Consider the following 56,555-nt stretch of genomic DNA (forward strand, 5'->3'; position numbering starts at 1 on the left):
TTGACTCTTGCAGCATGACACCTCTCCTTCACATAGAGTTGATCGGGCTTGATTATGGAAGGTTTTCCCAACTTCTCTTCAATGGCTCTGCGAAGTTGCTGGATATTGGCGGGAAACGGAACACTGTCGTACACGTCGGTCGAGAGCATCCCAAACATGCTCAATGGGGGACTTTTCTGGTGAGTATGCAGGCCATGGAAGAACTGGGACAATTTCAGCTTCCAGGAATTGTGTACAGATCCTTGGGACATGGGGCCGTGTATTACCATGCTAAAACATGAGATGATGGCGGAGGAATGGCACGACGATGGGACTCGGGATCTCGTCAAGGTATCTCCGCATTCAAATTGCCATAGATAAAATGCAATTGTGGTTGTAGACCGTAGCTTATGCCTGCCCATACCATAACCCCAGTGCCACCATGGGGCACTCTGTTCACAACAATGACATCAGCAAATTGCTCCCCCACACAACGCCATACGTACGTGTGCACGGGTGCATTGCAAATGGCCGTAAGGCAAATGCCATCACACTGTAGCTGTGGATCCTAACTCCGGTCCTCGAGTACCACCAACAGTAGACATTTTTATTGTAGCTCGAGACAAGCACACCTGAATCAACTAATCAGGCCCTCAATGAGTTGAATCAGGTATGTTTGTCCGGGGTTGCAACACAAATGTGTGCTGTTGGGGAGGTACTCAAGAACTGGGGAAAAAAGTGACAATCAAAACGAATTGGAGAGCTTACAACTGAACAAAAAGCTCGTGTTTATTTGAGAATACAACACAAACGCAGACAAATTAGAGACCAATTCCCTTCCCCTCTTTATTGCACTTGTTCATCTTGAATAATAGTTAACAATTAACCCTCTATTCTAAGCCCTGTTGGGGGGGGATTATTTAGCAATTTGATTTTGAATGATTGGATTAAACACTGAATTTGGAATTACTGCTATTAGCCAACACATTGAATCACATCTTAGTAACAAGTAGGCTATTAGTAAAGCATCATTTCAGGTGAACAAAAAAGTCCATACCAGAGGTGGCCAACCTTGCTCCACTGATCCCTGCTCTACTGGGTGAGCTGACTTCTATTCCAGCCCCGCAATGGCACACTTAATTATCAACTAATTTGGTTTGATAAATTGAATCAGGTGTGTTAGTGCTGGGCTGGAACAGAATCCAGCACACCCAGCAGGGTTGACCTGATCCAGTTTAATATGTTTACACATTGTGTGTGTGACTTTTTTAAACTGTATTGTTGTTAACTAAAATGTCCTAACATAGGTGCACGCGTATGACCCATGGTATACAAGGATATACCCTTATTCTCTCAGGGCATTCATTGGGACATCTTCCTCTGCAGACAGGGTTTCACAGCTCTCTGTATCTGAGGACAGAAAACATCACAAAGAAACAGGGTGCATTATACTCTAATTAGACAGCACTGAAAATGATGTTGCTATATCTCTCTGTTCTCAGTTTTTCCTCGCTAACTCTAGGCACTGGAACTGGAGAATAGTTTCATAATCTCCTCCGACAAAGGTACCTGTGCTATTCAGAGCAGCCTACTCTCTGTTCTGACAGCCGGAACTGCTAGCTAATCCTTTCACCTTCTTCCACGGCTGTTAGCTAGCTACCTAGCTACACATGCATTTAGAGTTACAATGATACATCAAGATAACTGGCTAATATTATGTTAGCTAGCTGTTGTTATTTAGCTCACTTAGCTAGCATTACATACTGTATAGCTAGCTATCTAGCCCCCGTGATATGCAACTTTTCAGGGAAGTTAGGAACAAATATACACAGGCAGTTAGAAAAGCTAAGGCTAGCTTTTTCAAATAGAAATTTGCATCCTGTAGTACTAACTCAAAAAAGTTCTGGGACACTGTAAAGTCCATGGAGAATAAGAGCACCTCCTCCCAGCTGCCACTGCTCTGAGGCTAGGAAACACTGTCACCACCGATAAATCCACTATAATTGAGAATTTCAATAAGCATTTCACTACGGCTGGCTATGCTTTCCACCTGGCTACCCCTACCCCGGTCAACTGCCCGGCACCCTCCACAGCAACCCGCCAAAGCCCCCACCATTTCTCCTTCACCCAAATCCAGATAGCTGATGTTCTGAAAGAGCTGCAAAACCTGAACCCCTACAAATCAGCCGGGCTAGACAATCTGGACCCTCTCTTTCTAAAATTATCTGCCAAAATTGTTGCAACCCCTATTACTAGCCTGTTCAACCTCTCTTTCATATCGTCTGAGATTCCCAAAGATTGGAAAGCTGCCGCGGTCATCCCCCTCTTCAAAGGGGGTGACACTAGACCCAAACTGCTACAGACCTATATCTATCCTACCCTGTCTTTCTAAGGTCTTCGAAAGCCAAGTTAACAAACAGATTACCGACCATTTCGAATCCCACCATACCTTCTCCGCTATGCAATCTGGTTTCAGAGCTGGTCATGGGTGCACCACAGCCACGCTCAAGGTCCTAAACGATATCATAACCGCCATCGATAAGAGACATTACTGCGCAGCCGTATTCATCAACCTGGCCATGGCTTTCGACTCTGTCAATCACCACATTCTTATTGGCAGACTCGACAGCTTTGGTTTCTCAAATGATTGCCTTGCCTGGTTTACCAACTACTTCTCTGATAGAGTTCAGTGTCTCAAATTGGAGAGCCTGTTGTCCGGACCTCTGGCAGTCTCTATGGGGGTGCCACAGGGTTCAATGCTCGGGCCGACTCTCTTCTCTGTTTACATCAATGATGTTGCTCTTGCTGCTGGTGATTCTCTGATACACCTCTACGCAGACGACACCATTCTGTATACTTCTGGCCCCTCTTTGGACACTGTGTTAACTAACCTCCAGATGAGCTTCAATGCCATACAACTCTCCTTCCGTGGCCTCCAACTGCTCTTAAACGCAAATAAAACTAAATGCATGCTATTCAACCGATCACTGCCCGCACCTGCTCGCCCGTCCAGCATCACTACTCTTGGACGGCTCTGACTTAGAATACGTGGACAACTACAAATACCTAGGTGTCTGGTTAGACGGTAAACTCTCCTTCCAGACTCACATTAAGCATCTCCAATCCAAAATTAAATCTAGAATCGGCTTCCTATATCGCAACAAAACATCCTTCACTCATGCTGCCAAACATACCATCGTAAAACTGACCATCCTACCGATCCTCGACTTCGGTGATGTCATCTATAAAATAGCCTCCAACACTCTAGATGCAGTCTATCACAGTGCCATCTGTTTTGTCACCAAAGCCCCATACACTACCCACCATTGCGACCTGTACGCTCTCATTGGTTGGCCCTCGCTTCATACTCGACGCCAAACCCACTGGCTACAGGTTATCTACAAGTCTCTGCTAGGTAAAGCCCCGCCTTATCTCAGCTCACTGGTCACCATAGCAGCACCCACCAGCAGGTATATCTCACTGGTCACCCCCAAAGCCAATTCCTCCTTTGGTCGTCTCTCCTTCCAGTTCTCTGCTGCCAATGACTGGAACGAACTGCAAAAATCTCTGAAGCTGGAAACACTTATCTCCCTCACTAGCTTTAAGCACCAGCTGTCAGAGCAGCTCACAGATTACTGCACCTGTACATAGCCCATCTATAATTTAGCCCAAACAACTCCCTCTTCCCCTACTGTATTTATTTATTTATTTTGCTCCTTTGCACCCCATTATTTCTATTTCTACTTTGCACATTCTTCCACTGCAAATCTACCATTCCAGTGTTTTACTTGCTATATTGTATTTACCTCGCCACCATGGCCTTTTTTTTTTTTTGCCTTTACCTCCCTTATCTCACCTCATTTGCTCACATTGTATATAGACTTATTTTTCTTCTGTATTATTGACTGTATGTTTTGTTTATTCCATGTGTAACTCTGTGTTGTTGTATGTGTCGAATTGCTATGCTTTATCTTGGCCAGGTCACAGTTGCAAATAAGAACTTGTTCTCAACTAGCCTACCTGGTTAAATAAAGGTGAAATAAAATAAAAAATTAAAATCTAGCGAACATTACATTAGCAGCTCATTTGACTTAGCCTGAACACTAAGTTATTGTAGCTAGCTAGCTAATAATACATAGTTTCTTATTTTCTAAATATATTTACTTACTTGAATAGGTTCTCCCACTGCCTACACTTGCTAAATAATGGGGTAATCTTCAACGTTTCTGGTGGTAGCAAGCCATGTGGACGATTTCTACCAGACTGACTCTGGTCTTCCAACATGGCGCCTGGTGTGGTTGCTAGGTGATTTGTGATACAACCTCAAGCCCTCTATAACGTTATAGTTACAGTAGTAAGATAGCTAACGTTAACCGTCTCAATGCTTTTTTCCCCAAGAGTTGTGACCGGTGATTGAATTTGCAAGTTCACTGTTAGACATGTAGCTACAGTAGGTGTTGCAATCTATTGGGAAAGTCCCAACTGATAGTGTTTTTAGATAATACTGCAACAAGTCTACACAATATTCTGCATAATGATAGCAAACCTACACAGTACACCATAATGTGACAGATACAATTAACCTTCCAGTGGGCATTGCTAGAGAATTCCTAACAATGTAATCTATGTTTCCAATGATATGACTAATGCCTAGAAGTGCCCATAATGTTGTCATTCAACAAGGCTTCCAAGTTGAATTTGTATAATAGATCAGAAGTGTAAAGCTAACTATTTGTACATTTGCATCGTGTTTCTGTGTCAGACAGACTGGCGGTGTTGTGCGAGTACGTCCTCCAGTTTGGAAAATAAAAGGGCAAGTCTTTCCGGTGGCTTCTGGAGAATGATTTGGGATAGACCTTGTACCTCCATCAAGAAGGTTGAACAGGAGGGGAAGACTAGGCAGTTCAACCCAGTGGGTGACAAAAAGGACATCCTAATGTCCTTCCTCCAGTACTTGAGGAGCTTTCAAGAGATTGAGGACCTTCTGAAGTACAAGTCACTAAGACCAGCTACACCTGTTGTGACCTCAGAGGATGAGAACTTTGTTGGTTTTGGGAAACAGTCCAAAAACACCTGGAGGGAAATTTGGAACACCAGGGCTGATGGGTATGCTAGCTTTATCCTTAGTCAGAAGTGTGTGTCAGGCACACATGCGCTAACTACAGCAGTCCCTGTTGAAGAAGCAAAGCCAGGTAACAACTGTCCCGTTCCACCTCCAACATCATCTGACATGGAAGCCCCAACCCCAACAGCCACCTCGACCCTTGCCTATGATCTTCCAGGTCAGTTAGTAACAAAAATATACAAAACTGTTGGTTTACTTTAATATGACATGCTATTTGTAATGACGTCTTTGTTTCATTTCACAGTAATGAAGGAGGATGAGGATTTGGAAAAGGAGATGCTGGGTTTGTCCCCATCTGAATTCCAGACCTAGCTGAATGAGTGTACTAATACTTTAAACTCATGCCAATCATGTCCAGATTAGTAATTTATTTAACTGTACCTACTGCAATGATAAATGCACATGTTAACTGTGATTTCAGGTACACCAGCAGCAGCCGTTGGAGCCCCAGCTTACCCTAGATCTTACATTACAGAATGTGAGGCCCCCTGCCCCTACCAGAGCAGAGCAGGGTACAGTGCTGCCTCAAGGTATGACATGCTCTGCCATGTAATTCATCTACACACCAATCTTTTTTGGTTTAACAATATGTTTCATGTTTATATTGTATCTTGTAGCTCTGAAACACCCTGCTTCTCCAGCACACCCTGCAGCCACTCTCCCACCGCCACCACCCACACAGCCTGCAGCCTCTCTCCCTCCGCCACCACCACCCGCACAGTCGCTCTCCCTTTGATCCCCAGCTATGGCCAAGATGTCAGATGCTGCAACTGCTCTCACCATCAGAGGATTTGGATGAAGACTGAGCCGTAGGCCATGGGGCTGTGGCCAGGGTCCCAACCAGTGCGGCCCCTCATGGACATGGTCTCATTGTGGCATTATCCACCTCAGCCCGAACTCATAGGGACCTCCTCTGAGCTACCGTAACAAATACTTCCAGCTCAATTCCTCCTTCATTTGTAAACCAGAGCATGCCATTATGGAGAGATTGAGGAACAATTATGTCCTGCCTTGTCTCCACAGTTGTCCAAAGCCCCAGGTGGTCTCTTCTGGTGTAGGAAGGCATAGGGTGATTATTGGCACCAGTGGTCAGTACTATGTTGTAGCCTTCCATCTTAGCTGCAAGGTAGGAAAAAAGTACTGGTTTGCTGACAAACCCCAGTGGCTGGACAAGCTTGCTCGGCCTTCTTATGGTTATCTGCAAGATGGTGATGGATGACCTGAGACGTTCTGGCAAGTCATCCAATGACATGGCCAACCAGGTGACAGACGCTGCACCTGAAATATGAGGGTGCCCACCTGGCCTACCTGCTCAGTGTGCAGAACATCAGGGATGCTGAGGCGGGGCTGTATGGACAGAGGACCATCACAGGGCTCCTGAGACGGGAGGACTCACCTGCTCCGTTTGGAGGCTATGAAGATGCAGACAGATGGCTGGTGTGGAGTGTCTGTGTCGTCACACTACCTGACTGACTGCCTCCTACAAGAGTGCCAACAGCAAGAGCCAGCCCTCATCCAGCTCTACATGGCACCTCCGGACAGGTATTCAGGTCTGACCACACCCACAAAGTGGCCAGGAAGGTGACATTGTCATCTGGCACCATGTCATCCTATGTGGTGATGAATGAGAACTGGATGATCCTCTCCTGGGTTATGCTGCAGTCGGAGAGTGAGCAGTCCCTGGAGGCTACGTAAGAGGGCCAATCGCTACAGCGCTGCTGGCATTGAGAAGGCCAAGTACCAGTGGGTGGACACAGGGCAGAATTAGGCGGCCGCCTATTAGGCACTGACATGTTTAACAAACATCATATCCTAAAAATAGGAATGGTCAAAGTAAAATGGACAATCAGGCTACTAACAACTGCTGTCCAGGAGTTTCATCCCGTGGGCTAAATTGTCATGATCAGTGGTTTCAAGTTTGTATACGTCAATTTTTCATGAGCTGATCATAGCAAAGAAGAAAATACTTCTGCTTTTCTCACTGTGGAAACACATTGCAAATATGTTCAGGATAAATCCTGTTAAGTTTGGTAGATGATATTCAGAGCTTAAATAGCCAAATTGATTAGTCACAGGAATCAGGTCTAATAAAGGCAATGAAATGGCCCGTTTTACAAACGGTGAGCCTACCACATGGATGGGCATTCAAAAAATTGTTGGTGTTTTACAAACGGTAGAGCTACCACATAGGCATTCTTATAATAAAATTTCAGGCAACACTGTAGGCCAGGGAAGGGCAACTCCAGTTCTCTGGGGCTGGATTGGTGTCACACTTTTGTCACAGCCCTAGCTAACACATCTGACACCAATAATCAACAAGTCATGATCCTTAGTTTAGAATGCAATTAGATTCATCAGCTGTGTTGACTGCGATAGGGGGGGAAAATGTGACACCACTCCGGCCCCTAAGGACTGGAGTTGCCCATCCCTGCTGTAGGCAGTACCTCAGCAAGCACGGACTGACGCTTACGCCTTTTGGATGTCTTTTTTGGTGCAGTCCGGACCAGCCTTGATTTCCACGGCCGTTGTTTTTTTGGTCCGCTGCGGACCAAATCTGAACCAATTGTAGACGTCTATGTTTGGTTAAGATTTTGTCCCGCCTGGCCTTGATTTGGCCCAAACATTGACGTCTATTAATTACATCTTTTCAACTTTCATTCAGAACCTAAAACAAACCTGATTTCAACGACTGTGAAATACGTATTTTCAACATCTGGAAAATACCCATTTTCAACTTTCATTCAGAACCGAAAATGAACGTGAGTTCAACACCCGGAAAAACCCTGGGTGGACAGGTATGAATCCTTCATCACATTAATCACAACCAGCTTTAAGTACATATTTCACAGCTATAATAAATAAAAAAAGAAAACAAAAATAATTATTTGCATATGAAATGAAAATGACACTTCTATTATATCAATAATTTTTTCTCTATTTCTCTGCATGCAGTGGTTCACCAGAAAGTGTGTCTCGGAACACCATCCACTATATAGCTCCTTCTGCAAGTTCCTGTCCACAGCCTTCACTGTGGCAGGCCAGGCTGACCTGGATAATCTGAAGGTCTACGCCTTCTATGGGATTGTCCCTGCTAACCCCACCAAGCAGCACATCTGGGAGCACTGCAAGACAAAGGTGCCACACCCAAGAGAGCTAGTGAAGAGTGTGGAAGATGTTCAACAACAGGTCCACCTAGCCAAGGGCCCCAACGATGTCCTCCTCTTCAAGACGTCAATGCTGAAGTTATGGAGAATCCATCGTGCACACATTCTGAGAGGCTGCCTGAGTAACCCAGAGGTGGAGGAGAGGATCCTCTTCAGTTACGGTGGAACCCTGCAAATCAATCACGTTAAGGGTGAGGGGGGAAATGTGCCCACATGGTTCCCTGTCAGGGGAATCTCTCAGCAGGAGGGCTACAGGTAACCGCGTTTCCACCGAGGCTGGTGGACCTGAAGCAGCCTGAAGTGGTCCTACCTGCTGTGGTCCTACCTGCTGTTTTTGACCTGTTTCTGATGGTGAAGCTGAACCCGGCCTCTGTGAAGGTGTGGCCCAAGTATCCAGCAGGGACACAGGGGAGAGGTTTGGACTATAATACATGAAGCCAGGCTGTCACCCTGTTCCGTTCGACTGGGACAAGTACAAGGTGCAAAAGCCGGACCCGACTCTTGTGGCTGTAGAGCCAGACCATCCTCCAGCACTGTCCTGCGTGGATTCCTCTGCCCCAGCTGTGGTGTTCTGTGGCCCTGCAACCCCTGCTCCTTCTGCAGTGGCCATGGAGGGAGACATCTCTCAGGTAATCCAGAATGATTTCACTCACTCACATAGTTTAGCTCCATGATTTTTTCCCCTAGGTAATTGGGCCTCCTATTTTAGGGAAGGACGGATATCCATGACCTTCTGGATCTGGCTTCTTTAGTCTCTGCTGATACTGATCCAGCCCCACCAGCCCAGGCCCAACCCTCACAGGCTGTCCTGTTCCGCTCCCCTTTGCCACTAGTTCCTGCAACAACAAAAGAGGAAGGTTTTGAAGAGTTCCTGCTGGATACAGGTAATTCAAATTATATCACATACTGTACATACTTATTTGTGCGGGCAGTAACTCATTATTTCCCTCACTCACACACACAATTTAGATTAGTGTATAGTCAAGGACTTGTCATTAAATTAATATTGTGCCTCTCTTTCAGATCTGCCAAGCACACCTCTGCCAGCCACACCACCACTGCCCCTGACAGCTTCTCCCCGTGCAGCCCGAACTGGGCCCATCAAGACAGGAGGTCTTTGTCTTTGACCACGGCCGATGTAGAGAGCCCATGAGAGCTGCCATTAATGGGCTGCTGGCCAAGCAACATGGGGCGAAAGACATCCTGAAGCAGGTGGATGAGGATTATCCTGGCATGGTGCAGAGTACATGCACTGATCAAAACAGCCTCCTGCATCCTACCACAAAGCAACATATCTCCAGGTATGTGAAACATCTGGCCAAGCGCAAGAACACCAGCTCAGTTCATAGCACCAGCCCAGAGAAGCTCCTGGAGACACCGCAGCTGTGGCAGCATCTTACTGCAGAGAGTGAAATGGACAGTGGACAGTGTCCCAGTGTCCCAGTACCCTTGCCACCTGCTCCAGTAAACCCACTAGCGGTGGGTCCTCCCCAGGATGCCCCTGTGACCCAGGGCGCAGTTGAGAAAATGGTAAACAAAATCTTGGATAAGCAGCAGCAACAACAACAACAAAAACGAGGACCTGTCTAGCGTGTGGCCAGCCAAAGTCCTGCTACCTTGGTGATAAGCGCCTTCATTTATTTTATCAGACTGGAGAGGTGAAGTACTTCTACTGCTCTAAATAATTCTCCCAGACGTACGCAGCAGAAGGACTTACCAATTCAAGAATGCCATTTGAGGAGTTTGTTGCTAGTACCTTCTTTCAACGGGAGCTGGAGGCCTCAAGTAGAGTGGGCAGTGAGGGAGGAGAAACCCTCTGTCCGTCTGTGCAGGTTCTGCCACCAGCCGCTGAAGCAGGGCCCCAATCGTCCTCACATCCACACTGGCTTCCCTGGAGTGGTAGGAACCTGCCCTGCCAAAGTGTTTTCCCTGTACCAGGCACAGGGCATGATGAGAGAGAGAGATGACCTGGAGGGAGTTCCAAAGGTCTGTCTTTTATGAGACTAAAAAGCAGAGATGATAAATTGGAGCTGAAAATCTATTTCCATTGATGGAAGTGGTTTTTACTGTACGTATTATTGCATACATTGTTGTGTACAACTGTACATATTATTGCTTATTTTGTGTAAATTGTTGTGTACAACTGTACATATTATTGCTTATTTTGTGTAAATGCTGTAAAAAGACCTCAATTTTATTCTAATTGATGTAAATATATCCTAAATTATAAACCAATTGCTAGTGTGTGTAAGACTTTGTTGTTGACATGGTTGCATTGTAATGCACATCCTCGTTTGGGGGAAGGTTTGGTATGCATTTGAAATCTGTATCCAAAATGAATAGAGAAATTTGTGACATTTTGGCCTTACCCTGGCCTCTAATACACTACAACAATTAATCTGTAGATCCTACAAAGCCAGTCCTTTGATGCCATGTGCTCTTTAATATGAGTTGTGTTTAGATTAGGAATACAATTTCTTTACGTCCATTTATGGATAATTAAAAATATAAACCTAAATATTTAAAAAGTGCCCTTTTTAATGTTGTTGATTTTTAGACAATATAGTCTACGAGAACATCACATTTCCAGAGTGGGCTCTCTGCTGCTCTAGCACTGCATGTGGCAGCAAATCACCAAATGTGGCTTTATTCCTATAGTAGCCTAGACCAGTGGTTCCCAACCTTTTTTGCTTACTGTACCACCAACTGAATTTTGCTCTGCCCGGAGTACCCCTGAAGTACCCATCATGTGCATTTTACCAGTAAGCTTGTGGTCTCAAGTACCCCCTGTGGATAGGCCAAGTACCCCCAGGTCCTAGTACCCCTGGTTGGGAACCACTGGCCTAGACTATACGGCCAGCAGTCTGTGACAGTATGCCTTTTCAGTTTGTTTAAGAACTGCCAATACACTCATACATACAAGTCGAAGAAATACTACTGTTGAAGATGGGTCTGCCCACTTTCCATCTCTAGCCTATAGTTAACTGAAGCTGACCCATAAGACCAGGTTTAGACCCATATCGTGACCAGGGTTCCAAAGCAGGGTCAGATAACTTGGAATGACCCAAAACACTGAAGGCAGACCCAGGTAAGTCTGGCTATTCACCTGTATAACTATAAGCCAGGCCTGGGCAAAGGCCAGCCCGGGGGCCATATGCAGCCCGCGACCTGATTCAATACAGCCCGCAGAATCATGCACAGATCACATAAAGAATTTGTGATAGAAAAGTTTTGAAAAATGTATTCGTTATTCAAATTAAAAGCCCAATGAATACTCACCTTTGTGTAATGATTTAATGATTCCCACCGCTTGTGGGAAAATTATTTTGAAGGCACGTATAAATAAGAACTGCACGAGGACAGACAGTGACTGACAGGCTGACACACACGTCACAGTAACACATTGTAGCCAGCTAGAAATTGCGCAAAAATGAGTTTTTCAAAGATTTCAAAGAAAAGAAAAGTAGACAATGAATGTTGGGTGTTCCAGCAAGAGTGGACTTCGAAATATTTCTTTATTGAGGTATCTGGGAAAGCTGTGTGCTTAGTGTGCAAAGAGAGCATCGCAGTCTTGAAAGACTACAACTCGTCCCGACACTTCCATACAAAGCATGCAGAGAAATATAGGAATATGTCTTCTGAGCAGAGGGCAAGTCCATCGAAAGGTGTGGCTGTCTCAGTTGCAAAAGCAGCAAGGACTTTTCACAAAACTGCATTCAGAAAACGATGGAATTGCGAGAGCTAGCTATGTACTGTCCCACAATATATCAAGCCATTCGCTGAGTGCGAATTCATTAAATAATGTTTAATTGCCTCAACAGCAATACTTTGCCCTGACAAGAAAGAGCTGTTTGAAAATGTTTCCCTGTCAAGACGAACATCGCAGAGAATATGGAACAACAGTTGAAAGACAAGGTAAAGGATTTCACCTATTTCTCCTTGGCCCTTACGAAGCATAACCCCAGACTTTGAAATTACAGAGGAGCTTGCTTCAGTGCAGGCAATGAGGAGCACAACCACAGGGAAATATTTATTGGAGGAGGTTAATAAGTGTGTGGCAAAGCTGGGACTGAGTTTTGAAAAGTTATCCAGTGTGACCACTGAAGGGTGCCCAAACTTGACAGGAAAAATGTTGACCTTTTGAAAAAGATACAAGATCAAGTAGCTGAGCTGAACCCAGACCAGAAAATTATTTTCCTGCATTGCATTATTCATCACGAGATGCTCTGTAAATGTGTTCTGAAAATGAGCCATGTTGTGAATACAGTCACTAAAGTGATAAACTTCATAAGAGCAAAATCTTTAAACCACAGGCAGTTTGTCTCACTGTTGGAAGAGACAGAGTTGGGTCATGCAGATCTCCCCTACCACACAAACGTGAGATGTCTGAGTTTGGGAAAGTGCTTAAAAGGGTGTGGGACCTGAAGTTGGAGATTGCTGAGTTTTTACAAATGAAAGGAAAATATGTGGATTTCCCTCAACTGCAAGATAAAGAATGGTTGGCTGATTTTGCCTTCACTGTGGACATCATGGCCCTCATGAATGAACTGAATTCCAAACTACAAGGGAAGAGCCTTTTTTCACATCAGATGTACAGCCTTGTCAAAGCCTTCAAGGGAAAATTACTCCTCCTGAAGCGCCAAGTAGAAGCCAATAATCTCACCCACCTTCCGACACTACTAGTCTGTTCCTCATCAGATGACCAGTCGTTTTGAGGATTTCAAAGTGTTGGAAAATGACATGCTGTTGGTTTTCTCTCCTTTCACCTTCAATGTGGATAACGCTCCCACTGACCTGCAACTTGAGCTTATCGATCTTCATTCAGTCTGATGCAGTGATTGGAGAACTATTCAAAACAATGTCACTGACGAGGTTCTATGCATCTCTCGATGAACAAAACTTTCCAAAGATTAGGAGTCATGCTCAGAAGGTGTTTGCACTGTTTGGGTCAACCTATGTACGTGAACAGACATTTTCAGTGATGAAATATAACAAGTCAAGGCACAGATCATCTCTTACTGACTCTCACCTCTCAGCAATCCTGCACATAGTTTCAGAAACTATACCTGACTTCACTGCTCTAGTCAATGCCCAGAGATTTCACACCTCACACTGATTGAGTAGTTTAAATGTAATGTTGACCTCCCTTTCTTGTGTTTGTGTGCATACCCGTTAACAAGAGTTATTTCCGTGGTGTTGAATGCACAGTGTACGTTTCCCTCCGTGTAGGTCCGTGGGGCGACGCACAATTGGCTTAGCGTCGTCCGGGTCCGGGTTAGGGAGGGTTTGGCCGGTAGGGATATGTGGATATTGTAAAGTGTAAAGTGTGTAAAGTGTATATTGTAAAGTGGTTGTTCCACTGGATATCATAAGGTGAATGCACCAATTTGTAAGTCGCTCTGGATAAGAGCGTCTGCTAAATGACTTAAATGTAAAATGTAAATGTGTAGTTCATTGCATGTTTAATAATGAAAATACCTACCAAAAGGAGAACATGGATGTGTTTTATTTCTGTGCATGTTAAAAAAGTAAAATAAGTAGCATATCTGGATGTGATTTACAGTAGATATATCTGTCAACACAGTCATACACATGATGTATAATCCTGTAATATTATTCTGGCCCGCAATGGCAAAAAAAATAATTCTAATGTGGCCCTCCATCGCAAATAATTGCCCAGGTCTGCTATAAACCATACGTACTTCCACTTGTACTGCATTTATGCCCTACATGTCTACTACCATATACATCAGATTCAGGATACCAATATTGAATAAATAGTATGACGTGTGAAAAACTATTACAAGCAATCAATATGCTACTGATAAAATATGCATCGCCAAAATGAGGGGGCACCTGGATTTGAACCGGGGACCTCTTGATCTGCAGTCAAATGCTCTACCACTGAGCTATACCCCCGTTAACGATAAACACTGAGATTTAAGAGGTTATGTAGGCTACACCACCATTGCCTTTGTAGCATTGTGATGTTCTAATAGTAAGATGTTTTATGAAGAAAGGCAGCAAAAACGAAAATATTTCTAAACACATCTACCAACACGGAAAATCTTTGATATGTTACAATGTAAATACGTGGCAATGTAAATCGCTGCCATGACCAAAGGAGCATGTTCTCAATTTAACACTAGGTCGATCAAACCATTCCAGGCGTTTGTCTAATTCCCCATAAAATAATAGGGGGTAACACATTTCTGGTTTCTATATTTGTGTATTTATGTATGTAACCTATTGTGTACTTTTTTAATGGGGGTGGGGGTTACATGTCATTTTTGTCATTTTGTCAACACATGGTATCATTGTTCTCTGAGTTTGTTTTATTTCTTTGATGGTTATTTGCCTAGCTACTAGTACATGTTGAAACTACTGCAACGCCCTAGAACTTGGCACACTCATTCAGGATTGCAACTTCAGTAGGTCTACCCCTAGACTACAAGTTGCGAATGACTTGAATACCATAACCATACTTGTGCCAATGTTGTTTATAACAGCAAATACAAGACACATCTGCTGTATTCCTTATAAGGTTATTACGGAGCAAATTGTCTGCTTGAAGGTTCTACATCATTACAGCGGTACCGCCTTCCCTCTCCGCTCTCCGAAAATAAGCCTCTCCCTCTCGCCTCATGACCGAGTTTTCATTTAATCAATTTCGTGAACGCGCGCGCCTAGTAAGAATTGTGCGCTGTCAAAAACCTGACTATTGGAATTTAGAATATCTGCCGATTTACCCGACGCTATTTTGGATAGGTTCACTTCAATAGGTCTACACCAGAATATTAATTTCATTGCGTCCCGTTATTTCTGATAGAGGATTTTCCCCTTTCGCCATGAATCCGTTATGTGGAAGATGCAGTAAAATGGTTTACCCCACGGAAAAAGTGAATTGTCTAGACAAGGTAAGGAGTGAGCATGATTCGAGCGCATTTTGGCCTACGCATATTCACAGAATAGAATAAACTATATTGAGGGAGTTAGCTATCTTCTTTGTGCAAGCGAATTTTGGGTGCATGGGTGGAAAAAACAATGAATGATACATTATCTAGTTGCACTAAAGGTTCATAAGTTTTGCCGTGTCAATACATTATAGTATAGTACATTATACTTAGTCTTTTGGAAAATGTACAATGGATAGGCTAGCCTATGATAACATTGTCTGATGTGGGTAGTATTCCTTATCTATCCAGCTCTAGCTAAATGTATCCAGTCCATATATAATAATATAATTTACTCCATGTTACATGTTAATCCCCTGTTTGGGAGCTGATTCATGTTGTAATAGGCTGTAACATGCAATTACAACTGCAAGGTGTGCATGACAAGCTAGACATCAATTCTCCTCTTTTACATGACCAGTGAATTGGAAGCTCAACAAATCTCTATGTCCCTCTCTACATCTACAACATGGTGATAATAACCCTGGTATTGTGAACAGTATGAACACAATTTTGTTGTGTGTGAAGCTCATTGCATTTGTCATAGCCCTGCCCAAGATCATATCATGTCTATTTTCAAACACTTGAGGTTTGTGGCATGTGCTTATCTACCAGATATGATTTTTGGTTATTGTTATTCTGTGTGTGTGTGTGTGTGTGGGTGGGTGGGTGTGGGTGTGTGTGTGTGTGTGTGTCAAATCTGGAACGTTGAAAGCACAAAAATCCCTCCAAATATATTTTACACTTGCTTTACGGATTTCTTCTAAATAAAGTCTGAAAACTCAATTTCCCATGTCACCCCACTCCGAGTCCACACGGGTCAGGAGGATATGGTGGTTTTGTGAGTCATGGAACGGTGGTGCAGCTGTTCTTTAATGTTAGAAGAATGGAATTTTCCCATGCTGTCATTGCAGATTACATTTAATTTGCCATTACACTTGGATTTGATTTTCCCATAGGACAAACATTCCAACAGTCATAGATTTAGTCATACTTGAGTCGTGACACTAGTCCTAAATCATGTAATTGAGCTATTTTACCCTAATATTCCCCCTCTCTCCCTGCTCCCTGTCTCCTTCCATCTCTCTACCCCATCCTTCCATCTTTCTCTCTCTTCATCTGTCCATCTCGCTCTCCCTCCATCTGTCCATCTCTCTCTCTCTCTCCCTCCCTCCCTTTCTCTCCATCCATTCTTCACAGTACTGGCATAAAGGATGTTTCAGCTGCGAGGTGTGCAAAATGACCCTTAACATGAAGAATTACCAAGGCTTCGACAAGAAACCCTACTGCAGTATGTGAGTATATCACACAGCATACCATTGATATTATCGTCCATGTTTGTATCTGTCTGGCAGGCACTGCAAGCACGTTGTCTGGTGTGCTAGGTGCTTTTCATTTGAATTTTCGTTCATGCAGGCAGGCAGACAGACAGATAGACAATGATCCCTCCAACTCCACTACAATGAGCTACGGGAATCACAAGACAGTAAGGCTATTGTCATGTCATTGAAAAGGTGATATAGAGAAGTGGGACTAGGCAGACAGACAGATGGGCGAAGGGAGGGAGGTTTAAAGAGACAGAGACAAATCTGTCATTCGTATGAGGATTGCTTCTGAGAGAGAGAGAGAGAGAGAGAGAGAGTGTCTTACAATTTCTCCCACACTCCCCTATGGTGACTAGATAAAATTAACCAAGAAAGGATTGTGCACAGGATGCATGACAGGGTGCAGTTGGCAAACTGACAAACACAGACATGCTGCGTGTCCATGTGTGCGCGCACACGTGTGTGTATGTGTGTACTCACAGTAGTGTGTGTGTGGTGGGATTAACTCCTAATCCAGGATGTATTTTACCTGTGTGCACACACCCTTCTCCAGAGGGGGGCATTATAGGAGGGCCTACTTAACATAGATTACCTTAGCTTCAACCACCCAAGTTTAGTTTGGTCAGTGCTCTGGAAAGGCCCAAAAATTCCACTGAAAATCAATTGACAGTGGAAAAAAAGCCCTAGAAGAAGAAAAAATGTACATTCTTACCCTGTGTATGTCTCTTCACATCCTGCTCTGATATCTCTTCTTTTTGGCTCTTTGTTTCAGGCACTACCCAAAGAGCTCCTTCACCTCTGTGATTGACACCCCAGAGAACCTGCGACTCAAACAGCAGAGCATGTTGAACAGCCAGGTTAGAACACAGATACTACTGAACTCTATGGGCCAGTTTCCTAGACAAAGAGTAAACCTAGTCCTGGACTAAAAAGCACAAAGTACTTTCAATGGAGATTTTCCAATGAAAAAGGCTTTTTTTACTGTAGTCCAGGACACTATCTGTGTGCAACTTGCCTATCTGTGTGTATATACCCATATAATTAATTAATTAATTGTACCTTTATTTAACTAGGCATGTCAGTTAAGAACAAATTCTTATTTACAATGACGGCCTACCTCCTCGGCCAAACCCTCCCCTACCCAGACGACGCTGGGCCAATTGTGCGCCGCCCTACGGGACTCCCGATCACGGCCGGTTGTGACACAGCCTGGGAACGAACCAGGGTCTGTAGTGACACCTCTAGAACTGCAATACAGTGCCTTAGACCGCTGTGCCACTCGGGAGGTATAAGTGTTTATAAGAGTGCAAAGGCCCTCAAATCAACATCTACGGCCTCTTTAACCAAATTGAAATTGAAACCAATTTATTTTAGACTGGGAATCAAAGACAACCCAGATTCACGTCCTGTGTGCAGAGATAGACTTCTAAATCCTGACATTAGACCTTACCTTGCAGGGCGCATACACACTTGGTGTCGTACTGTAACCTCTCTCTAACCTTTTCCTCCCGTCATTGCTACCCAGGTACCATAGTAATCTTTCTTTAATCCTGTGGCATGACCTCTTCTATCGTTCTTTTCCTCTCTCTATCTCCATCTCTTACTCCGTCACTCAGTAAGACAGATTGAACCCAGCTCTCTACCCCGCTGTCATGACAATTGGATTCCTTCTACAACTGATGAATCCTTCTTTACCCTCCTTAGAAACTAACACACACTCACACAGACACACACACACACTTCATTGACGTTTGCATGGCCCAATCTGAACTCACATATTAGTAATGAGGCCATGGAAACACACACACACACACACACACACGCACACGCGCACACGCACACGCGCACACGCGCACACGCACACGCACACACGCACACGCACACACGCACACGCACACACGCACACGCACACACGCACACGCACACACGCACACGCACACACGCACACGCACACACGCACACGCACACACGCACACGCACACACGCACACACAAACACATACGTTATCTATCCAGCAATTACCAACATGGATACTGCAGACACCCTACTGCAGAGACCCTACTGCAGAGGTTACCAACCTAGGGGTCGAGATAAAGTTTCCTAGGGGGTTTGCAGGGCCTTACTTGATTTGAGGGGTAAAAAAAACAATCCTTATTAAATAAACCAATGTATAATGATGAATATCTCTGCAATGCTTTAGGCTAGAAACAACCAACCATAAACTGCATAAGAAAGACACGACCCTGTTGGACATAGGGATATCCTCGGTTTGACATTCAGAGGCTGAGCTACAACCTTCAAATGAGTCACAAATATTTGTTGCCATCAATGGAGCTATTCACTTTCTGAAAACTGCACAAAACCATAAAGCATTTGGCTACTTTGATAGTCCCCGGTGTTCTGAATAAGAGGTTAAAATGGCTTATAATACACTATTACAACATATTTGGTAGGGAGATAACTTCAAATGAGCTAGACTTGATTTCCCCCATCATTATTATCATGAAATAGCATACCCAACAATAGATGTCATGTTAAACTACGTAAAATTGCTGAAAATTTGCATTAAATTAGCAAAGATTTCCTAGCGCTTCTAGGAATTTATCAAATGTAAAGTATGGTTGGGAACCCCTGTAAAAAGGTTGGGAACCCCTGTGGGGCCAATGTGATCATGGAGAAACTCAATATTAGGAAGGTGTTCTTAATGTTTTGTACACTCAGTGTACATTACCATGAACAAAGATGATCCAATCCAAGATGTACAATCCAATACAGAATCTCATGTGCATAATAACTCATAATCCTTTATGCATGTAGTTATAGCTTAAAGTGCATTATGCATAGCTAATAAGGCACTATGAATGTGTTTATAATGCATTATGAAGAAGGTATTCATAAGAAGTGTTACCTATAACTCTTCCCTAAAACAATAGTCATGGATAAGGCTGGTCTTATCTTTTTAGGCTGGTCTTATCTTTTCACTTGTTGTATGACATCACATTTTATGTTATGTTTCTGCATATGTACCAAGATGATTAAATAAACCTAAACCTATTACTAGCCACACTGATACCAGTAAATCCTCCCCACAGCCACAAAATGGTAGTCAAACGTGAATCAAATATTTGACTAAGGCTTTAAGGTCAAACCCCCCTATCGCTAAAGACCCCCTGTTCTGCTTGTCTTTCTCTATCACTATCTGTTCCTTTTTCTATTCCTTTATTTCTCCTTCTATCTCTCGTTTCTTCCTAGGAAACGGGAGTGTGTTTTGTGTGTTTTTAGGTTAGTAGCCACTATGCACACACAGCTGTACAGTATGTTTAGTATTAGCGAAAATATTAAGTGGGCAGTGTTATAAGTAATTCTTCCCACTACCATAGATGTTAAAGGTCCAATGCAGCTGTTTTTATATCGATATCAAATCATTTTTGGGTAACAATTAAGTACCTTGCTGTGTTGTTATCAATTAAAATCATCAAAAAGAAACAAAAATAGCTTCTTACCAAAGAGCAATTTCTCAAGCAACAATTTTGCTAGGACTGTCTGGGAGTGGGGAGCTGAAAACAACCTGTTATTGGGAAAGGTTTTGAACCAGATCCTATTCATTTACAAATTCCTAATCCAATGTTTGGAACTATCTTTCTTATTGGTCTATTAACTAATTTACTGGTGAAGTCACCAGGCAGGCCAACACTCCATCCCACCAAAACAGACAGAACTTTCACGCAGCCTTTTCAAACAGCTCTTACACTAAAAGGGCATTATCATCCTTTTCACAATTTCACAGTATTATTCCAACCACATAGTGTGGAAATATATATTTAAAACACAGGGAAATATAGTTTTTGACTGCACTGGGCCTTTAATGATAGTAGATACAGCCGTATCTCAAAGATTAGCAATTCACATTTAAGTGAAAAAAATGCCTTGTCTGTCAATTTGGTAAAACTTTTAGAGGAAGGTTTGACAAAAGGGAAATGTTAATGTAATGTTAAACAATATAAATGTTTAGTAACTTCTTAGAATCCTCCTATTGTAGGAGGGTACTTTCTGTAAACACTGTATGGTCCTTTCCCCCTCACTCTCACTCACCCGAGCAAGGCCTTTTTATTGTTCATAAACCATAACCATAAAAGTCGATGCACCCCTGCTCTCCCTCACTGAGAAAGCATATTCCTCATAGCATAGCAAGCACATGACTCACATCTGAGTGTGTGTGTGTGTGTGTGTGTGTGTGTGTGTGTGTGTGTGTGTGTGTGTGTGTGTGTGTGTGTGTGTGTGTGTGTGTGTGTGTGTGTGTGTGTGTGTGTGTGTGTGTGTGTGTGTGTGTGTGTGTGTGTGTGTCAAGGAGGAGTTCTCTCTTCTCTGCTATGGGTTGTTGTTAATGACTTTAGTACTTGTGGCTCCCAGCAGTTGGAGGCTTTAAAATTACGGGGTGGATCTGTGGATCCGAATTCTTTGGAACCTTCTTCCTGACAGCTAAAAGTTCGAAGCATTTCCGCATGTGCCAAATTCTCCACTATACTCAGTTTCTGCTCTACTTGTTTGGGTGCCTAGAACAGGCTACTCTGGTGAATCTCAGTGAGGAATGGAGAATGGTGCTCGTTTATTAAAGTTATATCAAAGCTGAATCAATGTCTGCAAGATCACATAATGATAGTACTCATATCCAAATACATACATAAAATAACCAAATATAATAGCATAGTAAAACGTCATTTTTTATGAAATTTTAGGATGATTGTGCAAATGGTCAAATGTTTATCTTATGCGGCCAAAAGTCAACAGCGTGCACCATTAGGTGCTGTTGCGGTGACCGTATTAACGCCACACCGGCAGTCGTGAGTCATGACCGCAGTAAAATTCCATGTGACCGTTGAGTCACGGTAATCTCCTTTTATGAACTCTGGACATGCGTTGATAGTACACAACTTGCTAACGACCATCAGGTCCTAATGGCCTGGTACTCAGGACTCTATTGTCCCTCTAACCACTCTGACATCAATGCAAATGCAATCGAAAATCACATCACACACTTATCATCAAAACAGTATCATGCTTTTAAAACTCACCTCAATGTGATGATCAATTTGAAGAAAGACGTTCAACAGTAGGTTGAAACTGAGTGTAAAACATGGTCGTTGTGGATGTTGTTTCAAAGCCTAGCACAATGAAATAGACAGCGCTTTCTAAGGTGACGATTAATTCAAAACATCAATACACATGTTAGAGCTTATTCTTAGGCATATGAGCCCAAGCCTCAAAGGCTTACAGTTAGCCTACAATTATAGTGAATTTGTATTTGATTTTGAACAGCCTAGTAATAGGGCATTTTTTATATTTTCATAATTCATTGGGTGACACATTACCTCTAGCTATACAGAGTATCTCACCACCATGCGTTTCCATCTACTCCTGGAGAGGGGCTGTCAACAGTTTAGTGAAATATGTTTCGTTGCGAAAACATGTTACTATCAATGTTGCCGAACAGATTTCACATGGTTTCTCAAATTAAGCACTGGGTAGCTGCAGGAACAGGGCTGGAGAGCCCATGGCATACAGAGTTTGGGGCGGAATATCACCTGTCACGCAGCGAGAGCATGCCCCTCAAACAGTGGTTGATACATGGAGTGAAATAAGTGTTGTTATATGTATTTCTCAGCTGCTCATATTAAGCACATGCTCCACTATAAAACCGAGTGCTGCCTTCATTCGCTATTCGAGTGCATACGGACGACATGTCTTTTTCCCCTGCCCATTTTATAATGGGCCATTGTAAATCTAAACTAGTTTTACATATTAATAAAGACAATATTACATTGAGAACAGTTTGATGGGTGAAGATATGATAACTTGATGAAAGTGAGGCAAGCTTTTTTTTTTGACTTTCTCAAATCATCAAGTGCCTATATTCGTATCATGTAGCCCGTATATGTTTTGATTTCTAAGACATTGTAAGGTTTGTATCATTCACAATTAAAGTTGGCAAATAACTCTAAATCTAGCGTATAGGACCTGTAACAAATGATCACGTTAACGCTCAACATAGCCACTTCATATGCGCCCTCGCTCCAGAATGGGAAAAATATCCTTTCTATTTTATTCAGCTAAGTTCAATTATATTATTTTTACTATAAAATCATATAATATATTTAATGGCACAGGACATATCTTGTCAGCTAAATTAACAAGCCTACAGCCTATGACATGGTGCATTGCCAGATAACATACAGTAGGCCAACTCAAATTCTGTTCTTCTGAAATACATTTTCTTCATATCATGTTTCTTTAGACCTGACTAAAATAAATATTTGATTTATTGTGATGATGAATATTAAATTGATTTATTATACTTTTTTAAAATGTAAATGTTTCAAAGGCGTGCATAAAGCGTTTTGTATGCAGCTAAACTTGTTTATGTTAATTAACGGTCAATTACCGCCAGACCGGCAGACTTTTGCATGACAATAACCAGCTGACAAAATCTCGTGACTGCCACAGCCCTACCCACCACTAGGCAAAATATGTGTTTTGATTGAAACAAAACACAGGTATGCTACAGTTTGTAAACACCATCTGCTCTAAAATCCACTCACTGTACTTAATCCAGAATAACAATGTACCTCAAAACAACACTGTACATAACTCAAGAAGATCTAGATGCATGTTTCTGTGAAAATTATTGAGATGAAATGGTGTCGTGGAAAAATTGCAAGATGATGTTATAATGCTTGTAAGATAATGTTATAATGCTTGTATTAGATTATAATAGTTGTTACATTCGACAGAATAGAGTATTGTGTGTGTTCCACTGAGGATGGGCCTCTATGAGATAGCACTGACAGAGGAGATTTACGATTTCTTTGGGTAATGAAGCCTAAAGAGCATTCCAGATAGTAAAGGTAATGTTTTCGTGCTATACCGTACCAGGGTGAGACGGGTTCCAGTTTGGAGTAGGAGGGGGCCAGACACTGGTCTTTACAATGAGAACTGTTGACACAGCAGTAACTGTCTGCTATGTTTTATAGATATCTTTCATACAAGTCTTAACCTCTGTGAACTGTTCCTAAGATCTGTGGTTCGTCATGTAAGTTGAGAGGGGTATATCTTGGCTATAAAAGATCTTTGTATTTTTCTGTAGTCACTCTCAATGGTTCGTTATAGATAGTGAATTGTTGAAAGTCAAAGGCTAAAGCTTAAAGCTTATTAAAGATGTAGTTTAAGTATAACTCTGACTGGTGTGTAGTTTGTAACTATCCTCATTTGGTAATACAGGAAAATGCCACCACAATGGTTGACATTCAGATGCTGCATGGACGTTTCACTGGTAAAACGTATCATTCACGATTTGTCACGCCTGCTCCCGCTCTCCCTCCCTGGCGCTCGAGGGCGCTAGGCTGCACAGCATTGCGCATTCCTGCCACCATCATTACGCACACCTGCTCCCCTCGTCACGCGCATCAGCGATTCATTGCACTCACCTGGACTCAATCGCCTGTGTTCCTCCCCTTTATCTGTCTGTTCCCCAGCTCTGTTCCCCGCTTCAGCATTAATGTTCGCTTGTAATTTTCTTCCCTGGTTCTGACGCTGTTCCTGTCCTGTTCCATGTCTGTGCTATATTAAATGTTCTACTCCCCGTTCCTGCTTCTCATCTCCAGCATTGGTTCTTACACGTTTGACAGTTCGAAATGTGAAGCGAGGGTGACCATAAAAATGTGTGTGCAAATTAGGGGTAAAGAAGCACATGCACAGAATCTGATTCAGATCTTCAGCTCTGGGGAAGACCATTCCATGGGCAACCTTACAAATATTAGAGCAGAGGCAACGGTATGGAGTCACCATTGGTTTATTTTACAAAAAAGTATTGGAATATTAGCTGGATGACCAGACTCTCTGGATGCCTCTTCCCAATAGCCAAGCAACCTTCTGCGCATGTTATACTTTATTCACAAATGTTTTTATGTAGCTCCGGTAGCTCCACTGCTGCTTTCCCCTCCCTTCCAGTTCTCACTCACCCCCTGGCGATGATCAGACGTCTTTGTCTGTTACAGCCTACGACATGTTGTACAAACTTCTTTGTCTGTTGTAGGCCTAACTATAAACGGCATGATCACAAACACAAATCGAATTTAACTTCTTACGGCTGAAATCCCGTTAACGGGATCGATATGACAACAGCCAGTGAAAGTGCAGGGCGCCAAATTCAAACAACAGAAATCTCATAATTAAAATTCCTCAAACATACAAGTATTATACATCATTTTAAAGATAAACTTGTTGTTAATCACACCACAGTTGTCACGGCTGTCTAAGGGTGAGAGAGTGGACCAAGGCGCAGCGTGTGAAAAATACATATTCTCTTTATTATAAAGAAGAAAAACGAAACTAAACAACAAATAGACGAACGTGAAGCTATATAAATGAACTAGGTGCACACATGCAACATAGAACATAGACACAGACAATTACCCACAAAACCCCAATGCCTATGACTGCCTTAAATATGGCTCTCAATCAGAGACAATGAACCACAGCTGCCTCTAATTGAGAACCAATCTAGGCAGCCATAGACATAACTAGACAACTACACTAGACACTACAAAAACACATACATTCCCCATGTCACACCCTGACCTAACTAAAAAACATAAAGAAAACAAAGAATACTAAGGCCAGGGCGTGACAGTACCCCCCCCCAAAGGTGCGGACTCCGACCGCACAAACTGACATAGAAAGAGGAGGGTCCGGGGTGGGCCCTATCATGGCGGCGGCTCGGGTGCGGGACGTGGCCCCCACTTCACCATTGTCAATACCCGCTTTGGTAGCCTCCTCCAAATGGCCACCCTCCAAATTAACCCCACTGGATTAGGGGGCAGCACCGGACTGAGGGGCAACACAGGAATGAGGGGCAGCTCCGGACTGAGGGGCGGCAGCTCCGGACTGAGGGACGGCAGCTCCGGACTGAGGGACGGCAGCTCCGGACTGGCTGACGGCTCTGGCTGGTCATGGCTGGCTGACGGCTCTGGCTGGTCATGGCTGGCGGACGGCTCTGGCTGGTCATGGCTGGCGGACGGCTCTGGCTGGTCATGGCTGGCGGACGGCTCTGGCTGATCCTGTCTGGCGGAAGGCTCTGGCTGATCCTGTCTGGCGGAAGGCTCTGGCTGATCCTGTCTGGCGGAAGGCTCTGGCTGATCCTGTCTGGCGGAAGGCTCTGGCTGCTCCTGTCTGGCGGAAGGCTCTGGCTGCTCCTGTCTGGCGGAAGGCTCTGGCTGCTCCTGTCTGGCGGAAGGCTCTGGCTGCTCCTGTCTGGCGGAAGGCTCTGGCTGCTCCTGTCTGGCGGAAGGCTCTAGCGGCTCCTGTCTGGCGGACGGCTCTGAAGGCTCATGGCAGACGGGCGGCTTTGAAGGCTCAGTCCAGACGGGCAGTTCATGCGGCGCTTGGCAGACGGACAGTTCAGACGGTGTTGGGCAGACGGGCAGTTCAGGCACCGTTGGGCAGACGGGCAGTTCAGGCGCCGTTGGGCAGACGGGCAGTTCAGGCGCCGCTGGGCAGACGGGCAGTTCAGGCGCCGCTGGGCAGACGGGCAGTTCAGGCACCGCTGGGCAGACGGCAGACTCTGGCCGGCTGAGACGCACTGTAGGCCTGGTGCGTGGTGCCGGAACTGGAGGCACCGGGTTAAGGACACGCACCTTCAGGCTAGTGCGGGGAACAACAACAGGACGCACAGGACTCTGGGGACACACAGGAGGCTTGGTGCGTGGTGCCGGAACTGGTGGTACCGGGCTGGAGACACGCACCATAGGGCGAGTGCGTGGAGGAGGAACAGGGCTCTGGAGACACACTGGAAGCCTGGTGCGTGGTGTAGGCACTGGTGGTACTGGGCTGGGGCGGGGAGGTGGCGCCGGAAATACCGGACCGTGCAGGCGTACTGGCTCCCTTGAGCACTGAGCCTGCCCAACCTTACCTGGTTGTATGCTCCCCGTCGCCTGACCAGTGCGGGGAGGTGGAATAACCCGCACAGGGCTATGTAGGCGAACCGGGGACACCATGCGTAAGGCTGGTGCCATGTAAGCCGGCCCGAGGAGACACACTGGTGGCCAGATGCGTTGGGCCGGCTTCATGACATCCGGCTCAACGCTCAATCTAGCCCGGCCAATACGTGGAGCTGGAATGTACCGAACCGGGCTATGCACGCGTACAGGAGACACCATGCGCTCTACTGCGTAACACGGTGTCTGCCCGTACTCTCGCTCTCCACGGTAAGTACAGGGAGTATGCGCAGGTCTCCTACCTGACTTCGCCACACTCCCTTTAAGCCCCCCCCAATAAATTTTTGGGTAGTACTCACGGGCTTCCAGCCTTGCCTCCGTGCTGCCTCCTCATATCGCCTCCTCTCGGCTTTCGCTGCCTCCAGCTCAGCTTTGGGGCGGCGATATTCTCCTGGTTGAGCCCAAGGTCCCTTACCATCCAATTCGTCCTCCCATGTCCAGAAATCCTGTGTAGGTGGGTCCTGTTGCCGCTTGACACGCCGCTTGGTCCGATTTAGGTGGGTAATTCTGTCACGGCTGTCTAAGGGTGAGAGAGTGGACCAAGGCGCAGCGTGTGAAAAATACATATTCTCTTTATTATAAAGAAGAAAAACGAAACTAAACAACAAATAGACGAACGTGAAGCTATATAAATGAACTAGGTGCACACATGCAACATAGAACATACACAGACAATTACCCACAAAACCCCAATGCCTATGACTGCCTTAAATATGGCTCTCAATCAGAGACAATGAACCACAGCTGCCTCTAATTGAGAACCAATCTAGGCAGCCATAGACATAACTAGACAACTACACTAGACACTACAAAAACACATTCCCCATGTCACACCCTGACCTAACTAAAAAACATAAAGAAAACAAAGAATACTAAGGCCAGGGCGTGACAACAGTGTCCGATTTCAAAAAGGTTTTACGATGAAAGCATACCATGCAATTATGTTAGGTCAGCATCTAGTCACAGAAAAACACAGCCATTTTTCCAGCCAAAGAGAGGAGTCACAAAAAGCAGAAATAGAGATAAAATGAATCACTAACCTTTGATGATCTTCATCAGATGACACTCATAGGACTTCATGCTACACAATACATGTATGTTTTGTTCAATAAAGTTCATATTTATAACCAAAAATCTCAGTTTACATTGGCGCGTTATGTTCAGTAATGTTTTGCTTCCAAAACATTCGGTGATTTTGCAGAGAGCCACATCAATTTACAGAAATACTCATAATAAACATTGATAAAAGATACAAGTGTTATGCATGGAATTATAGATAAACTTCTCCTTAATGCAACCGCTGTGTCAGATTTCAAAAAAGCTTTACGGATAGCATTATAAATATTAACTTACCTTTGATGATCTTCATCAGAATGCACTCCCAGGAATCCCAGTTCCACAATAAATGTTTGTTTTGTTCGATAAAGTCCATAATTTATGTCCAAATACCTCCTTTTTGTTTGCGCGTTTAGTTCACAAATCCAAATTCATGAGGCACAGGCCAGACGAAAAGTCAAAAAGTTCCATTACAGTTCGTAGAAACATGTCAAACGATGTATAGAATCAATCTTTAGGATGTTTTTAACATATATCTTCAATAATGTTAAAGAATTCCTTTGTATTTTTAGAAAGGAAAATGAACGCAGCTACCTCTCACGAGTGCACTCCTGACTGAGCTCATGGCATTCTGCCAGACCTCTTAGTCACTCAGCTCTTATTCTCTCCCCCTTCACAGTAGAAGCCTGAAACAAGGTTCTAAAGACTGTTGACATCTAGTGGAAGCCGTAGGAAGTGCAATATGACCCCATAGACACTGTATATTGGATAGGCAAAGACTTGAAAACCTACAAACCTCAGATTTCCCACTTCCTGGTTGGATTTTTTCTCGTGTTTTTGCCTGCCATATGAGTTCTGTTTTACTCACAGACATCATTCAAACAGTTTTAGAAACTTCAGAGTGTTTTCTATCCAAATCTACTAATAATATTCATATTTTAGCTTCTGGGCCTGAGTAGCAGGCAGTTTACTCTGGGCACCTTATTCATCCAAGCTACTCAATACTGCCCCCAGCCATAAGAAGTTAACACCCACACACATTGGTGGTCCAATCCGGCCTGCGGGTGGTTTGAGTAAAAATATAATCATAATATGTATATATACACTACATGACCAACATCTCTTTCCAAATCATAGGCATTAATATGGAGTTGGCCACCCCTTTGCTGCTATAACAACCTCCACTCTTCTGGGAAGGCTTTTCACTAGATGTTGGAACATTGCTGCGGGGATTTGCTTCCATAGTGACGTCGGGCACGGATGTTGGGCGATTCGTCCTGGCTCGCAGTCTGTGTTCCAATTCATCCCAAAGGTGTTTGATGGGGTTGAGGTCTTCCATACCGATCTCAAAACCATTTCTATATGGACCTCGCTTTGTGCACGGGGACATTGTCATGCTGAAAGAGGAAAGGGCCTTCCCCAAACTGTTGCCACAAAGTTGGAAGCACAGAATCGTCTAGAATGTCATTGTATGCTGTAGCGTTAAAATGTCCCTTCACTGGAACTAAGGGGCCTAGCCCGAACCATGAAAAACCGCCCCAGACCATTATTCCTCCTCCACCATACTTCACAGTTGGCACTATGCATTGGGGCAGATAGCATTCTCCTGGCATCCACCAAACCCAGATTAGTCCGTTGGACTGCCAGATGGTGAAGTGTGATTCATCACCAGAGAATGCGTTTCCACTGCTCCAGAGTCCAATGGCGGTGAGCTTTACACCCCTCCAGCCGACACTTGGCATTATGCATGGTGATCTTAGGCTTGTTTGCGGCTGCTTGGCCATGGAAACCCATTTCATGAAGCTCCCGATAAACTGTTATTGTGCTGAAGTTGCTTCCAGAGGCCGTTTGGAACTCGGTAGTGAGTGTTGCAACCGAGGACAGACGATTTTTACGTGCTATGCATTTCAGCACTCAGCAGTCCTGTTCTGTGAGCTTGTGTGGCCTACCACTTTGCGGCAGAGTCGTTGTTGCTCCTAGACGTTTCCACTTTACAATAACAGCACTTACAGTTGACCGGGGCAACTCTAGCAGGGCAGAAATTTGACAAATTGACTTGTTGGAAATGTGGCATCCTATGATGGTGCCATGTTGAAAGTCACTGAGCTCTTCAGTAAGGCCATTCTACTGCCAATGTTTTTCTATGTAGATTGCATGGCTGTATGCTCGATATGAGCATCCCTGCCCTAAATTTGACATATGCACTAAGGTTGTACAGCAAACTCAGTTTATTAAATCTGCCACTGCTATTGATACACTGTACAACATTTAAAGTTGAGTCAAATAACAAAAAATCAGGGCAATCAGCTGCAACATGATTTCTAGTTCACATCTTGTTGCATTCGCATTTGTGGCTAATGTTAGTTAGGTGACTACGTTAGCTAGGCTAAGGTTTAGGGTTCAGACCTGGGCAGAAATTAGTTCTGTTTTGTAGTTTATTTTAAAATACCAACTTTTAAAATACTCAAGGTAGTCAAATATAGTTTATATAGAGCTTCAACTAAAAGGCAACTGTTTTCTTTGATATTCAAATTCAGAAAAACAAATAATATTTGAAAGTATTTTTGAATACCTCTCAGAAAACCAAATAATATTTGAAGGTATTTGAATATAATGATCATACGCACATGGTTTGGAGGGTTCTTAGATATTCAGTTTAATATAGTTTATAGCCTAAAATGAAATACATGAGGGACATGTGTCACGGCCGTTTAAAGGAGTGGACCAAGGCGCAGCGTTTTGAGCGTACATACTTGTTTATTTAACGTTGTCGCCAACAAAACAATAAACAACCAACCGACACGTGAAGCCAACGTAGTGCTCACAGGCAACTAAACATGGACAACTACCCACAAAACCAACATGGAAAATGGCAACCTAAATAGGCTCCCCAATCAGAGACAACGATAAACAGCTGTCTCTGATTGGGAACCCATTCAGGCCACCATAAACCTACATACCCCTAGACAATACAAAATCCCCATAGATAACCAAAAAACCATAGACAAGACAAAAACCCCTAGACAATACAAAAACTAAACAAACCACCCTTGTCACACCCTGACCTAACCAAATAATAAAGAAAGCAAATATAACTAAAGTCAGGGCGTGACAACATGGAATCACCTCAACATTAGAGTAGACCACTTTTGCAGCTTCAAAATGACTAACAAATATATTTTCATATTGAGTGAGACATAAGGTAGTACAGTAATTCTTTACATCAAGTTCCTATACATGTGCTGTAACTTTGTGATTATTACAATAACAACATTGTTTTTACATAGGACTTTGGAAATGGCTTTATAATTGCATAATAATGGAGTTATTACATAATTGGAATATGGGGCAGTCACTATACCTTGTGTACGGTTGTTACAAAACTCTCAGCTCATTGCTATGCAATTAAAATGCAATTACCAAAGTGTTATGTAACAACATGCTAATAAAATGTTACTCCAAAGGTAATTACAGTTGTATTAAAAAGGCACAAGAACAGTTTAATGTTAAGTGTTACTGAGAATGCTAACAGGAACAAAAAATGGGTATTAAGTATCGAAAGGAAACAAAATATCCCAAAACTGCCTTCTTGAATCAACTACAGCCAAGAAGATCATGTTAGTTTAAATTCTGAGTAAACCATCCCTTTAAAGATGGTATAGTGTGTGTTTGAAACAAGAACCCTTAACCTCAGATCGACAAAGAGGTTAGAAGTTGTTTTTTTGCTAAGCATCCAACTTGCTGTTTGCAATATTTGCAAATGGCTTTGAATTACTCTGTCAGTATTTTCAGGTATGGTCAAATTAATTGCAGACTTCAACGTTTTCAGTGGCATGTTGAAAGAGTCATACAGTAGTTGAGCGTCATAACTTATTTGTACTTATCGGTACAAAATATTGGTAGTAATTTTTGGGATCTGTATTCAAATAGTTGTAGTCACCTCCAAAGGAACTATGTGTTCCCCGGGTAAAATAGTTACTTTCCACAAAGCATAGTAAAACTATAATTATTCCAGGTCTGTTAGGGTTAGGTTGAGGGTTAACTAACATGCTAAGTAGTTGCACAACACTATGGTTGAGGTTAGCTAAAGTTGTGGTTAGCTTAAGTTGCTTTTTAGCTAAAGTACTCAAGTTGTCCCAGACGCGATTCAAACACGCAACCTTTGGTTTGCTAGACGTTTGCATTATATGCCACACATCCTCCCCGACCATCCTCCATTCTAGGGTTTTGCTAAATTTAGCTGTTAAGTACCAGAGTCCTGCCAAAAGCTCACACTGAATGAGGCCTGAGCCTTTTGCCTTTATCATGACTTCACTGACATTTAGGCAGATAGCTAGTAAACTTACAATTAGCAAGTGATACGGCCGATTAGCTCATATGGTAATTAGCTAGGTAGTTGGCTAGCTTGCTAATTTAGTCAGCCAGTTAGCTAACATAAATACGCCTGCCCATAAATCAACAGAACCGCTTTGAAAATGCCGGCTGTCAATGAAAGAGAACAGACTGTCTGTTTGACAAACATGAACCACACAGACAGGAGAAAATAACTACTTTCTAAAGGCAAATTCAAGCATAGCTAGCTAGATAGCTACTAGCTAACGTTAGTTATGCTATCGCTACCTGTCCTATTTGTTTCCAAGTGCTAGCTAGCTAGCCTAGCGTTAGCACATCGCAGAGATTTCAGATTGTGTGAGAGCAGAGCAACAACGTGAAATAAAATGTACAACCCTCATAGCGATACAATCAACACGTGTTGCTTGCCATGAGTGAGAATGTATTATCTATACCACTTCTATAAATGATCTTTTTCTCCTTCAACAAAGATGAAAATTAGCCGTTAGCAGGTGCCATATTACAGGACATGTACCAAATTAGCTTCCCTTCATTTTGACTGTAAGATTGGTTTTAATTATATCAACAACACCCTTCTTAAATATTCAAACGGAAGTTGAAGGTCACAATTAATCTTTCTCTGTGATTCGAGTGTCACTATTGACAACTTTGTTGGATTTCTTGAAATGTCTGTTCAATAGTTGTCTATGGCAGAATTATCATTTTAAAAACCTATCTTCATGAAAGAACTGGTGAACGGATCTGGGTGTTGTGGTGAGCATTTAGGGAATGTAGTTCTTTGTGGACGTGAGCAATTTCGTTCCAGAATATGGAGGGTTCACGGAGAAAAGACGAGGAGAAAAAGTATATTTAACATGAATGCATGGCCCAATCAACACTATCGTAACCACTAATGTTATAATTGTAGTACAGTATTTCTATTTCAGCCCTCCTACTGAAGTGTAATGGCTCATGTGTGTCTGTATGACATACAGTAAGTAAGCAAGTGAGGAAATGTTGTTAGTACGTGAGGTTTTCTGTAAACCCGTGTGTGTGTGTTTCTGTGTGCGTGCGTGCGTTTGCGTGTGTCAGGCGCTGTACAAAGAGGAGTTTGAGAAGAACAAGGGGAAAGGCTTCAGCGTGGTGGCCGACACACCGGAGATGCAGAGAGTGAAGAAAACGCAAGACCAGATCAGCAACGTAAGTCTATTAACTCTGTATCTACATTTTCAAAAACAGAACTAAACCAGTATCGAATCAACATTCCTAATGAACTACACCCACTTCCCCATCTCCCCCTCTTCTCACTTTGGACCAAAAGATTTTAGCTGCAAAGGTCATTGCTACTAGCCTGGTCCCACATCTGTTTACGCTTAATACGTTTACAGATCTGGGACCAAGCACCATTGCTAATAGTGCTACGTACAAAACGGCAGTTCTTCTTTGCAGGCTGTACTGTTTTGTGCTCTCCCTTATCCTTTTTCCATCAGCAAACATAAACACATTTTCTCCTGACTGACCAAACTAATAGACAGATTTTGTCAAATGGACTGGCTCAATCTATCTCATTCCATCTCTATATCATATATCAGATAAGGCTAAAAGAATGAGACTGTTAGAGACTGTGGTATTCCCTAGAGGTATAATGGAGAGCCATGGCTAGAATTCAACACTATCTCTCCTCATTCCACTCTGCTACTGCTGCTCCAAGGAGAGAAAGAGAGTGAGAGAGAGAGAGAGATACGAAAGAGGAAGGGGGTAGTGAGAGAGAGAGAGAGAGAAGGGGGAGAGAGAGAAGAGGGATAGAGAGAAGGGAGTGGGAAGAGGAAGGGGGTAGAGAGAGAGAGAGAGAGAGAGAGAGTATAGAAAAAGGCAAGAGAGAGAGTATAGAAAAAGGCAAGAGAGAGAGAGAGAGTATAGAAAAAGGCAAGAGAGAGAGAGAGTATAGAAAAAGGCAAGAGAGAGAGTATAGAAAAAGGCAAGAGAGAGAGAGAGTATAGAAAAAGGCGAGAGAGAGAGAGAGTATAGAAAAGGCAAGAGAGAGAGTATAGAAAAAGGCAAGAGAGAGAGAGAGTGAGAGTATAGAAAAAGGCAAGAGAGAGAGTGAGAGTATAGAAAAAGGCAAGAGAGAGAGAGAGAGAGTGAGAGTGTCTATCTGGGGAACAGCAGAAAACTGAGAGTGGACATTCACTTTCTCCTCATAGCTGAGGGAGTTTGACCATATAGGGCAACTCCTTCTGGGGCCCTAAGAAATGTCTGAAATGTGACTTCAAGTGTCAGACTAACATAATCCCCTCCACTGACTCCCCCCTAGTTCTGTCTGTTTATGTTTCTCCTTTCATTCTTTCCTCTTACTCTCTGTGTTTCTGTCTAGATGTGTCCTCTCTCTCTCTCCGGTCTTTCTGTCTCGTCGTTGTCCTCCCCTCTCTCTGCTTGTCTCACATTCTTCACTCTTTATCTCTCTTTGATTTTTCTGAATGCTTGCCTCAGTCTGCCTCTAGCTGTTATTGTCTTTATTCTATTCTAGCTATTTTCTCTGTTTTCTTGTCTTTCTCTCTGTCTTTTACATACACTCTATATTTGTTATCCCTCTTTTCCTCTCGTTCTAAAGCTCCTTAGTAGTTTGGTTAGTTCCCTCGTTTGTTTACTTCAGGTCGTTTGAGGACGAGGGGGTTACACAGGGCTGCACTTCGCTTCCTCTGGACATTCAGTCCTCTGTTTCCTCGATCCTCAAATTTCAATGGCTGCATTCCAGTAGTTGTACACAGTTCGGACAGATCGTCTCCTTTCCTTTCATGGCCACTTGTCTCCTGTAAGGGTTACTAGATACAATTGCTACTGGTTTATGAGAACTACTAACCCTATCCAGCTCTTTAAGACAAGTGGTCATGAAGGAAAGGAAACAAGGAAAGGAACCATTGTAGGATTTTCTTAGCACATGGTTGTGGATGGGAAAGTGATCTCGTTTTAGAACTTTATGTGATCAGGGCTTAACTTGGTTGCAAACGTATTAATTGTTAAATCACTGTTGTCTTTGAAATGTAATTTCCTCTTTGTTTTTTTCAATACCTCCAAAAATGGTACTTCACACAAACCTAGATTATTGCGTTGTTGATGGCAGAATTTGGCAACATAGTGACCCCTTCTGGAATGATCTATGACGTGCAGTATTCTCTCAGTACAATGTATGATGTCTCCTGTCTGTCTGTGTCTGTCTGTCTGTCTGTCTGTCTGTCTGTCTGTCTGTCTGTCTGTCTGTCTGTCTGTCTGTCTGTCTGTCTGTCTGTCTGTCTGTCTGTCTGTAGATAAAGTATCATGAGGAATTCGAGAAGAGCAGAATTAGTAGTGATGCCCCACCCCCAGTGAATGCCAGTCAAGGTAAATACTCCACACACATGCAGGCACATGCGACGTGCACACACGCATACACACATACACACACACAATAAAAAGCATACTGTAACAGACCTGGCTGGGTTCAAATACTATTTTGGGTATGCCAGCAAACTTATAAACATTTGGAAGTAAGTATTTGGATATATAGAGAGGGAAAGAAAGAGAGAGGGAGGAAGTTAGGGAGGGAGGGGGAAGAGAAAAGAAAATAACAACCCAAAAGCCCATTTTGACTTGAATATTGTTTTCAACCATTTTTTTACTCATATGGTCTATTATTCACGATTTTAGAAAAGTCAATTGATAAGCTAATAATGCTTATCACTGCCATTCTCAGTACACAGTCCACTATCAGACAGCCTGATGCCCTAATACTACAAATTGTTTTAAATGTCTATGTCTGCCTTGCATCTGTAGCATTAGGTAGTATTAGGCCATACTTCCAAGTCATTACCAAAAATGTATTAATGAATTATTCTGAAATGTTGCATAAAGTTGGCAACTTTAAGAACGGCTTCCAGTTGACAACTGTACATTTTAAGACAGATATTTCTAGAATTTAAAACCTAGGGGGCTTCCGTGTTAGTACTTGTTAGCATACTATATCTAGTAACTAGTACTTGCTAGCATAGCAAGACATAGCATACATGTCTTTCTGTACTGGTTACCATAGTTACACTAATCAGCAGCACCTGGTTTGGGCTGGGAAGAAACAGGCGAGCGCAATTAGTAATCAATCAATGATGTCCTAATAGAGCAGTTGAAAATACCAACACTGTGCAACTTGACAGAAATTAAGAATTCAATAATTTCATCATTCACAAGGAAGTTGTACAATATTTTGAAAATAAGAAATATGTATTATTTACAGTGTATTCGGAAAGTATTCAGACCACTTGACTTTTTCCACATTTTGTTACGTTACAGGCATATTCTAAAATTGATTAAATTGTTGTTTTTTTTCGTCATCAATCTACAAACAATACCCCATAATGACAAAGAAAAACTGTAATTTAGAAATGTTTGCACATTTGTTTAAAATTAAAAACGAAAATATCACATTTACATTAAGTATTCAGACCCTTTACTCAGTACTTTGAGTACTTTTGACAGCGATTACAGCCTTGAGCCATCATGGGAATGATGCTACAAGCTTGGCACGCCTGTATTTGGGGAGTTACTCCCATTCTTCTCTGCAGATCCTCTCAAGCTCTGTCAGGTTGGATGGGGAGCATCGCTGCACAGCTATTTTCAGGTCTCTCCAGAGATGTTCGATAGGGTTCAAGTCCGGGCTCTGGCTGGGCCACTCAAGGACACTCAGAGACTTTTCCAAAAGCCACTCCTGCATTGTCTTGGCTGTGTGCTTATGGTCATTGTCCTGTTGGAAGGTGAACCTTTGCCCCAGTCTGAGTTGCTGAGCTCTCTGGAGCAGGTTTTCATCAATAATCTCTCTGTACTTTGCTCCATTGATCTTTCCCTCAATCCTGACTAGTCTCCCAGCCCCTGCCGCTTAAAAACATTCCCACAGCATGATGCTGCCACCACCATGCTTCACCATAGGGATGGTGCCAGGTTTCCTCCAGACGTGATGCTTGGAATTCAGGCCAAGGAGTTCAATCTTGGTTTCGTCAGACCAGAGAATCTTGTTTCTCATGGTCCAAGAGTCCTTTAGGTGCCTTTTGGCAAACTCCAAGCGGGCTGTCATGTGCCTTTTACTGAGGAGTGGCTTCAGTCTGGCCGCTCTACCATAAAGGCCTGATTGGTGGAATGCTGCAGAGATGGTTGTCCTTCTGAAAGGTTCTCCCATCTCCACATAGGGACTCTGGAGCTCTGTCAGAGTGACCATCGGGTTCTTGGTCACCTCCCTGACCAAGGCCCTTCTCCCCCGATTGCTCAGTTTGGCCGGGCGGCCAGCTCTAGGAAGAGTCTTGGTGGTTCCAAACTTTTTTCATTTAAGAATGATGGAGGCCACTGTGTTCTGCAGAAATGGTTTGGTACCCTACCCCAGATCTGTGCCTCGACACAATTCTGTGTCAGAGCTCTACGGATAATTCCTTTGACCTCATGGCTTGGTTTTTGCTCTGACATGCACTGTCAACTGTGGGACCTTATATAGACAGGTGTCATTTGCAATCAATTGAATTTACAACAGGTTGACTCCAATCAAGTTGTAGAAACACACTTTGCCCGCTTTGAGGATAATACAGTGCCACCGACATGGCCAGCTACCAAGGACTGTGGGCTCTCCTTTTCCGTGGCCGACGTGAGTAAGACATTTAAACGTGTTAACCCTCGCAAGGCTGCCAGCCCAGACGGCATCCCTAGCCACGTCTTCAGAGCATGCGCAGACCAGCTGGCTGGTGTGTTTACGGACATATTCAATCTCTCCCTATACCAGTCTGCTGTCCCCACATGCTTCAAGATGGCCACCATTGTTCCTGTACCCAAGAATGCAAAGGTAACTGAACTAAGTGATTATCGCCCCATTGCATTCACTTCTGTCATCATGAAGTGCTTTGAGAGACTAGTCAAGGATCATATCACCTCCACCTTACCTGTCACCCTAGACCCACTTCAATTTACATACCGCCCCAATAGGTCCACAGACGATGCACACTGCACACTGCCCTATCCCATCTGGACAAGAAGAATACCTATGTAAGAATGCTGCTCATTGTCTATAGCTCAGCATTCAACACCATAGTACCCTCCAAGCTCATCATTAAGCTTGAGGCCCTGGGTCTCAACCCCGCCCTGTGCAATTGGGTCCTGGACTTCCTGACGGGCCGCCCCCAGGTGGTGAAGGTAGGAAACAACATCTCCACTTCGCTGATCCTCAACACTAGGGCCCCACAAGGGTGCGTGCTCAGCCCCCTCCTGTACTCCCTGTTCACCCATGGCTGCGTGGCCATGCACGCCTCCAACTCAATCATCAAGTTTGTAGACGACACAACAGTAGTAGGCTTGATTACCAACAACGACAAGACAGCCTACAGGGAGGAGCTGAGGACACTCGAAGTGTGGCATCAGGAAAACAACCTCTCACTCAACGTCAACAAAGCAAAGGAGACAATTGTGGACTTCAGGAAACAGCAGACCTCAGGAGGCTGAAGAAATTTGGCTTGTCACCTAAAACCCTCATAAACTTTTACAGATGCACAATTGAGAGCATCCCGTCGAGCTGTATCACCGCCCGGTACAGCAACTGCACTGCCCACAACCACAGGGCTTTCCAGAGGGTGGTGTGGTCTCCATAATGCATCACCGGGGGCAAACTACCTGCCCTTCAGGACACCCACAACACCCAATGTCACAGGAAGGCCAAAAAGATCATCAAGGACAACAACCACCCAAGCCACTGCCTATTCACACCGCTACCATCCAGTAGGCGAGGTCAGTACAGGTGCATCAAAGCTGGGACGGAGTGACTGAAAAACAACTTCTATCTCAAGGTCTTCAGACTGTTAAACAGCCATCACTAACACAGAGAGACTGCTGCATACATACAGACTTGAAATCATTGGCCACTTTAATAAATGGATCACTAGTTACTTTAATAATGCCACTTCAATAAATGTTTACATATCTTGCATCACTCATCTCATATGTATATACTGTATTTTGCTTATGCTGCTCTGTCATTGCTCATCCATATATTTATATTTATATATTCTTATCCCATTCCTTTACTTAGATGTGTGTGTATTAGGTAGTTGATGTGGAATTGTTAGATTGCTGCACTATTGGAACTAGAAGTGTTTTGCTACAGTCGCAGTAACATCTGCTAACCATGTGTTTGTGACCAATAAAATGTGATTTGATGATTTATCAAGGATGATCAATGGAAACAGGATGCACCTGAGCTCAATTAAATAAGGTATTTCTGTTTCATATTTTTTTTTAATGATCAAAAATTGCTAAAAACCTGTTTTTGCTTTTTCAATATGGGGTGTTGTGTGTAGATTGATGACGACATTTTTTTATTTACTCCATTTTAGAATAAGGCTGTAACGTAACAAAATGTGGGAAAAGGGAAGGGGTCTGAATACTTTACGAATGTGCTGTATAATGTTCCATTCAAAATGTTGCTATGAAGCATTGCAATTCATTATGTTGAGTAAAACACTGAATATTTCAGAATTTGTGTCCTGGTGTCATCATTGTTTTTCTTAATATACTCAAAGCAGCCTATGTGCCAGAATGTCTCTGCTTCTGCTTTAGAAAGCTAACTTGTCGTTAATGAAACACTGTCAAATCAAGCCAATCTTGAAAGCTTTCTTTACGCTCTTGAGCCAGCCAATATTAAGCTGGCAAGAGGGACTACAATGACTGCATTTAGACAGGCAGCCCAATTCTGATCTTTGTTTCACTAATTGGTATTTTTTGACCGATCAGATCAGCTCTAAAAAATAACTGATGTGAAAAGATCTTATGTGATTGGTCAAAAGACCAATTAGTGGAAAAAATATCAGAATTGGGCTTTCCGTCTAAACGCAGCCTATGTAGCTAGCATTGTTGAATGTAGAACCAGTCAGGTACCCAGTCTACCCAAAGAGTAGGCTTTGAATGCAGTACATGCAACACAACAATAAAAGTGTAACGTTTTAATAATTTCTACATTTTAAACAGCAACATTTTATTAATCAACATTAAAAGAAGATAAAATACAACAACGTTATTTTCAATGTTTTCATCTTGTCAAGTTAAATGAACTGCTATTGATGATTGTACATCAATTGCAAAAAAAAATATGTATTTACAACTAATGTTCTCTTTGCGAAATATCCAATTAAAGACTACCTGTAGCCATCTCCCATTCAAACCTGTGTGAGAATACTCAAATGGTTATAGAAAAAGACAGTTTAAAGGTAGACTCAGCAAAATGACGCTGCCATGAGCAGCACCAGAGATATTCAGATGAGCGAGATGCCATACTTCACTTTCACACGGTCAAACACAGTATCTGCGCATGTGCACGGATTCACTTCATGCTGTTCACAGCGTGGTAGCCAAGAATCTCAAATATAAAATCTATTTATTTAACACTTTTTTGGTTACTACATGATCCTATATGTGTTATTTCATAGTTTTGAGGTCTTGACTATTATTCTACCATGTAGAAAATAGTAAAAAAAAAAAAAAAAAATTGAATGAGTGGGTGTGTCCAAACTTTTGACAGGTACTGTATATTTTCTTTGAAATACACTGATAAATCCAAACAATTCAGATTCATATTTCTTCAATAGGTGTTTAATTGAAGTGATAATAAGTGGTTTCTCTAATAGGGGTCGAGTTATAAACTGTCTTGGACAGGGGAGCCTTCGAGGACAGCGACACTGCATTACATGAATCATGGATCAATAGATTGCTTGATGAAGCCATCCATGTTGGTGCCCTTGTACCGGTCCTTGCCGGAGTCGTAGAACCCCCGTCTTTTGCTCTTCAAGGCGACCTTGGCACATTTCTGGCTGTTTTTCTCCAGGCGGTCGGGATGAAAGCGCCAGCCGCAGATATCACACTCTTTCAGGTTGGAGTTGGCTGATTGCAGTTTTGAAACTGCAGTAACTGCAGTCGACTGTGGTATTTTGGGTGCAGTGATTGCAGAATAACTGCAGTGTACTGAAGTTGAACTACAATTATACTGCACTGTAACTGCAGTTAACACTGCAAAATTACTGCAGTAAAAAAAACGGTGTTATTTTGGATGCAGCATTTGCAGCTTGCTGCATTTATACTGCATTCTAACAACAGTTGTACTGCAGTTATACTGCACTCTGACTGCAATCTTTTTTCGTACGGGATGGAGCAGCTCACAGAAGAATGACATCGGTAGCCGGTAGGTAGGAAGGAAAAGACTTTCAACTTATATCTACCAGTAATTGCTAACTACGGCAACAATGGGTATGCAAACCAGGTATCAAAAAATGTTGGACTAATTTGCGACGTGCAATTCAGTCATCATGCACTGTTTGCATGAACATTTCTCAAGGCTTTCCCCAAAAAACATCCCAATTAAATGTTGACTGCAATGTAGGCCTACCTGATAGAATGATATAATGCTGATTTGTATCAATGGGGAGGGCATTTGCTTTGGTCAATTGAATTAAAGGGCAACTACACCCTCCATAAATATATTTTTGTTGATTTTTCCCAGACCTCAAATGGTCTGCTGATGTGGTTAAGCATTGTTGTGGACTTACAGCATAACATTTTTGAAAGTGTGATGTTGAAAGTGAAAATCTGAAAAATCGATGGGAAAACAGGATTTTTCACACAGGGGATCTTTCCTTCACACAGGACCCACTTCTACAGGCACCACTACACCACTGCATAGGGTCGATGGAAAAACAGCAGTCCATTCACTCTGACATAATAAGCCAGTAGGTCCCAATCATAAGAATACAAAAACACAACCATTAGGTTAAGCATTTCCCAGTCGAAATGTACAACTGTTCCTTCCCAGTGCAAAACACTTTTTCAGGTTTAGCACACAAAGTAACCCGGGATCTAAAGTTGAAATGCAACAACGTGTCACACACATAAGTTATTTTCAAAGAGATGGCTACCAGCACGTAAACAGCAATAAAAAACACAGTTCCACTACCTCTTGTTGAAAGTTATTCTTGAAAAGGGAGAAGCTAACAAATAAGCCACAACATCCTCTTCAATAACACCGCCTGCAGCCGCTGCAAACTAGCCTACAATAAAAGCTAGCTAGCGAGACCTTGGGAAAACTAAAGCTCGCTATTGCACAGTGACCTGTTGGCCTTCAAGAAGCCAAAGGTTTCCATACATTTTTGTAAAAACGGTTCCACCCATTACAAGTCAATGTAATTGGTTGATTCCACTGTCACTCCAACATTTTGCCCTAATACAGTTGAATGGCAGATGCCTGCTATCAAGCTTCTGATGGCCTAGCCCTCGCCAGTGGCTGACTTAGCTAGCTAGATGTATCACCTCAGAGTCCACCAAAGAAGAATCCTGAATGGATCTTTTTTTCTCTTCAGTGTTAACCCTTTCCTTTCGAACAAAAACTGAAGAGATTAAATCAGAACATGATTGAAAAGAATAATATAAATAATTGTTTGTATTATTTTATAAATCCTTAGCTTTTCTGTTAAAGCGTAGAAGGCCCTCATTGTTCCCCACTGTTTTTGGGTTAGTATTTTTTTTTTAGACTGGCTCTATTTGAACTCTTGTTTTGGGGACGATTTGACAAAATTACAATCATGGTCTTGAATTGGACTCGCATTTTTCAGGTCTCGGTCTTGACTCGGTCTCGTACCTCTCGTCCCCCTCCCGGTCTCAGTCGTGACCTGGTCTTGCCCCCCTTTTGGTCTTGGCTTTGACTCTTGACTCTTTTCGCTCCAGTCTTGGTCTTGAATCGGTCTCGAACACAACACTGTATATACCACTATTTCATAAAAATGAAAATCTCCACCATCCATTCCACCACTTTGCCCGTAATTGATACTACACCAGGCCAACGGCCTGGGAGGACAGGACTCTTTCGTTCAACACACTTTGTAACTCCTCTGCAGTATAACCTCGCACACCCAAGTACTTCTCTGCAGCTGCTACCACAACATCTATTTTCTGTGATTTACACTCTACTTCTACAGTACAGTTGATAACCATGGCAATGAATGAATGCTAAGAAGCCAACCTTACTGAAGCACAAATTCATATCACTCTGTATTGGCCTAGGCCTACTACTCACCCTCGACCCATCATCCTCTACTCTCTTCACTGCCTCAGCATACAACACCTTCTGTTCTAGTCTGACCCTGGCAACCTCAACCTGTCTCTCTTGCACCGGGGACTTGTGATCCCCAGCAACATGAGTACACACACAATTGACACATAGTTTTTTCCACCGATACAACACATTCATTTATCCCATGCCCTCCAGCACACTTCTCTCTCGGAATCTCCCTCCTACACACCAAAAGCTTGGCATCTGAAACACCGTGTGGGTTCGGCACAAAAGCTTTCACAGGATAACTGACATATCCTAACATCACTTTATCAGGTAAAGACTGCTTCAAAACTCAAAATGACAGACAGTGTCTCTCAGTTTCACCAAGCTCGCCTCCGGGTCTGCGGGCATCACAGACATAGGGAATTTTCTATTTGCTCCACCTCAACACGTAACGTCACCCCAATAATCACTCCTTTCAAAGGCGCCTTGCTCCCAATTGCAAGTCACAGCTCTTGTCCCTAGTCGCGTGATGTGAAGGGCCCGCTCCCTCTGGACAGAAGAAACACAGAAAATTCTCACAAGTCTACATTGAGCTACCTTCACCAATTTAACAGTACCCAACTTATTTTCTACCCAGCCTCAGACAAAACGCAGGGATCCACTTTTTCCAAAAATGTCACTCCCGCTGGGCCCGAATGATCCTTTGCATGACCATCGGGGGGAGGCACGGACTCTGAGGTACTCACCACACCTGCACCACAGGTAGTTCATCCTCATTCTCGTCAGGTAAAATTTTGGAGAAATCAGAGACAGCATAATACGCTTTGTACTTGCCGTCTTTTTTCCTCAACACACATCTGCACACGGCTCTTCTCCTTCTTCCTTACTGTCCATAACCACGTCTATCCTTTCACCGAGCTCATTCCGTGCCTTCATCCGCTGTACTGCTTGCAGAACACGCACCGATGGCCTTTCTCCAAAACCCATCTTCTGTTCCTAACCAAATTTACTCGTCTAGCAACAGTATCTCTGGCCGCTCCAAGCTCCCAAATGTGCCACAGTTGTCAGCCAGGTCTCCTCCTCGTCATCCATCCCAAAACTACTAGCCTCTACCTCTTCTTCTCCTGAACCAGATTCAAAGTCACAATGGAGGAAACACGTGAACAGTTACCTCGATGTCATGTGATATGTCATTTTTAATACTATTCTTGGACTGGAGTCACATGACTTAGACTCGAGTCTGACTTTACCTGACCGTTTATTGCAACAATAACTACGTTTCCATCCACAATTTTAATGCGAGTAAAGTCATACCTTATAAAGAATTATCACGACAGGTGTGATGAAAAGAGGTCGTTTCGGTACAATTTTATAAATGGCGAAAGATCATTTGTTCCTACGACATAGTGGGATATTTTTTGTTTAATTTTTTGAAATGGTGGTGGAAATGCCTTTATGTGCAAATATTGATAAAACAACCATCATATCGAAGTAAACTTGGAGTCAAGCGATGATATGGTGTGTGGTCCTCCCACTATGACTTGGGAAACCATGCAGTTTATTAGGCAACAGGTTAAATAAGATATGATGAACTTCACAGGGTGGGGAAAGTGCAGGGTGATCCATATGCTCCTTCCCAATAAAATTGAGGGTCGTTTTCTGGTGACATGATGATCGATGCTTGACTGTCGTTTGACAAATAAAAATCCATAATATCCATAATAAATAAAAAAAATCCATAATAATCACATCATGTAGTCTAGCCTAGCAGCACAGCCGACTTGTACTGTATCTGCAAGCTGTTAGCTAGAGCACACGTGCCTAGACCAGAGTAGGCACATTTGCTATTCAACGCAACAGTTTTGTGACAAAACTCGGTAGAGTTGAAAATGCGATGGAAACACATAGAATTTTAGATTTTTATTCAGTACATGAAAACTTAAATGATAAAGTGCTTTTTTTTGCGCTACGTCATCACACACAAATGTTTATCTGCAACAAATCTATTGGGTGGAAACACACCACTGGTGAGAAAATGCATATTTTAGAATTTTTGAATATTTGCATGATAATCTGTAGCCAATTGGATGGAAAGCTAGCTACTTAGACATTTCTGTTTCATTTTTGACAAGATATATTTTAATTTAGGCCTATCATTTATTACCCTCTGACTTGGTACGATGTTTATTGTGCACATGAACGTTCGTAAAACTCATGAGGTAGAATTTCTGTTTATTTAAAGCTGCAATATATAACTTTTTGGGTGACCTGACCAAATCCACATAGAAATTGAGTTATAGATATGTCATTCTCAATGAAACCATGTCTGTTCTATGTGCATTCTGTGCTTAAGTTTAGTTTTTGCACCTTTTACTTCTCGGTTTTGTACACCAGCTTCAAACAGCTGAAACTACAATCTTTTTGGTTATGGAAAAGGTACTCAGAGGTGGTACTGAAAGCCGTCTTCCACTCATCTCCCTCTCGGATACGCACCAGGTTGTAAGCGCTCCTGAGATCTAGTTTGGTGAAGAAGCGCTCCCCGTGCATCGACTCTATCGCTGTGCCTATGAGCACAGTGATCTGATTCAGACCCCAATAGTCAATACACGGGCGCAGACCTCCCTCCTTCTTCTTCACAAAAAAGAAACTCGAGGAGGCGGGTGAAGTGGAGGACCGAATGTAGCCCTGACGCAGGGATTCGGAGACATATGTTTCCATAGCCTCCATCTCCGCTTGTGAGAGGGGATACACGTGACTCCTGGGAAGTGCAGCGTCTACCAGGAGATCTATCGCACAATCGGCCCGTCGATGAGGTGGTAATTAAGTCGCCTTCTTTTTGGAGAAGGCGAGAGCCAAATCGGCATATTCTGGGGGAATGCGCCCGGTGGAGACCTGGTCTGGACTCTCCACCGTAGTAGCGCCAACGGAAACCCCATAACACCTACCTGAGCACTCTTGCGACCACCCCGTGAGAGCCCTCTGTGGCCAAGAAACAGTGGGTTTATGACAAGTGAACCAGGGTAGGCCCAGCACCACGGGAAACGCAGGAGTCAATAAGGAAGAGACTAATTCTCTCCGTATGACCCCCCTGCGTCACCATGCCCAAAGGCGCGGTGACCTCCCTAATTAACCCTGACCCTAATGGTCGACTATCTAAGGCGTGGACGGGGAAGGGCACATCCACGGGAACTATGGGGATCCCTAAACTATGGGCTAAAGCACTATCAATAAAATTGACGCCAGAGCGCCCTGCCTGCTGCCTCGACTCCCAGAGGAACCAACCCGGCACCGACCGGCAGCGTGACCTCTGTGGCCACAGATGGTGCACGAGCGGGAACCCCCTCCGGTCTCCCTGCGCACCGCCCCTCCCAGCTCCATGGGTATCGGAAAGGGGGTGCGGGAGGGTGGAACTCCCAGACCCCGATCTGAACGTCCGCGAGTTGCCAGCAGGTTGTCCAGCCGGATGGACAGGTCCACCAGCTGGTCCAACGTGAGGGTGGTGTCTCTGCAGGCCAGCTCCCGACGGACGTCCTCGCGCAGACTGCAGCAGTAATGGTCGATCAGGGCGCTGTTGTTCCATCCCGCGCCGGCAGCCAGGGTCCTAATCTCCAGGGCGAACTCCTGGGCGCCCCTCTTCTCCTGCCTCAGATGGTAGAGGCGCTCACCCGCCGCTCTACCCTCGGGCGGGTGGTCGAAGACTGCCCGGAAACGGCGGGTGAACTCCTCAAACTGGTTCAACGCCGCATCTCCCTCTCTCCACACGGCGTTGGCCCACTCCAGGGCTCTCCTGGTGAGGCACGAGACGAGGGCAGACACCCTCTCACAACCCGATGGAGCCGGTTGAACGGTGGCCAGATAGAGGTCTAATTGTATTAAGAACCCCTGGCAGTTCGCATCCCCCCTGTCATACACCTGGGGCAAGGAGAGACGGATCCCACTGGGTTCAGGCGGGAAAGGGGCGCTCAGGGGAGACCCCGGTTGTGCTGGTGGAGGCGCTGGAAGAACTCCCTGTCTCTCCCAGCGGTCCATTGTCCGGACAATGCGATCCATGGCGGTACCAAGATGGTGAAGTAGTACTGCATGCTCCTGGACGCGCTCCTCCACCTCAATGGCTGGGATACCTTCTCCTGCTGACTCTATAGTTCGGGTCGGTGATTCTGTAATGGGTGCGTGCTGGTGGCAGGGAAGTCAGGCGCAGGAGAACGAACTTGGTATAAACGGAGTCGTTTAATAAGTGCTCACAAAACTCTGAAAACCAAAATATACAAAATAATAAAAGTGGGTACAAAACCTGTCACGCACCAGAACATAACTTGCACATCACATACAAACAAACAATCACCGACAAGGACATGAGGGGAAACAGAGGGTTAAATACACAACATGTAATTGATGAGATTGGAACCAGGTGTGATGTAAGACAAGACAAAACCAATGGAAAATGAAAAATGGATCAGCGATGGCTAGAAGGTCGGTGACGTCGACCGCCGAACACCGCCCGAACAAGGAGGGGCCGACTTCGGCGGAAGTCGTGACAATGCCAAATGGCTGTGTGCTACACTAGTTAATTTAGCAGACAATATTTGTTTATAATTCTGTGGCATTATTTTATAGTATGAAGAATACTATTGAACAAAGCTGAATAAAATGTAAATATTTTCTCCAAACATTTGAGGGAGTCCCCTTATGCTATTCTGTGTTGAGCGATTAACACAGATAGGTATTTAACCGTTTAAAAAAATATATATATATATATTTAAAAATAAATGTATTAGTATATTTGGGTTTAACCATAATATTTGTTGTAATATTTGTTTTTCTTTTCTGGTGGATTAAACAGAAATTGAAACAGCTTTCTATGGGTTGTTTTAAATAGATCAATATTTTGGAGATTATTTCATTTTCAAATAACTGGCAGTGAGACGTTGTAATCTGAATATTGGGAGTGAGGCTATTTTTTTAACACAGGGTGAGCGATTTTTACTAATATGCTGGAGAACCAGTTCGGATTTAAGTGTAACTTTTGTATGAACTGGAGTTAGCATTTACTTCTTCTAAACCTGAAAAAGTATAAATGTTGTGCTGCGAAAACAGCCAAATATATCCAAATCGGACTTAAGTAACCACATTGTGGGCCTGTTACAATACATAAATCATGATGGATTTGAGGAATATCCCATTTGTTAGATCAGATTTGTTGACTGTGCGCATTTACTCCTATACCGCATCTATTGTTTTTGTTTTATTATTATTATTTTTTTATTCAAAATACAGATCAACAATTTACATTCTTACATCAAAACATGATGTAGTATCTGGGATCTACATCTGTTTATATTAGTTACTATGCTGTTACTAAGCAGTGATGTATTACGACAGTGTTACGTTACTACACCTAATAGGAAATGCACATGCGCACTAGTGTGCCCGGGAACTGTAGAGCACGAGAGGTTTTGACTAAACGAAAACTAACTGTACTCCCGTCTCCTGCCTGGTCATTTCTCCACAACACAAATATTACAGTGGCGACGAGGTGATTAAACTTCTTTAACGGACATTGCTTGAAGGAAGAATGTTGCGTGAGTAATGAAACTCAAAATAATTATGTAATTCGTCAGTTATTTTTTTATTTTCTTTCGCCAGTAAAAAAAAGGCTAAGCACTGCTAGCAGGTACAGTGTTCAGGAGCTGCCAAGTAGCAAGACTATTGGAGTCCAGAATAGCGACACTGCTCTCTGGTGGTTAAATAAATAAAGAACTGTCATTGAACCCATTGAAATTTGGCGATCTCAGTGGAGAAATATTGTCAAGAAAAAAAAAAAAAGGAAGAAGGAACGTAACACGGTGTGTACATTATTACAAATGAGTGCAGTGAACGAAGAAATTGCAGAAACTTCTGAAGTGAAGAATTAGATGAAAATTAAGGAATACAAGGAATAAGGAAACTGAACAATTAACTGTGAAAATGGCAACCATTGGTCGAGTACCAGAGTTTGAGGCCACAAAAGAGGATTTTGATTCCTATTTGGAGCGTTTTGAGCGTTGGCTGGCTGCAAATGAAATCAAGGATGAAAAGAAAGCAGACGTATTTCTCAGTGTTTTGAGTCCAACTGAGTATGGATTGCTGAAAGGTCTCATTGAACCAATAAAAGCAGTGGAGTTGAACTATGCAGAACTGACTGAAACTCTTTCAAGGCATTTCAAGCCTAAGCCAATTCTCATTGCAGAACGTTTGAGATTTTACCAACGTCACCAGAGTCAAGGGGAAACCGTGGCTGACTACATCCTTGCTTTGAAAAGGCTGGCAAGTACATGTGAGTTTGCACAATTTCTTGATGATGCTCTTCGAGACAAGTTTGTATGTGGTCTCACAGGTGAAGCATATCACAGAAGGCTTCTGTCAGAGAAGGACCTGACCTTTCGGAAAGCCTGTGATATCGCACTTGGACTCGAGCTTGCCCACAGGGATACTATTGAGCTATCGGGATATGCAGAACGTCAGAAAGGTGTTCACAAGGTCAGTGATGCACGTGGTGAAAAAGGCTCACAAAAGTCACACTTTTCTCAGTCCTGTCCTCAAGGTTACACAAGAACAAAGCAGCCCACATCTCAAAGGTCTAAGCCAAGTTGCTACAGATGTGGGGGAGATAATCATCAGCACAGTGAATGTCGATTCCAAAATGTAAAGTGCCACAATTGTGGAAAGGTTGGACATTTACAGAAAGTGTGTAAAGCCTCAAAACGCACAGCAAGAGCGCAAGTGTCAGACGCAGCACAAGAAGAGGAAGGTACTACTGAAACAGTATTGGAACTGTCCACAGTGTACACAGCTCAACAACAAAAAGATGGAATCTATCTCAACATGGAGTTAGCGGGAAAACCGGTAAAAATGCAGCTGGACACCGGAGCGTCTGTATCTCTGGTTCCAGAGAGACTCTACAAAGAAAAACTGAAAGAGTGCCCTCTTCATCCAGCGTCCATCCGCCTTTCTTCATACACTGGTGACACTATTCCTGTGTTAGGGCAGATCCAGGTACCAGTCCGGTATGAGGGGAAGGAGTGGACGCTACCGCTTGTCATTGTTAAAGGAGAAAAATCAGCCTTGCTAGGCAGAAACTGGCTACAAAAGATCAAGTTGAACTGGGGAGAAATCTTCAGTCTGAGAAAGGACAAACCAGTGAGTCAGGCTACACTCACTAACATGCTGGAGAAGCACAAAGAACTTTTCAAAGATGGCTACGGCGAAATACAAGACTTCACAGCAAAAGTCAGAGTGCAAGAAGGAACATAGCCTATCTTTCACAAACCACGTCCAGTTCCCTATGCTCTTAAGGAAGCAGTAGAGAAGGAACTGGACCACCTACAGAAGAATAACATAATCACGAAAGTAGCGAGGAGCGACTCTGCCGCTCCGATTGTTGTAGTCCCAAAGAAAGACAAGACCGTCAGAATGTGCGGTGACTACAAGGTCACAGTAAATCGCTGCATACTACCAGAGGAATATCCACTACCAAACGCTGAAGATCTGTTTGCCACTCTAGCTGGTGGGAAGGTTTTCAGTAAGCTGGACCTGGCATTCGCTTATCAGCAACTGAAGCTGGATCCGGAGTCAGAACAGTATCTGACCATCAATACACACAAGGGGCTATTCAGATTCAATCGCTTGGCCTATGGAATCTCGACAGCTCCAGCGATATTCCAACACACAATGGATCAGATCTTGGACGGTATAGACAACGTTGTGTGCTTCATGGACGACATCCTCGTGTCAGCACCAACCGTTGGAGAGCACCTTGTAGTGCTGGACAAAGTGATGTCAAGACTGGAGAAATATGGAGTGAGAATGAAACGCAGCAAGTGTGAGTTCCTCCAGGACTCAGTGGAGTATCTCGGATACAAGATTGATGCACAAGGCCTGCACCCAACCAACAGCAAGGTGGAAGCAATCGTAAACGCACCAGCACCCACAAATATCTCAGAGCTGAGGTCATTTTTGGGGCTCCTGAACTATTACGGAAAGTTTGTGGCAAACTTGTCCACATTGTTGCATCCGCTTCACCAACTGCTGCAGGCCGATACAAAGTGGAATTGGTCCCCACAATGCGAAGAAGCATTCAAGACTTGCAAACAGCGTCTGCTAAAGAGCAAGTGGCTTGCCCACTACAACACAGAGATGAAGCTGAGACTCGCGTGTGATGCATCTCCATACGGAGTAGGAGCCGTCATCTCACATGTTCTATCGTCAGGTGAAGAACACCCTATTGCATTTGCATCACGGACTCTGTCACCAAGTGAGAAAAATTATGCTCAAATTGAGAAGGAAGCCCTGAGCATAATATTCGGAGTGAAGAAGTTTCACAAATACCTGTACGGAAGGAAGTTCCAACTGCTGACAGATCACAAGCCTCTGTTGGCCATCCTTGGACCAAAATCAGCTATACCAACCCTTGCTGCACTTCGAATGCAACGTTGGGCTCTGATATTGTTAGCCTACGACTATGAGATTGAGTACAGACGATCCAGTGATCACGCAAATGCAGATGCACTATCAAGACTACCATGCAATAGTGACTCCGACAGTGAAGATGATAGAGCAGTCTTCCAAATCTCTCTCATTGACGAACTGCCCATATCTGCTTCAGACATAGCAGAGGAAACAAGGAAAGATCCAGTGCTTTCCAAAGTCTTGGACTTAACATTAGGCGGTTGGCCAAACTTCGTAAATGACGATAAACTTCGTCCATTCATCGACAAGAAAGACCAGTTGTCCACTGATCAAGGATGTGTTCTGTGGGGATCAAGGGTGGTGGTACCTCACAAATTCCAGAGGAGACTGCTATCTGACCTGCACGAGGGACATCCAGGGATCACTCGAATGAAAGCACTCGCTCGCAGTTATCTGTGGTGGCCTGGACTGGATCAGGACATTCAACAGCATGTAGGCCACTGCTCACCTTGTGAAGCTGTTCGCAACAAGCCTGCTGCTGCACCTCTTCATCCATGGTCCTGGGCTGCGACACCTTGGGAACGCATCCATGTGGATTACGCCGAGATTGACAAGCAACATTTCCTTGTTGTCGTCGATGTCCATTCCAAGTGGATGGAAGTGTTCCCTACTCAACTGACCACAGCTGAGAAGACCATCAATCTTCTCAGACACCTGTTCGCATCCTTTGGACTAGTCAAGGAGCTCGTATCGGACAATGGCCCTCCCTTCACGTCAATCGATTTTGAAATGTTTCTCAAGAACAATGGAGTAAGGCACATCCTGTCACCACCTTACCATCCGGCATCAAACGGAGCAGCGGAGAGAGCCGTGCAAACCTTCAAGAAGGCCTGGACTAGACTCGAGGTTCAGTCTGTGCCCACCCACCAAAGGCTTCCCCGGTTCCTGTTTACTTACCGTAACACACCACACACAGTAACGGAATGTACACCAGCTGAACTGTTTCTGAGACGCCAACCACGCACCCGCCTGACATTGTTGAAACCAGACTTGTCAAGCACTGTGGCAAAGCACCAGCTACAGCAGAAGAAAGCTCATGACAGACACTCAAAGACTGTCAGAGAATTCAAAGAGGGAGAGAGGGTGATGGTACGTGATTTCAGACACCCCAAGAGCCTGTGGAACTCAGGTGTGATCTTGCAACGCAAAGGACCTTTGACTTACCAAGTCCAAATTGGTCATCGCCAGGTCAACGTTCATGTGGATCATCTGCTATGGTCCAACGCCCCAGCAGAGACACGCCGAGAGAACAATAACGACCCCCAGGACTATTCTCCTGACTGTGGACGTACGGGAGAGACAGAGCCTGACCTTCCACCCGAACCTGGCCCACCACCGGAAGCCCAGGAGGAGCGGAGATATCCTATTCGACAGCGAAGGGCACTTCAAAAGCTTGACCTGTGAGTTGAGCTGTTTAAGGTAACAGACAGTAAAACAAACAAACACTTTAATATGTCCTAGATAAAAGGAAAGAAAACGGACATTACCTGGGTTAGTTATTAGGACACAAACTCCATCTTCGGGGCAGAATAATCCCCTGGATTTGTGCTGGGCTCTGAAAAGTCTGCTTCAACCCAGTAGTTGAAAAATGTTAAGAATGCATTGTTCGATATTGCATTAGTAGTTCCCTAACATATTTACCTTGTTCTCTGGGAGTTAAACACTATGGGGGAGGAGTGTAGTATCTGGGATCTACATCTGTTTATATTAGTTACTATGCTGTTACTAAGCAGTGATGTATTACGACAGTGTTACGTTACTACACCTAATAGGAAATGCACATGCGCACTAGTGTGCCCGGGAACTGTAGAGCACGAGAGGTTTTGACTAAACGAAAACTAACTGTACTCCCGTCTCCTGCCTGGTCATTTCTCCACAACACAAATATTACACATGACATCAAAACAGAACGCAGGTATTAATGAGAAAATACTGGAACAAACCAAAAATATTTAAAAAAATAAAAAATTATAGTGCAATTGTAATCACTCTGAAAAAATCTTATTATAATTATGTAGGAAAATGTTATTCTTGTTATTGTTCACTCGGGCTAATGTTTTAATTAAATATTTAAATTCAATCAAAAAAAATTGTAATTCTATAATATCCAAATTTGTGGCTATTGATATCTGCATTTTCTGTGAAAAAGGTGAGAATCTGTCTCACTTGTTCTTTGAATGTAAATTTGTGTCAACATTTTGGGAAAACCTTGCAAAATACGTATTTACCATGATGAACACTTCCTATGTTTTTGACATGAAAGATATATGTTACTATTGCAATGATAACAAGATCACTGAAATGATTGTGATTTTTTTAATTCTTGTTGCCAAATACTTCATACACAAACAAAAATACCGCATCTATTGTGGCTCACATTGTTGTGCTGTGATGATGTCACAATAGCTCAGAACTGCCAAGAGTTGATTTCACTAGCTGATGTAATTATCATTTTGGTTTATATGATAAAAAGCTGGTGGTTTAATTATAATACACCATATTTTGGGTTATTTTAAGTCTGCAAATTACCCCCTAAAAGTTTGTAAGATATGTTATAACCTGTTACATAGCAAAGAAATCTCCTTGACTTCATCATTTTGAGGTTTATATGATACAAAAAGCTTGTTTATTAAAGTACACCATATATTAAAATCAGTTTATGAGCAAATTACCCTCTCAAATTATGTAAAATATCCACACAAAAATCCCCTAAATCAACTGTTATTTTTGCCTCTCATCTCAATGCTACTGTATACTATTGTGTATAATAGTTAATATTTTTATATTTTGCCAGTCAATCAATCAAAAGGTTATCACTGTAATGTTCATCAATCGAAAGGTTATCATTGTAATTGTCATACATTGTTCCTTGAATCTCTTTAGAAGAATGTGGAGTGTGCAATGTCTGATCCTGTCTTCTGTGTCTGTAGATCCGCAGCCGCAGCCAGCCATCCCTCAGACCTACAGCTCCCAGCCGGCTCCTGTGTCTGTTCCCTCTGCTGCTGCTGTACCCCCACCTAGTGGAGGGGTAAGGAATAACACAGAGCAGTACATCACCGCATGATGTCATACAGTATAGTCCACTGTTCTTTGTCTTCCTCTCTGTGTGCTCTGAGCAGCAATGGTAGGAGCGTTTTTACGATTTTTTTTTGTAGTGGTGATATGATCCGCTTAACTCTGTAGTGTGTGTGTGCACGTGTTTGTAGAGGTAACACCCACACAATTCTGTAGCCCTATGTTGATGAATGTGTGTGGTGTGCATGCATGGATATACAGTATGTCCCCATATGTGTCTACAGAAGCGCTACCGGGCTCTGTACAGCTACACGGCTGCTGACGCCGATGAGGTGTCTCTCCAGGAGGGCGACCTGATTGCAGACGTACAACAGATAGATGATGGATGGATGTACGGCCGCATCGAACGCACCGGGCAACAGGGCATGCTACCTGCTAACTACGTCCAACCCCTGTGAAACCCTGGGCCTCGTTCAATTGGTTGAAACATTCGGAACACTGCAGACAGGAATGTAAGCATGGGTTGTGTTCATTAGGCACCAAACGGAAGAAAATGGATTGAAAGAAGGTGTGACTGCCCGGACGTGTCCAATAAGAAACGCTCAATTTACTTTTTCTTTGCAAAGCATTTAAAACCCTTTCTGTTGCATGTCATAATGAACAAAACCCAGGTTGAAGGTTCGTGTCCTCTCTAGGTTGTACTTTTCTATCTGCAACGTTCAGAGTTTCATTCCACTGCTGAACTTAGTCCAGGAGAAATGGGGAGATGAAAAAAGGGTGGGGAAAAATATGGGAAACAAGTCACAGCCCAAGAGAGGGAGAGGAGGAGAAAAGAAAACAACTAGTGCCGTTAAGACTTGAATATTGTCTCTGACCATGTTTTTGCTCATATGGTCTGTTTTTCATGGTTTTTGAAAAGTCAATTGATTTTGCTAATAAAGCTTCTCACTGCCATTTTCAGTTCACAGTCCACTATCAGACAGCTCAATGCCCTAATACTACTACACCTAAATGGTTTTCAATGTCTAGGTCTTCCCCGTGGTTTATTTGTAGTGACATAACGACCCCAGTGAGGCCATACCATATTAAGCTTGCATCTATTAGGCAGTGTACAATAGAGTTGAATGGTGGCTGCCATACTTCCAAGTCATTCCCCAAAATGTATTAATTATTCCGAAATGTTGCATAAAGTTGGAAAGTTTAGGATCGGCTTACAGTTGACAATTGTACATTTTAGGACCTAGATGGCTTCCGTGTTAGTAAATGCAGTATGCTAACAAGTACCTGTTAGAATACCTACCGGTCTGTATCTACTGATTACAATAGTTACACTAATCAGCAGCACCTGGTTTGGGCTAGGCAGAAACAGGTGTGCACAATTATCAATCAATGGTATTTTATTAGGATCCCTTAGCTGTTGTGAAAGCAGCAGCTACTCTTCCTGGGGTCCACACCAAACATAAAATAGAACATTAATAAACAAGCACTCAAGAACAGAACTAATGATGTCCTAAAAGAGCCGTTTAAAATATCACCACTGTGCATACGAAAAATACTTAATAATTGGTGGTGTGATACAGTTTGACAGAAATGAAGAATTCAAAAAAAAATTACCAGTCACAGGGATTCATGGGTGTTTTATAAGTTTGAAAAATTAAATAGGTATGATTTATATTAATCTAAGTTTTGCAATGAAGCATTAAAATTCATTGGAGTAAAACTGAATATTTCAGAATTTGTCTCATTGTTTTTCTTACATACACAAAGCAGCCTATGTGCCAGAATGTCTCTGCTTCTACTTTAGAAAGCGAACTTGACTTGAATGCAACAATGTCAAATCTAGCCAATCTTTCAAGCGTTCTTTGAAATCTTGTGCCAGCCAATGTGTAGTTGTCAAGAGGGACTACTTCAATAGCTGCATTTAGACAGGCAGCCAAATGTGATCTTTTTTTCACTA

General features: G+C 43.3%; 1 protein-coding gene and 1 non-coding gene across 2 annotated transcripts; one reads left to right on the top strand and one right to left on the bottom strand.

Annotated features, from left to right (window-relative positions):
* Positions 1 to 14,115: 14,115 nt before the first annotated feature.
* Positions 14,116 to 14,187, bottom strand: trnac-gca. Its single transcript has one exon. It is a non-coding gene; the product is annotated as a tRNA-Cys (tRNA).
* Positions 14,188 to 14,918: 731 nt separating this feature from the next.
* LOC120046365 (LIM and SH3 domain protein 1-like) lies at positions 14,919 to 56,327 on the top strand. Its single transcript, XM_038991544.1, has 7 exons — positions 14,919 to 15,185; positions 16,422 to 16,516; positions 17,319 to 17,403; positions 33,076 to 33,183; positions 35,289 to 35,361; positions 54,514 to 54,611; positions 54,883 to 56,327. The coding sequence occupies exons 1-7, from the start codon at positions 15,117 to 15,119 to the stop codon at positions 55,054 to 55,056; spliced, it is 702 nt and encodes a 233-aa protein (XP_038847472.1). The 5' UTR covers positions 14,919 to 15,116; the 3' UTR covers positions 55,057 to 56,327.
* The last annotated feature ends 228 nt before the right edge of the window (positions 56,328 to 56,555 follow it).

This window comes from Salvelinus namaycush, chromosome 4 (assembly GCF_016432855.1).
Source record: "Salvelinus namaycush isolate Seneca chromosome 4, SaNama_1.0, whole genome shotgun sequence".
In the NCBI taxonomy this organism is placed as follows: Eukaryota; Metazoa; Chordata; class Actinopteri; order Salmoniformes; family Salmonidae; genus Salvelinus; species Salvelinus namaycush.

Coding starts and splice junctions, on each gene's coding strand:
- LOC120046365 (XM_038991544.1), top strand. CDS start 15,117: ATGAATCCGTTATGTGGAAGATGCAGTAAAATGGTTTACCCCACGGAA. Junction 15,186..16,421: donor AAGTGAATTGTCTAGACAAG/GTAAGGAGTGAG, acceptor CATTCTTCACAG/TACTGGCATAAAGGATGTTT. Junction 16,517..17,318: donor AAGAAACCCTACTGCAGTAT/GTGAGTATATCA, acceptor TCTTTGTTTCAG/GCACTACCCAAAGAGCTCCT.